Source organism: Schistocerca piceifrons, chromosome 5, assembly GCF_021461385.2.
Source record: "Schistocerca piceifrons isolate TAMUIC-IGC-003096 chromosome 5, iqSchPice1.1, whole genome shotgun sequence".
NCBI lineage: Eukaryota > Metazoa > Arthropoda > Insecta > Orthoptera > Acrididae > Schistocerca > Schistocerca piceifrons.
The window spans coordinates 123388466-123460554 of record NC_060142.1 but is presented as its reverse complement, the minus strand read 5'-3'; positions in this window follow the sequence as shown (position 1 = coordinate 123460554).

Below are 72089 nucleotides of genomic sequence, written 5' to 3'. Positions count from 1 at the left end.
TAGGGTCGCGAGTTCTCTGCACACAACAGCATCATCCGCGAAGAGCCTGGAAGATCGTTATCTAGTAGGCTGTGAATAGTAATAGCTCCATATCACTCCCCTGGTGTAAGTCCGATGTTTTGTCCAAGGACTTCCGTCCGCTCATAACGGCATGCTGTGTTCTTTTCGCTAGAAACTCTTCAATAGTATCACGCAGTTGGTCTGATAGTCTGTAAGCTCGTATTTTGACCATTAGGTGGCCGTAAACGTCATTGCTAGAAACTCCTGAGCCCTCTCATGGAGTTGGCGTGATACTGCATTCGCTCATATGTTGTTCATCAGCCGACAGTATGTAACTGTATCGAATGCCTTCAGGAAGCCAAGAAACACGGCATCTAGCTGGGCGCCAGTATATACTCCTTTCTGGGTCTCGTTGGTGAACAGAACGAGCTGGGTTTCAAACGATCGTTGCTTTCGGAACCCAAGGTGATTTCTGCAGGGGAGATTATCTGTGTCCAAAACATGTGCCAAAATACTATAACCGACCGACGTCATAGATCAAGGCTTATAGTTTTAGTGAGTCTGTTGAATGACCCTTCTTGAAAACTGGAATGAGATGAGCTGTTTGTCAAACATTAGAAGCGCTTCACTTCTCTAATGTCGTAAGGTACACTGCTAACAATTTCTGTTCAGAATAGAATTGGTATCGTGTCAGGTCCACTGCCCATACATCTATTGGGCATTTTCCGTTGCTTTCCTAAACGCTGGTCACTTATTACCTTGTCTCTAATTTTATCGTTCGTGCGACGATATAAAGCAGGAACGACAGTGTGATGTTCCTCTGTGAACCAGTTTCAGAAAGAATCGTTTGTTATTTCGGCCCTTTCTGTGTCATGCTCAGTTTCAGTACCATTATGGGCAGAGAGTGTCCGGACAGATGGCTTCCATTCGCTCATTGATTTGACGTAAGTCTAGGATTTTCTGTGAGCTAGGAAGGCAGAGTTTTACTTTCGTATTCTTTCAACGCTTCACGCGTAGCCCTCCTTGCGCTAATATTGTCTTCGTTAAATTTCTGTTTGTCTGAGAGGCTTTGAATATGTTTAAAGTTTCTGTGAAACTTTCTTTGCTGTCGTGGCAACTGGGTTGTCAGACCACTATGGGACATTTCCATCCCTTACAATTTTGTCCTGTACATATTTGTCTAAAGCGCGTTGTTCGATCCTATGTCATTGGCGTTCGTACATCGCTTGATCTCCCACATTAGGCAACTCTCTTCTCATATGGATCTCTGTCACGCAAGCGTTGGTGGAGTGGTACAAAAGTTTTTGCACTATGCAAAGGAGGTGGAAAACGTGTGGAACCACAGAAAACACAGCACATTACCATGCCTAACACGGTCTATGATACCGTAGGCAGCCAAAACAGCTCCCAGTTGTTTCGGAATGGATATGTAGAGGTTCTGTACGTTTTTCAATGGCATCTTATACCATTCCTCCAGCAAAATAGTGGCAATCTAAGGTGAAGATGATGGCAGCGTATAGCTAGTACACCACAAAGCCTCAATAATATTGTGATCTGGTGGCAGCGGTCCGGCACTTCATCCTCGTGCTCACAAAACCAGTCCGCGATGATGTAAACTGTGTCAGCATGGACCTTGTCTTGGTATACAGCATCATCTTTACGGAGCAAAGACTATACCATGGGACGGGCATGGCCAGATGAAATGGTCACATGATCCTCGGCAGTAATGTGAGTTTGCAGAGCAACCGTGGGTCCCATGGAATAACACGATAGAGCTGCTCGAATCACCACCGCACATCCGCCATGTTTCACTGTTGAGACGCATATTCGGCCAGAATTTAGAAACAATATAGAACAAGATTCATCCGATCAAATGACATTCTTCCATTAATTTACCGTACAGGTTTTATAACTTCGACACCACGTTTTCTTGTCACGGACATTTCTATCACTGAAGAGGATTTTCCGAGTTCCAGTTCGTCCTGAAGTTCCCTGCTTAAGCAGATGCCCTTGTGTTGTTTCGGTGCTGAAAGCGTTCACAGGTGCGAAGTTCAGGTTTACAGTCATTTGAGCAGCTTCCGTCCTCTTATTTATCGTCACAATCCTCTTGAGTACCCTCCATCACGGTCACCCAACACACACTTTCGTCCGCGCTCTGACCTGGCGGATAATATATTTTCCGATTTCTCCATATGCGGTATATACCTTAGACAAGCTGCTTCTTGAAACAGCAAATACTTTGGCTTTCTTGGTTACAGAAGCGCCCATCATACGAGCACCAACAATACTGCCGTGTGAGAAGACACAGAGCTCCGACAAAGGCACTCACGGCTACACAGAAGACTGTTCTCACCACGACGGACACTTCCAGCCTATGAGGACGTCGCACAGGTGCCGTCAGTGGACAAATACAACAGCACAATCTGCACGGTTGGCTGTTACCTGCCTTTATGTTCAAGCGTACATCTCTCGGGCTGTTCCCATATTTTTGTCCACACGCTGTAACTGCCTCACAGGGTAACCATCCGCATAACGTTAACGCTCTGTTTCTGCGTTCCCATTTTCTGGGCTGTACATAGCAGGTATGGCATTAAAAGACACTGAATACACCGTTGTGATGTGTAGTGGGTGCAGTTTCTGTAAAACTGAACAAACGGCAATCAAACAAAACAAAAACAAAAAAAAAACAAGTGCCTTGAACGTGAGTAAAAATGGACATTTGTGGTAAGTTATACAACGGAATCAGTGAAGGAAATTCATTTCATACTCCTGAACGACAGATTTTCGGACCCATGTTCATATGAAGTTTTAGCGATGTTTCGATTTCGACAATAAATCCCTAAAATTTATGACAAATGCTTTTATACAATATACAGGGTGGTCCATTGATCGTGACCGGGCCAAATATCCCACGAAATAAGCGTCAAACGAAAAAACTACAAACAACAAAACTTGTCTACCTTGACGGGGGAAACCAGATGGCGCTATGGTTGGCCCGATAGATGGCGCTGCCATAGGTCAAACGGATATCAACTGCTTTTTTTAAAAATGGGAAGCCCCATTTTGTATTTAATATTCGTGTAGTACGTAAACAAATATGAATGTTTTAGTTGGACCACTTTTTTCGCTTTGTGATAGATGGCGCTGTAATAGCCACAAACATATGGCTCACAATTGTAGACGAACAGTTGGTAACAGGTAGTTTTTTTAAATTAAAATACAGAACGTAGGTACGTTTGAACATTTTATTTCGGTTGTTACAATGCGATACATGTACCTTTGTGAACTTATCATTTCTGAGAACGCGTGCTGTTACAACGTAATTACCTGTAAATACCACATTAATGCAATAAATGCTCAAAATGATGTTCGTTAACCTCAATGCATTTGGCAATACGTGTAACGACATACCTCTCAACAGCGAGTAGTTCGCCTTCCGTAATGTTCGCACATGCATTGACAATGCTCTGACGCATGTTGTCAGGCGTTGTCGGTGGATCACGATAGCAAATATCCTTCAACTTTCCCCACAGAAAGCAATCCGGGGACGTCAGATCCGGTGAACGTGCAGGCCATGGTATGGTGCTTCGACGACCAATCCACCTGTCATCAAATAATCTATTCAATAACGCTTCAACCGCACGCGAGCTATGTGTCGGACATCCATCATGTCGGACGTACATCGCCATTCTGTCATGCAGTGAAACATCTTGTAGTAACATTGGTAGAACATAACGTAGGAAATCAGCATTCATTGCGCCATTTAGATTGCCATCCATAAAATGGGCGCCAATTACCTTTCCTCCCATACTGCCGCACCATACATTAACCCGCCAAGGTCGCTGATGCTCCACTTGTCGCAGCCATCGTGGATTTTCCGCTGCCCAACAGTGCATATCATACCAGTTTACGTTACCGCTGTTGGTGAATGACGCTTCGTCGCTAAATAGAACGCGCGCGTCCCGTAATTTCTCTTGTGCCCAGTGGCAGAACTGTACACGACGTTCAAAGTCGTCGCCATGCAATTCCTGGTGCATAGAAATATGGTACGGGTGCAGTCGATGTTGATGTAGCGTTCTCAACACCAGCGTTTTTGTGATTCCCGATTCTCGCGCAATTTGTCTGCTACTGATGTGCGGATTAGCCGCGAAAGCAGCTAAAACACCTACTTGGGCATCATCATTTGTTGCAGGTCGTAGTTGACGCTTCACAGATGGCTGAACACTTCCTATTTCCTTAAATAAGGTAACTATCCGGCTAACGGTCGGGACACTTGGATGATGTCGTCCAGGAGACCGAGCAGCATACATAGCACACGCCCACTGTGCATTTTGATCACAATAGCCATACATCAACACGATATCGACCTTTTCCGCAATTGGTAAACGGTCCATTTTAACGCGGGTAATGTATCAGGAAGCAAATACCGTCCGCACGGGCGGAATGTTACGTGATACCACGTACTTATACGTTTGGGACTTTACAGCGCCATCTATCACAAAGCGAAAAAGTGGTCCAACTAAAACATTCATATTTCTTTACGTACTACACGAATATGTAATAAAAATGGGGGTTACTATTTAAAAAACAGGCAGTTGATATCCGTTTGACCTATGGCAGCGCCATATAGCGGGCCATCCATAGCGCCATCTGGTTTTCCCCTCCCAGCTAGACAAGTTTCGTTCTTTGTAGTTTTTTCGTTTAATGCTTATTTCGTGAGATATTTGGCCCAGTCACTATCAATGGACCACCCTGTATACGTCGGCCATTTAAATTACATCACTGTGAAGGACAGCCAATAATGAAATTTTACTTCTTGCGTCTATCGTGTACTACAAGCAATGAATGATTAAATTTATCGGTCATTCATGGGCATACAGCGGGAGACGGTGGGTACACACAGCTGCCACATCTAGCAACAAACAATAGCTCTAACCCTGGTACAAAGATAGGGGACAGCTACGAGCCTTAGCACGTCGTAAATGTAACAGGGTGCTGACAGAATTACTGGCACATCATAACCTGATTGCACTGTTCTAACCTCGCTCGTCAGTAACCAGCAGGTGTCAGCACCCCTTATCTCAGCATTTTATTTGCAGCAACCACCAGAGACAAGCAGAGACTCGCCGCCCTCTCTGCGTCCCACCGTGACGTCAGCAGCAGGAGGCAGACTGGGAGGCGGCTGGGGGCGGTCTGCGTGGTTCCTCTGGGCGCCGTCGGCGGTCAGGGAGGAGCCAGCGGCGCCGGCACGGAAACAAAACACATCAGGGCTAACAACGCCGTGTTGCACCTGAACCACCCGTGTCTACTGCTAGTAACGACAGGAACTACACACAAAAAATTAAAAGCTGTGTTCAAAACATTATTCATGAGGAGCATACTGATAGTCGTTTCCTTTTCGCTAGCTTCTACAACTTATTTTACAACTGCTGTTACGAATTACCACTACAAGGGGCTTTATTTGTAACTAGTTCGCAGATGGTCCGGAAGAGGCGCTACCACGGTCCTTGTTTATTGTTGCCAAGGTCGACCTTCTGCCTCTTCCGGACATCTGGAAAGGAGAACAGAAGTAACTGGAATACCGTATCGGGGGCCACCGAAGCGGCACCAGATGGGGCTATGTGTCGGGGCCGCCTACAGTTCCGTCCTCAGGGGACGGACATATTTCGCCCGCTCGTGCGCAGCAAAGTTGTACGCGCACGGCTCGCTTGCGAGGTGGACCGCACCGTGGTGACCCGTCCCCCCACCCCCCTCCCCCAGGATCACGTCGCGGTGCGACCACGCAAACGACAACACATCGTCCCAGTAGAGGCTGACCGTCGGCCGCATTGCGAGGTCAGCCACTCCCCCTAAAATAGACCTAAGAGCTTGCCAAAACATCTCTTGAAAGACCACAAGAGATATTTCGTTTCAGTGGAAACTTAATCACATCCCAAACATATTGTTGCAACAGCCCCGCTATTTCGCTACTCCATCGTTATACGCTACTGGCCATTAAAATTGCTACGCCACTAAGAAGTGGTGCTACAGACGCGAAATTTAACCGACAGGAAGAAGATGCTGCGATATGCAAATGATTAGCTTTCCACAGCATTTACACAAGGTTGGCGCCGGTGGCGACACCTACAACGTGCTGACATGAGGAAAGTTTCCAATCGATTTCTCATACATAAACAGCAGTTGACCGGCGTTGCCTGATGAAACGTTGTTGTGATGCCTCGTTTAAGGAGGAGAAATGCGTACCATCACGTTTCCGACTTTGATAAAGGAAGTATTGTAGCCTATCGTGATTGCGGTTTATCGTATCGCGACATTACTGCTCGCGTTGGTCGAGATCCAATGACTGTTAACAGAATATCGAATCGGTGGGTTCAGGAAGGTAATACGGGACGCCTTGATGGATCCCAACGGCCTCGTATCACTATCAATCGATATGACAGGCATCTTATCCGCATGGCTGTAACGGATCGTGCAGCCACGTCTCGATCCCTGAGTCAACAGATGGGGACGATTGCAAGACAACAACCACCTGCACTAACAGTTCGACGACGTTTGCAGCAGCATGGACTATCAGCTCGGAGACAATGGTTGCGGTTACTCTTGACGCTGCATCACAGACGGGAGCGCCTGCGATGGTGTACTCAACGACAAACCTGTCGGATGAATCCAGGTTCTGTTTACAGCACCATGATGGTCGCATCCGTGTTTGGCGACGTCGCGGTGAACGCACATAGGAAGCGTGTATTCGTCATCGCCATATTGGCGTATCGCACGGCGTGATGGTATGGGGTGCCATTGGTTACACGTCGCAGTCAGCTCTTGTTCGCATTGACGGCACTTTGAACAGTGGACGTTACATGTGAGATGTGTTACGACCCGTGGCTCTACCCTTCATTCGATCCCTGCGAAACCCTACATTTCAGCAGGATAATGCACGACCGCATGTTGCAGGTCCTGTACGGGCCTTTCTGGATACAGAAAATGTTCGACTGCTGCCCTGGCCAGCACATTCTGCAGATCTCTTACCAAGTGAAAACGTCTGGTCAATGGTGGCCGAGCAACTGGCTCGTCACAATACGCCAGGCCCTACTCTTGATGAACTGTGGTATCGTGTTGAAGCTGCATGGGCAGCAGTACCTGTACATGCCATCCACGCTCTGTTTGACTCCATTCCCAGGCGTATGAAGGCCGTTATTACGACTAGAGGTGGTTGTTCTGGGTACTTATTTCTCAGGATCTACGCACCGAAATTGCGTGAAAATGTAATCACATGCCAGTTCTAGTATAATATATTTGTCCAATGAATACCCGTTTATCATCTGCATTTCTTCTTGGTGTAGCAATTTTAATGGCCAGTAGGGTACTATTACTGCAAACTAATGTAATTCCCTCGAACTTTCTCTCACAGTTGTCAGCTCCGGCTTGTATGTAAATGTGTCAGTAGTTCTAAGCAGCCTGATTATACGAAGGTTACTAACAAAATGCTCAAAATCACCACAAATTTTTTTTATCTTGTTCATATTCCGTTTGTTTGCAATCCGGGAACGAGATAAAATCTCAGCGCCAGAACAAGATCCGTAAATGTTGGTAGAGGGACCGAAACAGGACGGCTGCGGCAATTCGTTAAGTGCAGCACTCTGCCGTAATCAGTCTTCTGCATTTGAAGATGGACAACACTCTATTAATTCATGCTGTGTTGGTGGAAGACTTTGGCATCAAAGCTACTTCTTACGAAACAGTGATTACATGGTGTATACGCTTCCAGTGAAGTCAAACAACTGTGAATGACTAAGAAGGAAGTGGCAGCCCAACTCCCTATGAAGAGCCGAAAGTAGTGGACCTGCTGGCGAAAGATCGCCGTATCCAAATCGAGATGACAAAGGAAAATGTGAAAATTATCCACGGAATCAGTTCCGAGCATTTTTGAGGAGATTTTGAACAGGACGGTTGACTCTCTTTGCTGCGTTCCGCGACTGCTCCCAACCATCGAAAAATCCCGAAGGAACCAAGGCAGGAGCGGGCCTGATGCAGCTGTATCAGGACAATGCTGTTGACGTCTTCAGTTGCCAGATCGCCACGGAAGAGGCAAGCAAAGAAAGCTGTGCAAACATGTGGATTGGACACCGCCGAAAAAATTCGTATGACCGAGCATAATCAGGCAAGTATAACCTGTGTGGTTTTTGAGGACTGTGTTGCTGACGGCAGCTTTTTGTCCAACGACTTCTCCACAACTCACTCTGCAGAGCCGTACGTGCTGCATCTTTGGGCTGTCGGATTTTGCCCCGCCCTCCCCCTGGATCTTCTGTTGTGGTACCCATGAACTGTTTACACCAACCCGCTTCTTTCAACCAGTGTTTATCGGAATTCAATTCACGGTATTTTTTTTTATAAATGACAAAAGTGCGCTCAAATGGAACATTAACATACAACCCTATACAACTTCCTGCAAGTTTTTTGCAAATTACTTCAGTCTTCGCTGCAGATGAAGAAATAGTTGCGTGGGAGGCCTTTCCAGAGTATCTACCAGGTGATTGCTACGAGGAACAATTTCTGAACAACGAAAATGAAGATTTCTACAATCAAGGTGTCCACCAAGTTGTCCACTCTAGAGAAATATGATTTGCCTTGAAAGGTGAACATTTTTGTAGCAGCTTGATTTTTTCTGGTTGGTACGTAATGAATAGGTCTCTTACCTGCTTAATTAATCACTTTTCGGTAAATCTCTGAACTCGCGCGTTAAGAAATGAGTATTGGAGGGACCGTTTTGCAAATATTCGAAGTACCTACCTAGTTGAACAACAACCTGCTTCTTTGGCTGGCTCTGAGCACTATGGGACTTAACATCTATGGTCATCAGTCCCCTAGAACTTAGAACTACTTAAGGACAGCACACAACACCCAGTCATCACGAGGCCGAGAAAATCCCTGACCCCGCCGGGAATCGAACCCGGGAACCCGGGCGTGGGAAGCGAGAACGCTACCGCACGACCACGAGCTGCGGACAACCTGCTTCTTTCAACCAGTGTTTATAGGAATTTAATTCACGGTGTTTTTTATTAAAGTCAAAAGTGCACGGAAATGGAATATTAATATACACCCCTATACAACTTTTTGCAAGATTTTTACAAATTATTTCAATCTTTGCTGCAATCGTTTATAGCTTTTATTCTCATCCTGCACCTTCTAATACGGTACGTGTTGCACCCCTGTGCACATGACACATACACTAACCAGCAAGAAAATTGTATTATGACTACCGACTACTATCGATATAAACCCGCCCAGGAGACAGAAACGTCGCCTTGTGAGAAATGGAGTGCTAGACACACGCACGGAGCATGTAATATCAGTGAGCATGTTGTCCCTGTGTAGAATGGGGAAAGTGTGCGACGTATCTATGTTTGACCGAGTCAGATTGTGATGGCCCGGAGGCTCGGCAGAAGCATTTCCTAAACTGCGCGACTTTTCGGATGTTTGAGGAGTGCTGTGGTGAGTGTCTTCAACACCTGGTGAGACCGAGATGAAGCCACATCCACACGTTGTGGGGTTGGACGGCCGCCCCTTATAACAGATGTCGAATGTCGTAGGTTGGACTGACTGGCAGGCGGCGAACTGTAGCGGAACTAATGTCAGACTTTAATGCTGGGCAGGTAGAGGTGTGTCTGAATACACAACAGGAGTGCCCGTTCCGTCGTTTTCCGGAGAAAAGTTCTTTGCACCTGTATTGCAGTAACGAGAAAAGCTGGAGTGGCTCCATTATGCTCTGGGGAAAATTCACATGGACATCCATGATTCCAATGGACCTCGTGCAAGGCATCATGACGGCCAAGGAGTGTCGAACAAGGGTTGTAGATGCTGTACACGTTTCATGACGATCATGTTACCAGACGGTTCAAATGGTTCAAATGGCTCTGAGCACTATGGGACTTAACTTCTAAGGTCATCAGTCCCCTAGAACTTAGAACTACTTAAGCCTAACTAACCTAAGGACATCACACACATCCATGCCCGAGGCAGGATTCGAACCTGCGACCGTAGCGGTCGCGCGGTTCCAGACTGTAGCGCCTTGAACCGCTCGGTCACCCCGGCCGGCTGTTACCAGACGGCTGTGGCATTATTCAACACGGCAATCCGCCAATTCACAAGGCTAGGAGTGTGACGAAGTGATTCGAGGAACAGAGTGGCGAGTTCTAATTGATGTGCTGCGTGCTGCCCCTTCCCCCCACCACTTCAGATCTGGATCCGATCCAACACAACTCGGAACGTGGCGTCAGAGCTCATCGCCTCCCTTCCAGAAATTTACGAGACTTAGGTGAATCGTGTGTGCAGAAGTGAAGACAACTTTTCTCATCGACTTACCAAGGCCTCTTTGCTTCAAGGTCACGACGTGTCGCCGCTGTTATTCGTGCCAAAGGTGTACATGCAGCCTATTAGGTAGGATGAGATTTTCACTCTGCAGCGGAGTGTGTGCTGATATGAAACTTCCTGGCAGATTAAAACTGTGTGCCGGACCGAGACTTGAACTCGGGACCTTTGCCTTTCGCGGGCAAGTGCTCTACCAACTGAGCCACCCAAGCACGACTCACGACCCGTCCTCAAAGCACTTGCCCGCGAAAGGCAAAGGTCCCGACTTCGAGTCTCGGTCCAGCACACAGTTTTAATCTGCCAGGAAGTTTTAGGCTATTAGGTAGGTCATAATGTTCTACCTATTCAGTGTATCAACTAATGACAATTTAATGATTCGGAACGTCTCCTGGTGGAAATCATGAATAATTGATAACTGGATGTTCTGTTGTTTCATTAGTCTGGGAAAAATGGCTGCAATGAGTAAGTAATGGTGTAAGGAAGGGATTTTTCACGTTCTAGTGATTTGCAGCCATTTTAAATATCCTGTCAGATTACAAATAGTAATATTGTGTGATACTTGCCGATCATCAGAGATTGATATTCCGTGTCTTCTAGCAGATAAATACTTGCATGGTTTTACTGGACCAGACAATTTACGCAAATATATCCTGTGAGGTAGTAAAAGAAACTTACGGGCTAATTTTGCAGAAGTATCAGGCTGAATGGAATTGTCAGCGATTCTCAGTACTTAAAACACTCGTAGTGCCAGCGCAGAGCATACAATACTTCATTGATACGTGCCTTCATTTCCAGATCTAGATGCAATTACAATTTAAAGAAAATGTAACAGATCTACTAAAGAGACTGCATACACTACGCTTGTCCGTCCTCTTTTGGAGTACTGATGCGCGGTCTGGGATCTTTACCAGATAGGGTTAACGGACTACAGCGAGAGAGTTCACAGAAAAGTAGTGTGTATTTTATTATCGCGAAATAGGGAAGAGAGTGTCACTGACACGATACAGAATTTGGAACGGACATAATTAAAACAAAGGTGTTTTTGGTTGCGTAGCAATCTTCCCACGAAATTTCAATCACCAACTTTCTCCTCTGAATGAGAAAATATTTTGTTGACGCTGACCTACATAGGGACAAACGCTCGTCATAATAAAATATTGGAAATCAGAGCTCACACTTAAAGATGTATGTGTTTGTTTTTTTCGCGCGCTGTTCGAGATTGGAATAATGGTTCAAATGGTTCTGAGCACTATAGGACTTAACTTCTCAGGTCATCAGTCCCCTAGAACTTAGAACTACTTAAACCTAACTAACCTAAGGACAACACACACATCCATGCCCGAGGCAGGATTCGAACCTGCGACCGTAGCGATCGCGCGGTTCCAGACTGTAGCGCCTAGAACCGCGCGGCCACTCCGGCCGTTTTGGAATAATAGATAATTGTTGCGAAAGTGGTTGGATCAACTCTACCCCAGGCATTTAAGTAGAATATCCAAATATAGATGTAGTACAATAACATTTTTTGTTTATCTTCCAACGTTCAGTCGGAAAAATACACTCCTGGAAATGGAAAAAAGAACACATTGACACCGGTGTGTCAGACCCACCATACTTGCTCCGGACACTGCGAGAAGGCTGTACAAGCAATGATCACACGCACGGCACAGCGGACACACCAGGAACCGCGGTGTTGGCCGTCGAATGGCGCTAGCTGCGCAGCATTTGTGCACCGCCGCCGTCAGTGTCAGCCAGTTTACCGTGGCATACGGAGCTCCATCGCAGTCTTTAACACTGGTAGCATGCCGCGACAGCGTGGACGTGAACCGTATGTGCAGTTGACGGACTTTGAGCGAGGGCGTATAGTGGGCATGCGGGAGGCTGGGTGGACGTACCGCCGAATTGCTCAACACGTGGGGCGTGAGGTCTCCACAGTACATCGATGTTGTCGCCAGTGGTCGGCGGAAGGTGCACGTGCCCGTCGACCTGGGACCGGACCGCAGCGACGCACGGATGCACGCCAAGACCGTAGGATCCTACGCAGGGCCGTAGGGGACCGCACCGCCACTTCCCAGCAAATTAGGGACACTGTTGCTCCTGGGGTATCGGCGAGGACCATTCGCAACCGTCTCCGTGAAGCTGGGCTACGGTCCCGCACACCGTTAGGCCGTCTTCCGCTCACGCCCCAACATCGTGCAGCCCGCCTCCAGTGGTGTCGCGACAGGCGTGAATGGAGGGACGAATGGAGACGTGTCGTCTTCAGCGATGAGAGTCGCTTCTGCCTTGGTGCCAATGATGGTCGTATGCGTGCTTGGCGCCGTGCAGGTGAGCGCCACAATCAGGACTGCATACGACCGAGGCACACAGGGCCAACACCCGGCATCATTGTGTGGGGAGCGATCTCCTACACTGGCCGTACACCACTGGTGATCGTCGAGAGGACACTGAATAGTGCACAGTACATCCAAACCGTCATCGAACCCATCGTTCTACCATTCCTAGACCGGCAAGGGAACTTGCTGTTCCAACAGGACAATGCACGTCCGCATGTATCCCGTGCCACCCAACGTGCTCTAGAAGGTGTAAGTCAACTACCCTGGCCACCAAGATCTCCGGATCTGTCCCCCATTGAGCATGTTTGGGACTGGATGAAGCGTCGTCTCACGCGGTCTGCACGTCCAGCACGAACGCTGGTCCAACTGAGGCGCCAGGTGGAAATGGCATGGCAAGCCGTTCCACAGGACTACATCCAGCATCTCTACGATCGTCTCCATGGGAGAACAGCAGCCTGCATTGCTGCGAAAGGTGGATATACACTGTACTAGTGCCGACATTGTGCATGCTCTGTTGCCTGTGTCTATGTGCCTGTGGTTCTGTCAGTGTGATCATGTCATGTATCAGACCCCAGGAATGTGTCAATAAAGTTTCCCCTTCCTGCGACAATGAATTCACGGTGTTCTTATTTCAATTTCCAGGAGTGTATGTACGGAAATCACAAATGAACTGGGGCACATGAATTCATTGAAAGCAATAGCACGAAACGCCATGGAATTTATCTTTCGATTTTGGACAAATGAAGGGAATCCAGTAGTAGATGTGCGGACCCTTCATACCAGCAGTATTAATGGTACGTGTCACACAGAATTCTGTTTATCGAGGTGTCGTAGACTGCGTCTAACGTCATCCTGGATGGTGGGTTTCAGGGCAGCCTCTACGTTGGTCTGGGAGTTATGTGTTAGTAAAGAAGGGACACATAACATGTCTCTGGCACTATGGGTTGGGCGCTCGACAACGTCTGTCGCCCGTTACTTGTCGCGGAGACTACATCTGTCAACAAAAATTTCTTCTGATTCATACCCACAGGTTCTGTCGCGGCACGAGAGTGCAGTTTCTATTTGCTCCAACACTTTCATCGTCTCTAAAATCGCTGCAGTCACAGTGTTACTCCACCATCTCGCTTATAAGAGACATTTATCTTCTAGAATGCGTCAAAGCAGTAGCTCCATTACGGATATAGCCTAAAACCTCGCTCATCCTTCGTGACAAGTAGTGCAGCGGTAACACACAACAAACTCATATACTGGAAGACAGCTGTTCAAATAGCAGGAAATTTCCTCGGTTACTGTAACAGTGACTACTTCGATGCACAAAGACATTTGCGTGACGAAACTGGAATATCAATCTTTCACCACCGTGATTCGCACTCTTTAATGTACGAATTTTATTAAATTTCACATACAAAGTGTCGCAAGAGAAATGGTCAGTATTTAGGGATACTACAGGAACGATGATTCGAAGCAAAATGTCCGGTGAAGGTGGTCTCTAAAGAGTATGCCCCAAGATCTATGAACACTTGTTTATCTTCACTATTGTGAAACATCTCTTCTGCTGGACAAATACTCGTAGCTGTTAAGGTGTGCATTTTAGGACCCATGCCTCCTATACAGTATTTTCTTATTTGGTCCATATTAACTCCTCCAAAATAAAAAATGCAGAGGGCTTGCAGTAGAACAGATTTGCTTCACAATATCGAAGATGAAAAAAATGTTAGTAAGACTTAAGGTATTGGTTATAGAGCCTATGTTTACCTGCCTTTATTGCTTCGAATGATCGTTTCTGTCATATCCCTGAATATTAACCTTTCCTCCTGGGACACCCTGTATTTAACGTTCCATTTCAAGAAAAGTTAAGAACTATCCTTCTCCCACTAACCTTGTTCTATAAATTCAAGTTCTAGCCTCGGTTTCTCTCTATACGTGAAGGCTACTAACAGGAACAAATTTAGGGTTTTTGTTAAGGATTTTACTAATAGATCATCTCAGACGTGCGACTGGATTCGTGATTTCTTGTCAGGAACGTCACAGTTCGCAGTAACTGATGGAAAGCCATCGAGTAAAGCAGAAGTAATGTCTAGCGTTCCCCAACGAAGTGTTGTAGCCCCCCTAGTATTTCTAAGCTATATAAACTATTTAGGACACAGGTTGATCAGCCATCTTGGATTGTCTGCAACGATGCTGTCGTTTACTGTCTTGTACAGCCATCAGATGATCAAAAACAATTGCAAAATCATTTACACAATATACCTGTACGACGAAAAAAGTGACAATTGACTCTGAATGATAAAAATGTGGTGTCATCCACATGAGTAGTAAAAGGTAATCGCTAAATCTCGGTTACACGATGCATCATACAAACAAAGGCTGTGAACTGAGCTAAATAGTTAGGTATTACAGTTATGAAGAACTTAAAATGGGACACTGAGATATATGATATGTTCGGGAAAGCAAGCCAAAGGCTACGATTTTTTGGCGGATCACATAGAAAATGCAACAGGTCTACTGAAGAGACTGCCTACATTATGATTTTCCATCCCCCACTGGAGTATTTCTGTGCGGGGTGGTATGTGCACTAGACAGGATTGATGGGGGACGTCGAAATAGTTCAGTGGACAGCAGCTCCCTTTGTAGTACTGCGAAATAGGGTAGAGAGTACCACGCATATAATACATGGAATGGGGTGGCAATCACTAAAACAAAGGCATTTTTCATTGAGGAGAATCTTCTCATGAAATTTCTATCACCAATAATATCCACTGAATGCGAAAACATTTTGCTGGCGACAACCTACATAGGGAGAAATGATCGTCGTAATAAAATAAGAGAAAGCAGGGGTTACACGGAAAAGTTGCAGAGTTCGTTTTGCCTGCACACTTTTCAAGACCGCAGAGGTAGAGAACTTCAGGGTGCTTCGATGATTACTCTACAGGGTATTTAATTGTGAATTACAGAGTAACCATATAGATGTAGAGCTCAGCAGTCTGACTCATGAGAAACGTTTGCACACATAATTTACAGATATTTCATGAAAATTGACTCAATTATGGTGAACGTAAGCCTCCCAGAACTGTTGAAACAATGCCTTGATCGTCTAACACCGAATGGCAGAACTCCTGGGTATAGCATAAAGTAGCCCAACTAGAGTGCAAGGTTAACAAGAGCTACCACAACTGGGTGAACAGTGCTAACTATTGCCAACTTCTGAAACAATCTGTGATGCAGGATGTATCAGATATTAAGCTAATATGAATGGATATTTTGGTATAGAGACAATGTTCAAGCGGTGTGAAGGGAAATGCATATAAATGTCAGAAAGAAAATGTAGTTCATGCCAGAGTGGAACTGAAGTCGGGCTACTGGTAAGTGACTGTACCACCTCGCCATGAACTGGTGCTGCAGTAGGGGAACTGACAAGTGACTGTAATCCACCCTGAGCAATATTGCAGTCAGGTGGACTCCACCATACTGGCAGCTGGCCAGTGACCTTAGTTTGCGATGAACTGGCACTGTGGTCAGGTAGAGCAGGTGTCGAGGTAGTTTACAGTTCCTATCATTGTCGTGAGATGTCACACCAAATGACAATTGAATACAGAACAGGTAATATTGATGCCTCCTGACATTGTTCTTTTGAGAGCTGTTTAAGTCGTTTAAGTTATATGAAAGTGATGATATCCAGTCAACTGATGTTGTTCTCTTAATTTTAGTTAAAGCTCTATGCAGCAGCTGATAAACAAAATTACCCCTACACGAGAAATTTCTATGACCATAGATACTTAGTGCAACCTGTGTGAAGTTTCGTTGGGTCGCTAGTATACATATAAACAGTGCTTGATTTGTGACAGTAAGTGCTGGTACGCTGTACTGATATCTTCGAAACAAAAAAAGGGTTAAATTAACGTTTCACACTCTCAAAATTTCCAAAATGGACCACTTCTCTCCATAGCGGCCCTTGCTTCACTTGCACACTGCAGATCATTTTCAATCAACCATGTTAAAATGTGTGCACTATACTTGCTGTTCATAAATCACTTAGTTGCTGCACTCCTTACTTCTGAACTGGCAGAAATTGGAAGACTTCAGGCTGTTAATGCTTTGTGTCTGACCACAGCCACCAACAACAATAATAATAATTCTGTGTACAGCGCAGTAGGAGCTCTTATGTAGTTACTGCTGTGTCGTAATGTCAATTCATTTCTCCGTTTTGAAGCGACTGATGAAGCAATTCTGGGACTACTTGAGGTACTATGTACAATTTCAGGACATTTTGTTGAGGTATTTAGCATTTGTTACGTACATGTCTCACTTTTATTATCAGCTATGTACAGAACGAAGCACAACATGTGTAGTGGGTGGACTATGTGAGGACCTTGTAATCTCCATCGCATTAACTCTCCTTTTTGAGAAAAAGTAATTGTTGATAACTTATATAACCAATATTAGAGTCTAACAAAATTGCGATAATGTGATGATCTTTTGGAACTGATTTAGTTTCGTGACTGAAAAAGCATCGAATCTTTCAGTTTTTACCACTCAGGAAATTTCGCTAGCTTGGGAACCACAGACCTAGAAAAATTATTTTATGCCTCCTAGTAATATTTAAAAACTTTTATTTCTATTTACATATTTTGATTCACTGTGTGTCAGACGGACAACAAAGTACAGCCCAAACACGGCCAGCCAGTTCTCTACAGACTGGCTGCCCCTGCTCCCCATTTCATGTCTTGCCGCCGCTTGCAGCATTCCGGCAGCAGAGCAGATGGCTGCAGGGCCTCCGTCTGGCGATGTCGTTCCCTGGTAGCATTCCCAGCGATAGACGTTCCCAAGTGCTGCAGCGCTGCCACCGATTTCGAAGCCCCGTGCGGAGTCGATCGAAACAGACCGCCGCTGGATCCAGTCGAGTGAGCTGCTGCGTCTCAGCACGACTTGACCAGCCAATCTGTTCCGCACCATTTAACGTGAACGCCTTCAGTATTTAGCCATTCGTGGCTGTTTACGCGAAAATATCTATCTCGAGCGCTAGGACTGGTGACATTATGCTACTGTACAAACGGGTCCCTCTGTGGATACGGCCAGTGTCAACGATTTGGGAGGGACCGATTGTGAGCACCTTAAGGGACGCTGGTATGAGATGGAAAGAAAGAATCTAACGAAACGCTGGTACAAAGGGCGCTCAAAAAGTTCTGTACCGACGTCTCAAATTTTTTAAGTACACTCCTGGAAATGGAAAAAAGAACACATTGACACCGGTGTGTCAGACCCACCATACTTGCTCCGGACACTGCGAGAGGGCTGTACAAGCAATGATCACACGCACGGCACAGCGGACGCACCAGGAACCGCGGTGTTGGCCGTCGAATGGCGCTAGCTGCGCAGCATTTGTGCACCGCCGCCGTAAGTGTCAGCCAGTTTGCCGTGGCATACGGAGCTCCATCGCAGTCTTTAACACTGGTAGCATGCCGCGACAGCGTGGACGTGAACCGTATGTGCAGTTGACGGACTTTGAGCGAGGGCGTATAGTGGGCATGCGGGAGGCCGGGTGGACGTACCGCCGAATTGCTCAACACGTGGGGCGTGAGGTCTCCACAGTACATCGATGTTGTCGCCAGTGGTCGGCGGAAGGTGCACGTGCCCGTCGACCTGGGACCGGACCGCAGCGACGCACGGATGCACGCCAAGACCGTAGGATCCTACGCAGGGCCGTAGGGGACCGCACCGCCACTTCCCAGCAAATTAGGGACACTGTTGCTCCTGGGGTATCGGCGAGGACCATTCGCAACCGTCTCCGTGAAGCTGGGCTACGGTCCCGCACACCGTTAGGCCGTCTTCCGCTCACGCCCCAACATCGTGCAGCCCGCCTCCAGTGGTGTCGCGACAGGCGTGAATGGAGGGACGAATGGAGACATGTCGTCTTCAGCGATGAGAGTCGCTTCTGCCTTGGTGCCAATGATGGTCGTATGCGTGTTTGGCGCCGTGCAGGTGAGCGCCACAATCAGGACTGCATACGACCGAGGCACACAGGGCCAACACCCGGCATCATGGTGTGGGGAGCGATCTCCTACACTGGCCGTACACCACTGGTGATCGTCGAGGGGACACTGAATAGTGCACGGTACATCCAAACCGTCATCGAACCCATCGTTCTACCATTCCTAGACCGGCAAGGGAACTTGCTGTTCCAACAGGACAATGCACGTCCGCATGTATCCCGTGCCACCCAACGTGCTCTAGAAGGTGTAAGTCAACTACCCTGGCCAGCAAGATCTCCGGATCTGTCCCCCATTGAGCATGTTTGGGACTGGATGAAGCGTCGTCTCACGCGGTCTGCACGTCCAGCACGAACGCTGGTCCAACTGAGGCGCCAGGTGGAAATGGCATGGCAAGCCGTTCCACAGGACTACATCCAGCATCTCTACGATCGTCTCCATGGGAGAATAGCAGCCTGCATTGCTGCGAAAGGTGGATATACACTGTACTAGTGGCGACATTGTGCATGCTCTGTTGCCTGTGTCTATGTGCCTGTGGTTCTGTCAGTGTGATCATGTGATGTATCTGACCCCCGGGAATGTGTCAATAAATTTTCCCCTTCCTGGGACAGTGAATTCACGGTGTTCTTATTTCAATTTCCAGGAGTGTATTTTGCAGGAGGAGAGTGAAATTTTCTGTGAACATACTTGCAATATTTAGTTGTACATTAAGGCTACTCACTGTAGCCTCCATCAGCCGTGACGCATCTGGCCCAATGTTCCTTCCATGATGAAAATGCACTTTGGTAAAATTCTGGGGATTGACTTTTACAACAGCGCTTGACACAGGAAATAAGATCTTTCTCACAATCAAATGTCTTACCCCGCAGGTGGGTCTCCAGACGAAGAAGGAGGTAAAAATCAGATGGAGCCAAGTCCGGACTGTAGAGAGGATGAGGAACAATTTCCCAACCCATTTTCCTGACTTTCTCCTGCGTCAAAATGGCTATATGGGGTTTGGCATTGTCATGGTGTAGATGAGCTGACCCTGAAGCTGTAGTCTGTGGGTCTTGATGGCACATCGCAGCTCGTCCAATGACAAACAGTAACGGTCCCAGTTAATTGTGGAGCCAGGTTCCAAAAAGTCAATGAAAATGACAACACACTGATCCCAGAAGAATCAGGCCATCACTTTTCGGCCTGCTGTTCGTGAAAGTCTTGGTTTCTTCTTCCGAGGGGAACCTGGATGACGCCACTCCATGAATTGGGTTTTGCTCTCAGGTTTGGGCAAAATCAACCAAGTTTCATCCTGGGTAATGACATCGTTCAAATGGCTCTGAGCACTATGGGACTTAACATCTATGGTCATCAGTCCCCTAGAACTTAGAACTACTTAAACCTAACTAACCTAAGGACATCACACAACACCCAGTCATCACGAGGCAGAGAAAATCCCTGACCCCGCCGGGAATCGAACCCGGGAACCCGGGCGCGGGAAGCGAGAACGCTACCGCACGACCACGAGCTGCGGACAATGACGTCGTTGAAACACTGTTTCCACCCTTCAGTAGAGGTCTTCATGAGACCCTCGCATACATTCTTCGTCATCGTTTTCATTTCTCTCGTCAATAATCTAGGAACCCAATGTGCACAGATTTTGTTGTGCCCTAGTAACTGTACCAGTGATACCACAATGACAAACGAGTTATTTCAGCTAGCTGTCGTGTCGTCACACATCTGTCATTTTGGATGATTTGGTCAATGATGGTCTCCTTATTCACATCACTCACTGCCGTCGATGGTGTACCACATCGTGGATTATCCAGTGGAGAGAAATCACCTTCTTTAAACCCCTGCAACCACCGCTGGAGGCCGGCCGGGTGGCCGAGCGGTTCTAGGCGCTTCAGTCTGGAACCGCGCGACCGCTACGGTCGCAGGTTCGAATCCTGCCTCGGGCATGGATGTTTCTGATGTCCTTAGGTTAATTAGGTTTAAGTAGTTCTAAGTTCTAGGGGACTGATGACCTCTGAAGTTTAGTGTTCGGAGCCATTTGAACCACCGCTGGATAATGCTGCGATCCACTGTGTCCTCCCCATAAAAAGGGAGCAACTTCCTTTGAATCGATGTGGCAGAGTCATCGCCGGTGTTGAAGAGGAACTCCAACACCGACAGACGTCGCAACCTGACATCTAATTCACGGTCCGTTATGGCTCACCTGTAGATAAAACAAAATACTTTTATATACCAGCTTATAGCTAAATGTTCCAAGTATATACACAAAAAGCTTCATTCTCCTCCTGCAAAAAATGAAAGAAAATTAGAGACGACTGTGCAAAACTTTTTGAACGCCCTTTGTATAATCCGAAAGTTACAGAGTACGTGAGGACTCGTCTGAGCTGGATTCCACAGGCGTCCGCCATCCTAACTACTGGTGAAATGTGGAAATACTGAGTGGTTATAATTAATGTGCAGCTACTCACAGAGATCCAGAGGATCTGTAGTTATCGTATGGTACTGACACCCGGTAGATATTCTAATGTGTTAATGCGGAACCGGTTTACGCTGGAAAAAAATTAGGTCCAGTTTTAGCCAATAGTAGCAAATCTGGCGTTGTGAATGGAAGAAAGACGTACAGAAATGTTCCCATATGTAATGGATTGGAAATGGGACGTAGGCAGAAAAAGTTTCTATAAACTGGCCCTCAAGTCAAGAAGAGAGCGAACATGTTTCTGGTTAAAGCGTCCTTTTTAGCTATCCCCAGAACCAAAAGTCACATGGATTCGGATGCGCTGATCTTAGAAGCCATGCATCTGGAAAATCTCTGCAGATAACTCGTCCGTGGAAATTTGCATCAGGCAGATCTTTCACTGTACAAGTCATGTAATGTGTTGTCCCATCTTGCGTGAAAAGTGGTTTCCACACAGCTGCGCTCGTCAAAGGCAGGAATCACATGCTGACAGGGCTTCCGGGTGTATGCTCCTCAGAAAGTGGACAGAGAATAGAGGTGTTCGTGAATCTCCAGTACACAGTCAGGTGAGGCGAGTACAATGGCTCTTTGTGCGCAACATGCAGTGTAACAGCACCCCAAATTCGGCAGATCAGTGTATTCATTGCACCCGATAGTGTAAAATGTGCTTCGTCACTCCACTGAATATTGCCCGGCCACAAGTCATGAACTTCGATCAGTATCGTGAGTTTTCAGTTGCTGCAGCGTCTGGATCTTGTACAGGTACAAGTGTAATATAGCCTGCGAAATTTTCCCATCCGTTGACTATGGAACGGACAATTCTTGTGACAATGCACAAGCGCTATACTCCGTCCATCATAAGAATAAACCTCATGTAAACGTTACACTTTCTTTTCTTCCGCGTTTGCTGGAACCTCATTGGATTTAGTTTCACATGGAGCAGAAGCCAATCTCTCTAGCGTACAGTCAATTACCATAATAATGGAAATGCCATGTGGCTAGGGCTTTCCGTCGGGTAGACCGCTCGCCTGGTGCAAGTCTTTCGAGTTGACGCCACTTCGACGGCTTGCGTGTCGAAGGGGATGAAAAGATGATAATAAGTACAACAAAACTCCCAGTCCTTGAGCGGAGAAAATCACCGATCCAGCCGGGAATCGAACCCGCGCCGCTAGGTACGACACTCCATCGCGCTGACCACTCACCTATCAGGGGCGGACATGCACTACAATGAGGATACGTTTTATACTCTGTGTTACGCGTACATCGACTAGACGATAATACGGGACAAGTTTACCGGCGCTTTTAACTTGGAACGACTGGCCAGCCACCTGGTGCAGTTAACCTGCAGTGATGTGAACAGTTGTAGTCAAGGCGTAAAAAGAGACGAGGAGAGAACACTATAGCCTTGAATGTCATTTAATTTTTGAACAGAAGGAAGTAATGGGAAAACTCAGCCGAAACGCTTCTTAGGTGTTCTGAAGGAAAACATGCTCTCCATCTTAGCTAACATAGTACTGTAACTAATAACGAGAGTGATGAAAATTCCTGACTTTAACAAGGGTAATTTTTCTGCATGAGCTATGGTGCGGCGTAAGCGCACTGCAGGGGTTTCACCATGTACCGGTAGTTAAATATTGAAGCCACTGAAAATATTAGTCATCATCTGGTAATCACTGAACTTCTTCCATATGTGACTCCGATGAAAGCGGTACATTTCAGTACTGCCACGCTGATAACGAGGCGATCAACAACAGAATTCCAAGCCACCAACACATTTCCGCCTCCTACTCTTTTATGATCCGCTGTCCTGCAGTTCGCCATTGTTCGGCAGCGCCGTGTCACAAAACTTGGTGCATTAGTTCCAGTACGTTTGGCAGCTTACATGTCTTGTCAATTTCTCCCGACAGATCCATTAACTTGGCTCCAGATCAATTCTGTTTGGTTCACATAGCAGTGGTACGGTGACAACTGTAAAAATGGAGCATTTTTACAGTGTGCTCGACGCTGTGAAAATTGTTTCCCGTATTTCTTCGACGCTTATCACTCTTGCTCGTGTGACACCACATCTGTTCTATAAAACAGTGGGTACAGAGTATTTGATTTTTCATTTTTCTCCACATAATTTAATTGCATAATGGTTTTTAATTTCAAAATCTGTTACAATCTTTTATAATATATCGATAAAGACTGTGTATTTGCAATGAAAACCAGAATTCTGCATGTGATATGTAATTAGAAAAAAAAAAGAAGTCGCGCATTTATCTTGAAGAATTGATGGTTAAGTATGATTTAATTACTACATATTGATAAATTTCATATTCAAATTATTTAGGTTTTCAAACGAAACAAAAAGCTCTTGACCACAATCGGTTTCGAATCATCACCCATTAGCCCACTCGTTTAGAGACAAACAACTCTACCCACTACGCCAAGGTGACAAACAGAACCATCGGTCTTATAGCTAGTATGTCATGTTTCTCAACAAACGTAAAAGTTCATTTTTTTCTCTGTAATGTTGTGGAAAACGTTAAGAGCAATTTGTTTCTAGTTTTTAACGCGCTTGTTTCACCAAGAAACAGGAAGCAGTGTCATCCATTTTAGCGGTACTTAGGAGGTCTGTCTAAAAAGTATCCGAACTTTGATTTTCCCGAGCAAAATAGAGACGATAGCGCGGCGCCACTGTACACAGTAAAGGAAGAGACCTTTATGCGCAAGCATTCATTTTTTCCCCGCCTTTCTAGCGCGTCAGTCGCTGGCTGGCTGTCGGTCACTGAGTGCGATGCAACGTGTTCGTTGCGTTACCGATTCTCTCAAGATGACAGAACGTGTTGAGCAAAGATACTGCATCAAATTTTTTCAAAAACTTGGTGATTCTCAAAGCGAAGCGATTCGTAAGATTCAGCAGGTGTTTGGAGAAGATGCGATGGGTGTAACACAAATTAAGGAGTGGTTCAACCGATTCAAAAATGGCCGCACATCAGCGGAGAGTGATCAGCGTTCTGGCATGCCCCAAACCGCTCGGAGTGTAGCTGTTGTTGAGAGGGTGCAAAATATGGTGATGGCAGATCGTCGTTTGACCGAGAAGGAGATGGCCCAAGAGGTTGGAGTGAGTAAAGATTCTGCATATGCAATTTTGTGTGATGTTTTGAACATGCCCCGAGTGGCTGCGAAATTCGTGCCCAAGTTGTTGCCGCCGGAACACAATGACCTCCGTTTTCACGTTGCACAGGACCTTCTGGACACCACCAACGTTGATCCTTGGTTTCTGAACACCGTGATAACCGCAGATGAGTCACGGGTGTACGGGTACGACCCAGAAACAAAAAGAATGTCGTCGCAACGGAAGCATCCCGAGTCTCCAAGATTGAAGAAAGTGCGGCAGGTGCCAAGCAAAGTCAAGGTGATGCTGACTGTATTCTTTGATGTCCGTGGAATTGTGCATCAGGAATACGCACCGGAAGGACAAACAGTGACAAAGGAGTACTACGAAGATGTTCTCCGGCGACTCCGTGACGCAGTTCGGCACAAAAGACCTGACATGTCGTCAGCGAAAAACTGGCAACTGCATCACGACAACGCCGCAGCACATTCATCCCACTTGATCCAAAATTGAATTACAGCCGTTTGCCAACCTCCCTACTCTCCAGACATGGCTCCTTGCGACTTCTGGTTGTTTCGAAAATTGAAGACGCCACTGAAAGGATCCCGTTTTGAGAGTAGAGAAGAGATAATACGGAATACGACGACAGAGCTAAACACCATTCCAAAAGAAGACTTCCAGAGCTGTTTCATGCAGTGGAAGGAACGGTGGGCTAAGTGTGTGCAAGCTCAAGGGGCCTGCTTTGAAGGGGATTAGGGCCCCAGTCGCGTCAGATATTCGAAATATTTTTTCTGGCCAAAGGTCGGATACTTTTGAGACAGGCCTCGTATGATAGGCGAGACAATCGGAGCACAAGTAGCGCTTACTGAGACTGTGACTGTACACGAGTTTTGAAATAAAAAGTACGTGCTGCGTGGTCAGTTGCAGCAACTTCCGCTGGTATGGGACGCCTTCCTCTGTCAGGTGCCACACCAAGCGCACACGTTTTCGGATTTCATTTCCATCTTCTTTAAACCGTTTAATGACATCGCGGCCCTACTCACACCTTTCAGCCGGCGATACTGTCTCAATACAGAGCTTCAATTACTGCGGTTCACATAAAACTGTTTCACTAAAAGCACACAGTCTCTCATCGCGAGCTGGCCGCGGTGGTCTCGCGGTTCTAGGCGCTCAGTCCGGAACCACGCGACTGCTACGGTCGCAGGTTCGATCCTGCCTCGGGCATGGATGTGTGTGATGTCCTTAGGTTAGTTAGGTTTAAGTAGTTCTAAGTTCTAGGGGACTGATGACCACAGATGTTAAGTCCCATAGTGCTCAGAGCCATTTGAACCATTTCTCATCGCGACAGTCATACCATTCAGTCACTTTATGACTTGTCAAATGACAGCATGGATGTTCTACCGTCATACTAACTGTGTACACAGGCAGATTTCTACCTGATGCCCACTATTGGAGCTAATATGTTTTCCAGCATCAATCGGTTCCGCATTAACGCGTTAGCGCCTTTACTAAGTTTCGCTGCCATGTGATAATTGCAGCCCACAATGGTCCTCGGAAGTAGGTGTACTTTAATTATAACCACCTAGTAGTTGTGTAAGAAGACTGCTGAACCTGAAAATTTGAATGTGACATTTGTTGCAGAAAGTCCCGTTCAGTACTAACACTTAAATGTTTGCCTTACACTTTACTAAAAAATTCGAAACAATTATTGAATCTGGTATAAGAAATCATTGAAGACTATATAACTGCCAGCCGCTGTGGCCGAGCGGTTCTAGGCGTTTCAGTCCGGAACCGCGCGACTGTTAATGTCGCAGGTTTGAATCCTGCCTCGGGCATGGATGTGTGTGATGTCCTTAGTTAGGTTTCAGTAGTTTTAAGTTCTAGGGGACTGATGACCTCAGCTGTCAGAGCCATTTAAACAATTTGATCTATATAACTATCATTTTAGAGATTTTAAAATACAATAACCTGCATAATGCACATGAGTAGATGGCAGTAATTCTGAAAAGTTGGTATAAACTATCCCCCACCCCCTACCCCTTGGTGCTGCGAGAGTTGAACAGGGCAGCTTTGACGAGCCCCGTGGCAGCGAATACAGAGTTCCATTCCTCTCTCTGTCGGCAGCCGGCGTAGGCGGAAATACCAGAAACGTTTGATGTAGCCCACCGGCGCTGTATGCATTTTCGCCTCCAATGCTAGACAAAGTGCGGCGTGTGGGCCGAGATCGATAGTTCGCTCACAGTGACGGCCATCAACACCGGCGACGGCATACTGTTTGGAATTTCCACTGCTAATCCGCATTCGAGCAAAGGGCCCTAATGTTTTCGGTATCCTGGTTCAGCAAGCCAGTCAGGCGCGAAGTACGAACGCAGTCTGCTTGTCTGTGTATAGTGCTATCGGAGCCTGTGATATGCCTTATGCAAAAGTATAGATTGTCAGGTGCCAAAAACAGAAAACCTAGGCGTGACATCCTAAAAGAGCAGTTGAGGCAAAAGGGACATTAAATAAATGGTTAAACTAAACTGACAATGTTTCTATGGATGTTCAGTGTGATGTGAAAGAATTCAGTGTTACGAAAGCCTCATCAGTGGATAGAGCTGAAGAATCCTATGGTTCTTGCAAGCAAGAATTAGTGGCTGATGAATCTTTTACACTATCGGAAATGGCTTGCGATAGTGTTAACTGCGGAAGAAACCGAAGCAGGCAAAAATCACCAAGAAGAAAGGAAAAAAAATCAGCAAGACATTAGTGAAAGAAATGTAAAGTTTCCTGTCGATAGTGAGACAAGAAGGTATTTTACTGTTTTCACTGCTTCCATAATCTTTGAAATGACAAAAAGTTAAGCTAACGCGGCTTATATATTGTTGAACAAAAAATGACGTGAGTTGCTCTTGTGCAAAATCTTCAACTCGAGTACTGGCTCACACACACAAACACATCATGTTATGTGACCTTTTCGAAATATTTGGAAAAAACATTTAATAATCTGCTATAATAGACACAACTAAAATAAATTCAGAATATTCGTTTTGCGTTACTATAATGTTAGAAAGCCAAATAAATTCTGAGATTCCTATATTCACAGCTCTATTTTGTGTTGGTTTTAGATACATGTTCGTTCATTTTAAGTGCACTTTCGTATATTTTAGAGGTTATTTCCGGTATTTTTGTACTTATTTTAATGTATAAATGCATACATTTAACACAACATTAAAAAAAGGGAGAAATGTTGAAATATTCACTATACAGTATTCTTACAACTCGAGCTTAACATGATTCACTCCATATAAAAATTACTTAATTAAAATGTGTTTTACCAAGAAGTCTTAAGCCCATGGGAAGTCACAGGTAAGCTAGTACTTAAAAAAACTGCTGGTTCGCTTGTACATACATTCAAAGAAATCCACCATTTTGAACGAAACTGTTTCAGCTGCACACATCCACCCAGATATATCTCTCTATTTGAATATATACTGAAGTACCAAAGAAACTGGCAAAGACATGGGTATTCAAATACAGAGATACGTAAACGGGCAGAACACGGCGCTGCTGTCGGCAACGCCTATACAGGGTGAAGAAAAATTGTGTCACGAAATTTTAACCCTGGATAGCTGATGCCAGTAGGAACAAAAATTACTAATGTTGTGTAGGGCCGCATGGGATTAGCCGAACGGTCTAGGGCGCTGCAGTCATGGACTGTGCGGCTGGTCCCGGCGGAGGTTCGAGTCCTCCTTCGGGCATGGGTGTGTGTGTTTGTCCTTAGGATAATTTAGGTTAAGTAGTGTGTAAGCTTAGGGACTGATGACCTTAGCAGTTACTTCCCATAAGATTTCACACACACATGTTGTGTAGGTCAACAACATACAATTTTTAAACTATGGGAACTTGGCGCCAGGTGCTCCGATTGGCCGCGGGATTGCCCTGTTGCCGAATGCTCTGGACAACGCATGGCCGCGAGTGCTTTGCCTGCCGGAGACAGCGATGTATCCAAGGGGGCCCACACGCTCGGTGGTAGCGCGCCAGCCTTCCACTCTGGGTTCAAATGGCTCTGAGCACTATGGGACTTAACATCTGTGGTCATCAGTCCCCTAGAACTTAGAACTACTTAAACCTAACTAACCTAAGAACATCACACACATCCATGCCCGAAGCAGGATTCGAACCTGCGACTGGTAGCAGTCGCGCGGTTCCGGACTCTGCGCCTGAACCGCTAGACCACCGCGGCGGGGGGCCTGGGGGCGAATCCGCCGGGGTCCCGACACTTCCATTGTAGTTCCATGAGAAGGCGTACCAAATACTAAAAGTCCTTTACAAATTGTGTCGGCCATGAAAAGGGCCTTTTTTGTAGTTAAGACATTGTTTACTTATAGCAGGTGCCCGAAATGGCGACCCTCTTACGCGACACAAACTTGATAACGTCGAACGGTGTTTTGCCGAACTCTTTCAAAGATTCCTGGCATTGTCCTGATGTCATTGGTGGCATGTTGAATGCGATCCGTTAAGTCCTCTTCGTTTCTAGTTGGTTCGCGCCCGGTTGGGTGAACAAGAACCTTGAAGAATCCTGTTATGCGCAGACACCCTATCATGCTGCAACCACATGCATAGCTGTATGTCCTCCAAAAGCTGAAGACAATTTGCCCCGATAAGTCAAGGAGAGTAGTACCAGTGGTCTAGGGGTAGCGTCTTTGATTCATAATCAAAACGTCTTCGGTGCCGGGTTCGATCCCCGCCACTGCCTAAATTTTGATAAATAATCAGCATTGGCGGCCAAAGACTTTCGGCATAAGAAGTCAGCCTCATTCTGCCAACGGCCTTGTCAAAGAGGGCGGAGGAGCGGATAGAGGTTGAGGGCACTCTCTTGTCCTAGGGGTGGGAAATTGCCCCTAAAGGCGGAAGAATCAGCAATGATCAACGACATGAGGATGCAGAAGGCAATGGAAACCACTGCATTAAAGACACGTAACGTGTATCCACAGGACATGTGGCCTGTAATTGAAGAAGTGTCATGATGGTCTCTCCATTGACAAAAGATTCCGGAATAGTCCCACATTCGGATGTCCGGGAGGGGACTGCCAAGGGGGAGGTTACCATGAGAAAAAGATTGAATAATCAACGAAAGGATAACGTTCTACGAGTCGGGGCGTGAAATGTCAGAAGCTTGAACGTGGTAGGGAAACTAGAAAATCTGAAAAGGGAAATGCAAAGGCTCAATCTAGATATAGTAGGGGTCAGTGAAGTGAAGTGGAAGGAAGATAAGGATTTCTGGTCAGATGAGTATCGGGTAATATCAATAGCAGCAGAAAATGGTATAACAGGTGTAGGATTCGTTATGAATAGGAAGGTAGGGCAGAGGGTGTGTTATTGTGAACAGTTCAGTGACTGGGTTGTTCTAATCAGAATCGACAGCAGACCAACACCGACAACGATAGTTCAGGTATACATGCCGACGTCGCAAGCTGAAGATGAACAGATAGAGAAAGTGTATGACGATATTGAAAGGGTAATGCAGTATGTAAAGGGGGACGAAAAACTAATAGTCATGGGCGACTGGAACGCAGATGTAGGGGAAGGAGTAGAAGAAAAGGTTACAGGAGAATATGGGCTTGGGACAAGGAATGAAAGAGGAGAAAGACTAATTGAGTTCTGTAACAAGTTTCAGCTAGTAATAGCGAATACCCTGTTCAAGAATCACAAGAGGAGGAGGTATACTTGAAAAAGGCCGGGAGATACGGCAAGATTTCAATTAGATTACATCATGGTCAGACAGAGATTCCGAAATCAGATACTGGATTGTAAGGCGTACCCAGGAGCAGATATAGACTCAGATCACAATATCGTAGTGATGAAGAGTAGGCTGAAATTCAAGACATTAGTCAGGAAGAATCAATACGCAAAGAAGTGGGATGCGGAAGTACTAAGGAACGACGAGATACGTTTGAAGTTCTCTAACGCTATAGATACAGCAATAAGGAATAGCGCAGTAGGCAGTACAGTTGAAGAGGAATGGACATCTCTAAAAAGGGCCATCACAGAAGTTGGGAAGGGAAACATAGGTACAAAGAAGGTAGCTGCGCAGAAACCATGGGTAACAGAAGAAATACTTCAGTTGATTGATGAAGAGAGGAAGTACATCCATGTTCCGGGAAAATCAGGAATACAGAAATATAAGTCGCCGAGGAATGAAATAAATAGGAAGTGCAGGGAAGCTAAGACGAAATGGCTACAGGAAAAATGTGAAGACATCGAAAATGATATGATTGTCGGAAGGACAGACCCAGCATACAGGAAAGCCAAAACAACCTTTGGTGACATTAAAAGCAACGGTGGTAACATTAAGAGTGCAACGGGAATTCCACTGTTAAATGCAGAGGAGAGAGCAGATAGGTGAAAAGAATACATTGAAAGCCTCTATGAGGGTGAAGATTTGTCTGATGTGATAGAAGAAGAAACAGGAGTCGATTTAGAAGAGAGAGGGGATCCAGTATTAGAATCGGAATTTAAAAGAGGTTTGGAGGACTTACGGTCAAATAAGGCAGAAGGGATAGATAACATTCCATCAGAATTTCTAAAATCATTGGGGGAAGTCGCAACAAAACGACAATTCACATTGGTGTGTAGAATATATGAGTCTGGCGACATACCATCTGACTTTCGGAAAAGCATCATCCACACAATTCCGAAGACGGCAAGAGCTGACAAGTGCGAGAATTATCGCACAATCAGCTTAACAGCTCATGCATCGAAGCTGCTTACAAGAATAATATACAGAAGAATGGAAAAGAAAATTGAGAATGCGCTAGGTGACGATCAGTTTGGCTTTAGGAAAAGTAAAGGGACGTTACGGCTAATAATGGAAGCAAGGCTAAAGAAAAATCAAGACACTTTCATAGGATTTGTCGACCTGGAAAAAACGTTCGACAATATAAAATGGTGCAAGCTGTTAGAGATTCTGAAAAAAGTAGGGGTAAGCTATAGGGAGAGAAGGGTCATATACAATATGTACAACAACCAAGAGGGATTAATAAGAGTGGACGATCAAGAACGAAGTGCTCGTATTAAGAAGGGTGTAAGACAAGGCTGTAGCCTTTCGCCCCTACTCTTCAATCTGTACATCGAGGAAGCAATGATGGAAATAAAAGAAAAGTTCAGGAGTGGAATTGAAATACAAGGTGAAAGGATATCAATGATACGATTCGCTGATGACATTGCTATCCTGAGTGAAAGTGAAGAAGAATTAAATGATCTGCTGAATGGAATGAACAGTCTAATGAGTACACAGTATGGTTAGAGAGTAAATCGGAGAAAGACGAAGGTAATGAGAAGTAGTAGAAATGAAAACAGCGAGAAACTTAACATCAGGATTGATGGTCACGAAGTGAATGAAGTTAAGGAATTCTGCTACTTAGGCAGTAAAATCCCCCCCCATGAACCATGGACCTTGCCGTTGGTGGGGAGGCTTGCGTGCCTCAGCGATACAGATGGCCGTACCGTAGGTGCAACCACAACGGAGGGGTATCTGTTGAGAGGCCAGACAAACTTGTGGTTCCTGAAGAGGGGCAGCAGCCTTTTCATTAGCTGCAGGGCAACAGTCTGGATGATTGACTGATCTGGCCTTGTAACATTAACCAAAACGGCCTTGCTGTGCTGGTACTGCGAACGGCTGAAAGCAAGGGGAAACTACAGCCGTAATTTTTCCCGAGGACATGCAGCTTTACTGTATGATTAAATGATGATGGCGTCCTCTTGGGTAAAATATTCCGGAGGTAAAATAGTCCCCCGTTCGGATCTCCGGGCGGGGACTACTCAAGAGGACGTAGTTATCAGGAGAAAGAAAACTGGAATTCTACGGATCGGAGTGTGGAATGTCAGATCCCTTAATCGGGCAGGTAGGTTAGAAAATTTAAAAAGGGAAATGGATAGGTTAAAGTTAGATATAGTGGGAATTAGTGAAGTTCGGTGGCAGGAGGAACAAGACTTTTGGTCAGGTGATTACAGGGTTATAAATACAAAATCAAATAGGGGTAATGCAGGAGTAGGTATAATAATGAATAAAAAAATAGGAGTGCGGGTAAGATACTACAAACAGCATAGTGAACGCATTATTGTGGCCAAGATAGACACAAAGCCCATGCCTACCACAGTAGTACAAGTTTATATGCCAACTAGCTCTGCAGATGATGAAGAAATTGATGAAATGTATGACGAGATAAAATAAATTATTCAGGTAGTGAAGGGAGACAAAAATTTAATAGTCATGGGTGACTGGAATTCGTCAGTAGGAAAAGGGAGAGAAGGAAACATAGTAGGTGAATATGGATTGGGGGGAAGAAATGAAAGAGGAAGCCGCCTTGTAGGATTTTGCACAGAGCATAACTTAATCATAGCTAACATTTGGTTCAAGAATCATGAAAGAAGGTTGTATACCTGGAAGAATCCTGGAGATACTAAAAGGTATCAGATAGATTACATAATGGTAAGACAGAGATTTAGGAACCAGGTTTTAAATTGTAGGACATTTCCAGGGGCAGATGTGGATTCTGACCACAATCTATTAATTATGAACTGCAGATTGAAACTGAAGAAACTGCAAAAAGGCGGGAATTTAAGGAGATGGGACTTGGATAAACTGAAAGAACCAGAGGTTGTAGAGAGTTTCAGGGAGAGCATAAGGGAACAATTGACAGGAATCGGGGAAAGAAATACAGTTGAAGAAGAATGGGTAGCTCTGAGGGATGAAGTAGTGAAGGCGGCAGAGGATCAAGTAGGTAAAAAGACGAGGGCTAATAGAAATCCTTGGGTAACAGAAGAAATATTGAATTTAATTGATGAAAGGAGAAAATATAAAAATGCAGTAAATGAAGCAAGCAAAAAGGAATACAATCGTCTCAAAAATGAGATTGACAGGAAGTGCAAAATGGCTAAGCAGGGATGACTAGAGTACAAATGTAAGGATGTAGAGGCTTGTCTCACTAGGGGTAAGATAGATACTGCCTACAGGAAAATTAAAGAGGCCTTTGGAGAGAAGAGAACCACTTGTATGAATATCAAGAGCTCTGATGGCAACCCAGTTCTAAGCAAAGAAAGGAAGGCAGAAAGGTGGAAGGAGTATATAGAGGGTTTATACAAGGGCGATGTACTTGAGGGCAATATTATGGAAATGGAAGAGGATGTAGATGAAGATGAAATGGGAGATAAGATACTGCGTGAAGAGTTTGACAGAGCACTGAAAGACCTGAGTCGAAACAAGGCCCCGGGAGTAGACAACATTCCATTAGAACTACTGATGGCCTTGGGAGAGCCAGTCATGACAAAACTCTACCATCTGGTGAGCAAGATGTATGAGACAGGCGAAATACCCACAGACTTCAAGAAGAATATAATAATTCCAATCCCAAAGAAAGCAGGTGTTGACAGATGTGAAAATTACAGAACTATCAGTTTAATAAGTCACAGCTGCAAAATACTAACGCGAATTCTTTACAGACGAATGGAAAAACTGGTAGAAGCGGACCTCGGGGAGGATCAGTTTTGATTCCGTAGAAATGTTGGAACACGTGAGGCAATACTATCCTTACGACTTATCTTAGAAGAAAGATTAAGAAAAGGCAAACCTACGTTTCCAGCATTTGTAGACTTAGAGAAAGCTTTTGACAACGTTAACTGGAATACTCTCTTTCAAATTCTGAAGGTGGCAGGGCTAAAATACAGGGAGCGAAAGGCTATTTACAATTTGTACAGAAACCAGATGGCACTTATAAGAGTCGATCGGCATGAAAGGGAAGCAGTGGTTGGGAAAGGAGTGAGACAGGGTTGTAGCCTCTCCCCGATGTTATTCAATCTGTATATTGAGCAAGCAGTAAAGGAAACAAAAGAAAAATTCGGAGTAGGTATTAAAATTCATGGAGAAGAAGTAAAAACTTTGAGGTTTGCCGATGACATTGTAATTCTGTCAGAGACAGCAAAGGACTTGGAAGAGCAGTTGAACGGAATGGACAGTGTCTTGAAAGGAGGATATAAGATGAACATCAACAAAAGCAAAACGAGGATAATGGAATGTAGTCAAATTAAATCGTGTGATGCTGAGGGGATTACATTAGGAAATGAGACACTTAAAGTAGTAAAGGAGTTTTGCTATATAGGGATGGTCGAAGTAGAGAGGATATAAAATGTAGACTGTCAATGGCAAGGAAATCGTTTCTGAAGAAGAGAAATTTGTTAACATCGAGTATAGATTTAAGTGTGAGGAAGTCGTTTCTGAAAGTATTTGTATTGAGTGTAGCCATGTATGGAAGTGAAACATGGACGATAACCAGTTTGGACAAGAAGAGAATAGAAGCTTTCGAAATGTGGTGCTACTGAAGAATGCTGAAGATAAGGTGGGTAGATCACGTAACTAATGAGGAGGTATTGAATAGAATTGGGGAGAAGAGAAGTTTGTGGCACAACTTGACTAGAAGAAGCGATCGGTTGGTAGGACATGTTTTGAGGCATCAAGGGATCTCAAATTTAGCATTGGAGGGCAGCGTGGAGGGTAAAAATCGTAGAGGGAGACCAAGAGATCAATACAGTAAGCAGATTCAGAAGGATGTAGGTTGCAGTAGGTTCTGGGAGATGAAGAAGATTGCACAGGATAGAGTAGCATGGAGAGCTGCATCAAACCAGTCTCAGGACTGAAGACCACAACAACACAACAGGCAGTAAAATAACCAATGACGGAGGACATCAAAAGCAGACTCGCTATGGCAAAAAAGGCATTTCTGGCCAAGATAAGTCTACTAATATCAAATACCGGCCTTAATTTGAGGAAGAAATTTCTGAGGATGTACGTCTGGAGTAAAACATTGTATGGTAGTGAAACATGGACTGAGGGAAAACCGGAACAGAAGAGAATCGAAGCATTTGAGATGTGGTGCTATAGACGAATGTTGAAAATTAGGTGGACTGATAAGGTAAGGAATGAGGAGGTTCTACGCAGAATCGGAGAGGAAAGGAATATGTGGTAAACACTGATAAGGAGAAGGGACACGATGGTAGGACATCTGCTAAGACATGAGGGAATGACTTCCATGGTACTAGATGGAGCTGTAGAGGGCAAAAACTGTGAGGGAGATGGGCCGTCCCAATCAGATGGTCATCCACAATGCCTGCCCAAATGTTGAGCGAAAATTGTGCCCAGTAATGAACGTATCGAATTTTGTAAAGGCCATCGCGATGGAAGGTGCACTCGTCGGTAAACAGCACAATGGCGGGGAAGTCGAGATCTCGTGCAACACGTCGCAGAAACCAGCGGCAAAACCCTAGCTTGTGTTCACACGATTTAGGTCTTGGACAGGATGGATGCTGGCCATCATCCCTCAAAACCTCTCAGACTAACTGATGAGTGACCCCATGTCCTGTCCAACAGCTCGAGTACTTGTCATAGGTGCTTCCTTGAAGCGCTCTAGAGCAGTCTCTTCAACTACAGCATCTAGTCATGCTCGAGATCTTCCAGCATCACCATGATATCGCTAATGAGCCTGTTTTGCCAGGTGGCCGGTGAATTGCTGTAAACATTTGCGGATGTGAATGGAGTCTTGCTGGATACCGTTCCTCATACAACCGTCGAGTTTAATGCACATTACCGTTGGCTAGCTTATAAACAAAAACCATATCTCGTTCTTCAAACGAATACTGCCCCACCATGCTTACTGTATGACGAAATCGCAGGTGAAGTGAAGCTTACATGTGAATGCGTCTGATGTGTGGTGCTGACAAAGAGCAAGACCTAGCAGAGAGCTGTGCATATCGCGTTGGGACAGCGATGGGGTGAGGGACGTTTGTATGTGTGAAGCGATAACCATAGTGCTGCCTTTCAACCGACGAACAGCAACAGGGCAATCCCACGGCCAATAGGAGCGCGTGGAGCCAAGTTTCCGTAGTTTATAGATGGTGCTTTGTCGACGTACACAACATTACTAATTTTGGTTCCTACCGCGATCAGCTATCCAGGGTTAGAATTTCGTGACAGAATTTTTCTCCACCCTGTATAAGACAAGTATATGGCGCAGTTGTTAGATCGGTTACTGCTGCTACAATGGATGATTATGAAGATTCAAATAAGTTTAAACATGGTGCTAGAGTCAGCGCACGTGCGATGAGATGCAGCATCTGCGACGTAGCAATGAAGTGGGGATTTTCCCGTACGATTATTTCAGGAGTGTACCTTCAACATGAGGAACCCAGTAAAACATCAAATCTCCTAGGTCGCTGCCGCCGGAAAAAGATCCTGCAAAAACGGGACCTATGACGACTAAAGAGAATCGTTCAAGGTGACATAAGGCCATCCCTTCCGTAAAATGCTGCAGATTTCAATGCTGGGCCATCAAGAAGTGTCAGCGTGCGAATCATTCAACGAAACATCATCAACAAAAAATAATCGATGTGGCCTTTCGGAACCAAAGGCCCCCTCTTATACCCTTGGTGACTGCACGATACAAAGCTTTACACCTCGCCTGGGCCCGTCAATACTGAAATTGGACTGTTGGTGACTGGAAATATGTTGCCTGGGCGGAAGAGTCTCGTTTCAGATTCTATCGAGCAGATGGATGTGTACAGGTATGGAGACAACAACATGAATCCATGGACCCTGAATGTCAGTAGGGGGCTATTCGAGCTGGTGGAGGCTCTGTAATGGTGTGGATTGTGTGCAGTTGGAGTAATATGGGATCCCTGATACGTCTAGAGACTGCTCTGACAGGTGACACGCACGTAAGCATCCTGTCTGATCACCTGCATCCATTAATGTCCAATGTGCATTCCGATGGACTTGGGCAACTCCACCAGAACAATGCGACACCCCAGACGTCCAGAACTGCTACAGAGTGGCTCCAGGAACACTCTTCTGAGTTTAAACTCTTCCGTTGGCCGCCAAACTTCCCAGACATGAACATTATTGAGCATATCTGGGATGACTTGCAAGGTATGTAGCTATTAAATCTAAAATAGCCGAATGGACTTGCTATTGTTATGTTACATCACTGGCTACAAATCACTAGAACCAGTACCAACCATAAAAAGATACATAGATGCATCTGCATAGTGGAGAATTTCTCACTGAAAGTATTGAATATGTTTTCCTCGTTGTGGTAGCTCTCTACATGGCCAGTGATGGATAGAGGTCTTGACAGGCTTCTTACTAACGGAACAGTGGTGCGCAACATGATGGGATATCGAGAGAATTAGCAGGTGTCTGTGACTTGGCTGGGGGTATCTATTGCTACATATCGAGGACTGAAACATTTGTGCGAATGAGGGGGTAAGCGGTACTATGACAAAAAGAAGGATGAGGGGCGATCACTTTACCACTTCTTCTAATCATTGTAAGCAGACATGTTACTCCCGCCCACATACGTCTCATGAAGTGACAGCAACGAGGAAATTAGCGGCTGTACCTCAGTTGATGATCGAACCCATGAAGGAAGTATAAAAATATACACGGAAAGAACGTAATAGAGGTATATAAATCATTAGGAGTGGGATAAATATGAAGTGCAGGGCAGCCACGGTGATATGGCTGTGGAAGAAAAAGTGTTGTGCTATTTTTCTCGTTGTAATAGCTCTCTGTCTAGTCACTAATGGGTGGGTGATTAGACAGCCTTCTAACTAATGGAATAATGCTGTCTGAGCGTGATGGGATTTCAAGAGAAATAGCAGGAGTCTATGACTTGACGGGGGACAACTGTTACTTGTCAAAATCAGGTGGCTTCTAGTGCTGTATATCAAAGACCGAAGGATTCATGAGAATATGGCAGGTATGCGGTACTCTGACAAAAGGGGAGTTGAGAGGTGAGCTCTGCATCGCCTCTTCTATGTGGTATGGGCCAACATATTACAACGGCTCACATACGTCTTGTGAAGTGACTGCAATACGAAAATTAGAGGCTACTGCGAAGGTTTTTACTGAGAGACATTCAGCAGCAGAAGTACCGATATTTGTTTTCGCGGTAAATAAGAGACAGCATTCTAACCTGAGTTTCGTGTGCCTATAAATGGATGGACTGACATCTTAATAGATAGACTAAATTTACATCTATATATATAGATACGCTTCGCAAGCCATCGTACGGTGCGTGGCAGAGGGTACTCGGTGTACCACTAGTCATTTCCTTTCGTATTCCACTTGCAAATAGAGTGGGGGGAGAAAGTACTGTCTATGCGCCTCTGTGTCAACGTTAATTTCTTCTGCAATATAATGCTTTTGCGATCAGCTTCAAATGTCGGTTCTCTATATTTTCTGAATCGTGTTCCCCATAAAGAAAATCGTCTTCCCTCCAGGGATTCGTATTGGAGTTAGCTAGCGAGCGTAATCTTACAGCAGGATAAAATTACTGACCATGCAAAGGGTTCTGATGATCAATTTAATTAATTAGTCAATCAATCTGATATCAATCATGTGACGCTGGACAGGTTGAAGAGAGGGTGAGAGTACCATGGATCTGATTCGCGGGTTGGACCAGTTATCAAGAGTTTTTTCGTTGCGATGAGATCTTTTAACGAAATTTCAATCCCCTACCTATAGACGAAAACATGGCCATCGCATTAAAATCAGCTATTTTAAAGAATTTATTAAGTGATTTGTAGTATTAACCTGAGACAGCAATATAAAAAGATCAACGATATTACCGAATACTTAATCATACAGCTTTACTGTATGATTAAATGATGATGGCGTCCTCTTGGGTAAAATATTCCGGAGGTAAAATAGTCCCCCATTCGGATCTCCGGGCGGGGCTTACTCAAGAGGACGTCGTTATCAGGAGAAAGAAAGCTGGCGTTCTACGGATCGGAGCGTGGAAAGTCAGATCCCTTAATCGGGCAGGTAGGTTAGAAAATTTAAAAAGGTAAATGGATAGGTTAAAGTTAGATATAGTGGGAATTAGTGAAGTTCGGTGGCAGGAGGAACAAGACTTTTGGTCAGGTGATTACAGGGTTATAAATACAAAATCAAATAGGGGTAATGCAGGAGTAGGCTTAATAATGAATAAAAAAATTGGAGTGCGGGTAAGCTACTACAAACACCATAGTGAACGCATTATTGTGGCCAAGATAGACACGAAGCCCACGCCTACCGCAGTAGTACAAGTTTATATGCCAACTAGCTCTGCAGATGATGAAGAAATTGATGAAATGTATGATGAGATAAAAGAAATTATTCAGGTAGTGAAGGGAGACGAAAATTTAATAGTCATGGGTGACTGGAATTCGTCCGTAGGAAAAGGAAGAGAACGAAACGTAGTAGGTGAAAATGGATTGGGGCTACGAAATGCAAGAGGAAGCCGCCTGGTAGAATTTTGCACAGAGCGTAACTTAATCACAGCCAACACTTGGTTCAAGAATAATGAAAGAAGGTTGCATATATGGAAGAACCCTGGAGATATTAGAAAGTTTCAGATAGATTATATGATGGTAAGACAGAGATTTAGGAACCAGATTTTAAATTGTAAGTCATTTCCAGAAGCAGGTGTGGACTCTGACCACAATCTATTGGTTATGAACTGTAGATTAAAACTGAAGAAACTGCAAAAATGTGGGAAATCAAGGAGATGGGACCCTAAACTGAAAGAACCAGAGGTTGTACGGAGTTTCAGGGAGAGCATAAGGAAACAATTGACAGGAATGGGGGAAACAAATACAGTAGAAGAAGAATGGGTAGTTTTGAGGAATAAAATAGCGAAGGAAGCAGAGGATCAAGTAGGTAAAAAAACAAGGGCTAGTAGAAATCCTTGGGTAACAGAAGAGATACTGAATTTAATTGATGAAAGGAGAAAATACAAAAATGCAGTAAGTGAAGCAGGCAAAAAGGAATACAAACGTCTCAAAAATGAGATCGACAGGAAGTGCAAAATGGCTGAGCAGGGATGGCTAGAGGAGAAATGTAAGGATATAGAGGCTTATCTCACGAGGGGTAAGATAGATACTGCCCACAGGAAAATTAAAGACACCTTTGGTGAAAAGAGAATCACTTGCATGAATATCAAGAGCTCAGATGGAAACCCAGTTCTAAGCAAAGAAGGGAAAGTAGAAAGGTGGATGAAGTATATAGAGGGCCTATAGAAGGGCGATGTTCTTGAGGACAGTATTATGGAAATGGAAGAGGAGGTAGATGAAGATGAAATGGAAGATATGATACTGCGTGAAGAGTTTGACAGAGCACTGAAAGACCTAAATCGAAAGAAGGCCCCGGGAGTAGACACAGCCTTGGGAGAGCCAATCCTGACAAAACTCTACCATCTGGTGAGCAAGATGTATGAGACAGGCGAAATTCCCTCAGACTTGTAGAAGAATATAATAATTGCAATCCCAAAGAAAGCATGTGTTCACAGATGTGAAAATTACCGAACTATCAGTTTAATAAGTCACAGCTGTAAAATACTAACACGAATTATTTAGAGACGAATGGAAAAACAGGTAGAAGCCGACCTCGAGAAAGATCAGTTTGAGTTCCGTAGAAATGTTGGAACACGTGAGGCAATGCTGACCCTACGACTTATCTTAGAAGAAAGATTAAGTAAAGCAAACCTACTTTTCTAGCATTTGTAGACTTAGAGGAAGCTTTTAACAATGTTGACTGGAATACTCTCTTTCAAATTCTGAAGGTGGCAGGGGTAAAATACAGGGAGCGAAAGGCTATTTACAATTTGTACAGAAAGCAGATGGCAGTTATAAGAGTCGAGGGACATGAAAGGGAAGCAGTGGTTGGGAAGGGATTGAGACAGGTTTGTAGTCTCTCCCCGATGCTATTCAATCTGTATATTGAGCAAGCACTAAAGGAAACAAAAGAAACATTCGGAGCAGGTATTGAAATCCATGGAGAAGAAATAAAAACTTTAAGATTCGCCGATGACATTGTAATTCTGTCAGAGACAGAAAAGAACTTGGAAGAGCAGTTGAACGGAATGGACAGTGTTTTGCAAGGCAGATATAAGATGAACATCAACAAAAGCAAAACGACGATAATGGAATGTAGTCGAATTAAGTCGGGTGATGGTGAGGGAATTAGATTAGGAAATGAGACACTTAAAGTAGTAAAGAAGTTTTGCTATTTGGGGAGCAAAATAACTGATGATGGTCGAAGTAGAGAGGATATAAAATGTAGACTGGCAATGGCAAGGAAAGCGTTTCTGAAGAAGAGAAATTTGTTAACATTGAGTATAGATTTAGGTGTCAGGAAGTCGTTTCTGAAAGTATTCGTATGGAGTGTAGCCATGTATGGAAGTGAAACATGGACGATAAATAGTTAGGACAAGATTAGAATAGTAGCTTTCGAAATGTGGTGCTACAGAAGAATGCTAAAGATTGGATGGGTAGATCAGATAACTAATGAACAGATATTGAATAGAATAGCAGATTCAGAAGGATGTAGGCTGCAGTATGTACTGGGAGATGAAGAAGCTTGCACAGGATAGAGTAGCATGGAGAACTGCATCTAACCAGTCTCAGGTCTGAAGAACACAACAACAACAAACAACATATTACCGAATTTGGAAAGCGATCTGTAACTTCTCAGTGGTGCTGTTTAACTACCTTAAGAGAGTTTGAATGTGAGTAGACATCCTGTGACAGAGGCAGTACATGCGATAGTCAGGAATGAGTTTCCCACTGTAGTCCTATGATGCAGGACGTAACAGATATTTAAAGTACGGATATTTTTTTACAAGATGAGACTGAACTTTGAGGAAATATTGCCTATACCACACCGTTCTGCAGGATTTTCACACTAAGGACGATACTTTAGCGATGTGAAAACACGTGTATGATCCGATTTCTTCCAGCTTAGAAAATGACATGCATAGTAGGGAGAAATGTACGTTTCGTGTGAGAAATTCGAGGTGTGTGGACAACATCCCCATTTCGGATTGGGTAAAGTGGATTTTTTTAAAGTGGGGAGAGTCTATGTCGGCGATGGAATTGCAGTTATGACTCTGTGCTCCATTCACACCTGCTTGTCTCGCAGTGTGCTAGGAGTCAGAGAGGCCATCTGCTGTCAGTGGCTGACTGGAAGCTGCAGCTTAGCCTGTGACGACTGGCCAGGTACAAACAAAGTTTCTAGATCGTCGGCTCTTCAGATACACAGTACGCTCGGTAGTTTGTGCTGGACTAGACTGGAGGTGGCTGACCAGTTTTTTTCCTCTTGATACGCCGTTTTCAAGTAAGATATTGAGTACTCCACTCTTAAAAAATATCGTATGATATATTTCCCCCGTATCTGTTGAGTAGAATATGACTTGCATCTAGTAAATTGGTATAAATGTGTTCCATTGCCTGATAATGTTGCTGCAGGACTCTTGTATTAGGGGTAGGGATTTATAGTGGTAACATTGACACTCATTTTCCATTCATTTATGTCCGAATTTTAAGTAATCACCTAATCAACCATTCATATTTTAACAAATGCAACTGATCTTTTGTTTGTTTTATACTTTATAACGTTTATTTTTGCCAAACGCCATGTTCAGTTTTTGTATTTTCTTTTTTAAATTTTCCTCTCATTTGGTTGAAGAGAGGCAAATTTTGTCCGCTGAGAGCCCACCCCCTACCCATCTGGGGCAGGGGTATGAAATAACAAAGAAAGAAAATAGTATCACTGAGACAGAAGGTTGCTGTGCTAAAATTATTACCCATCCTTAAGTCTCTTGCTGCAGCTGTTCACATGTGGATTGGCAGGAGGTTACTGATGTGTTGGTTAATGTGCCAACACCTTGTAGATAGAGGAGGCCAAAATATAACGCAGACGGGCGTGAACTCTGGAACAGGATAAGTAGTGAATTCTAATAAGAAAAGTATGCAGCTCCTCGAATACTTAACTTTATTCGATCCTTGTGGTACATCGCTCTTGATAATACAAATAAGACTATCTTCATATACGGTTAATGGCGCCTTGCTAGGTCGTAGTCATGGACTTAGCTGAAGGCTATTCTAACTGTCTCTCGGCAAATGAGAGAAGGCTTCGTCAGTGTAGTCGCTAGCAACGTCGTCGTACAACTGGGGCGAGTGCTATTCCGTATCTCGAGACCTGCCTTGTGGTGGCGCTCGGTCTGCGATCACACAGTGGCGACACGCGGGTCCGACATGTACTAAATGGACCGCGGCCGATTTAAGCTACCACCTAGCAAGTGTGGTGTCTGGCGGTGACACCACAGTTACATCCATGCTTGTATGTGATAGTGTGCCCAAATGCCATAGGTCTACTGGCTAGACTGTCTGGAGCAACTCTCTAGTGTGAGACTAATAGCGAAAATGTCCCCTCTACATCCAGCGGTCATTGATGAGACTGGCTAGAGCTACTTTTAACTGCTGGATCAAAGGCAACTACCACTCCCCAAGTCCCGTACTTCACAGCCAGATGAAAACATTTTTATTTTTTCCTGCAGATTTTTGAACTTCTCAGCAACTGAATGATGGGGAGTTAGACTGCGTCAGTATTCGGGGTCGGCCATCTCGGATTTTGACGTCATAGTTAGACTGCACCTGTATTTTAAGGATGATGAAATGAAGAGAATACCCTACATCTTTCCACATCAACGATACACAAAACGAATTTCTTTTATAAATAAAGAATATATTATTATTATTATTTACTCTGCTATGCCATGTAATTGCCATTTGAAATAACCACCGAAATTTGAATTTACCACAAAAAGTTGAACTTCGTTCTGATCCAAGTGGAGGATGGGAAGGGACTGTGGAAGGGATGGGGAAGGTTGTGGTTTTCCCAGAGGGAGAAGGGGAAGGGATGCTCCAGTTGACTGGGTATTATCCTGAGGGGAAGGTGTACTTAATTAACCAATTTAGTGAATTGGACTATTAATCTGACATTGAAAATGTACTCGTGTTGGGAAGGGCATTGAGAAAGGCTGGGGAGTTCCCAGGAGGGGATAAGTGGCTTAGAAACGAACTGGAGATTGGTGACAAAAAAAGTGTCTCAGGATCTGAATCCCTTTTCACAGAGGGATGGAGGAAGAGGAGGAGGAGGACACGGAGGAGGAGGAGGAGGAGGAGGAGGAGGAGGAGGTGGTGGTGGTTTGGGATTTTTCTCAGAAGGACGGATTATTCCCAGGAGGTCATAAATCAACCCACAGAAGGTCATTAATCACTTAGCAGAGCAATTATTCAAGATCATAGATCAATCTGGTGTCACAATTTAATTAATTACCATGTCAATTTGATACTCCAAGTGTGCCATAACTCTCTTTGCCCCTCTACTACTGGGCATGAACGTAGTTTCGTATCTGTACACACTATCAGCATGGATGTATGTGAGCAGAGTTGTAATTCTCTGTGACATGTAACATGGCTACCAGGGTGCATTAGTCTTGTTCATATTTAATGTCTGAAGCGGCCTGGTAGGGTATACAAAGACGTGAACAGAGTCAGATGTTGAGTGTTGCTGTAAGGGACACACAGCTGCCACATTCTCGAGTGACAGCGTTATCACAAGCTGAGAGTGTTTGACTGGGGTCTTCATTTTTCCAGGTGGAAGGAATGGGGATCTGTATCCAAATTTGTGGAGCACTCGGATGTTGGACTTCATGGGGACATGAGTTCACACATATTCGCCATCAAGGTTCCTGTCTGATCGCCAAGAAAGAGCATCGTTGCATTAAGCCCAAGCATGAGCCTTTCACATCTGCACCTGCCATCCGAGAACAAGTAATGGGTTCCATGTAACATTTTGTGTCATTCCACGCCATTGATCGAAGACTAGCAGCAGCCTCAGTAGGGAGTTGTCATCCCATGCGTTGGCTGCCCTTAATACCACAACATAGACAGCTGTGTTTGGAATGGTGCTTTTACCAGAAAGTAAGGACTTATGAAGAGTTATGTCATCAGATCAAGTGATGAATCGCAGTTTTGCATAACCCCAGATCACAATCGTCACTGATTATGATGGCTATCTGGGGATAGGTCCTATTCTTTCAACGTTTTGCAGAGACACAGCGGTATTTCTCCTGGTGTCAACATATGGAGAGACTTTGGATGTGACATAAGATCACAGCTGCTTGTGATGTAGAGAACTCTGCTGGCACAGAAGTGCATTACTGTCATCCAGCAACCTCATGTGTTACCTCTTATACGACAATATCGTGGTGCCACTTTTCAAGAGGACAATGCTTGTATCTCTCTAAACTGTCTGTTTGATGATAAGGTACTTCCGCTGATAGCAGCATCCCCAGGTCAGTCGCCGACAGATTATGTAGCAGACCAACATGTATGTCAACTCTGTCCCCGTATCCAGGATATCAACGACCAGTTACGAATGGTTGAGGGCCAACTTGCCTCACGAAAGGATACATTGGTTCTATGACACCCTTGACAACCCAATCTTTGCATGCAGACAGGAGGGTATGAGATCATACTGCTAAGTGGACTCATATCGCCATGGTCTTTGTAAATATTATTGGATTTTATAATCACTGAAATGCCAGCACATACCCACTCAACCTGTGCTTCACTTTTTTTTTGTCAGAAGTGCAGTTCAATAGTGATGTGAACAATCTCATGTATCTTCCGTACGACATAGTATTGTCACAAGATATTCTTCAAATAGTGCTCCATAGTTCATTATTTTGCATGAAACATATTTTCATGTATCACCAAAATCTGCTATAACATAAAACTTTATCTTGATGTGACAGTTTTCTGTCTCGCTTCATCACCTGGAAGATTTTACAGATCGTAGTAGCATAAGCCATATGACCATGATTACATTGTTTGCTAATAGTGTTAATTAGCACTTACAGCTTTTGGCGGCATATAAAAATGTATTTCATAACATAGATTATTGTTTGATCTATATACTTACAGCCACAGCATTCCTATAGTTCTGTTCCCACTGACATTATTCATTCGCTTACGCCAGAGTCCCACAGTGATCGCAGGGTCGGCGTGGTTGCAACGGATTTGGCAATTTTAGTTTTAGGGGTGGCCGGATTTCCTTTCTGTCGCCACCGCATACCCCTCAGGACGGAGTCAGTGTACCCCAACTGTCTGCATCTAGTGTAAATCGTGAAATAGTGCGGACGTGATTCAAATGTCTGCGACGCGTGTAACTGAGGCGGAACGTGGGGACCAGCTCGGTATTCACCTAGCGGGTTGTGGAAAACCGCCTAAAAACCACATCCAGGCTGGCTGGCACACCAACCCTCGTCGTTAATCCGCCGGATTCGATACAGGGCCGGCGCGCCTACCAAAGTCCAGGAAGCAACGTGTTAGCGCTCTCGGCTACCCTGGCGGGTTTCTGTTCCCACTGACATATCCCTCAGTATTTTGCATAGGAGTCACTCGTGTCTAAGAGGATGACCAGTAATCTGAACTCTTCCTTTTACAACAATGTTCAACAAACTCCCGTCTCTTCCATTCGAGGTACTTCACTTTCGCTTTCTTTGTATTTGGAACACCTTTTTCTGCTATCGTAAATACCTTAACGATACATATTTCGTCTGTATATACGAGTACTTTAGCTTCCAAGACGGTGAACTTTAATTTGTAATCAATACGCCCCAAGACACCTGACAGTGTGTGGTGGAGAGTACTCGTGGTACCACTATCTGATTCCGCCTGTCTTGTTCCATCAGTGAATGGCGTCTGGGAAGGATGACTGTCGGTAAAACTCCATATTATCTCCTATTTTCTCGTTGTGCTCATTTCGCAAGACTTATGTGGAAATAATAAAGATATTTTTCGACTCTTCCCGGAACGTACACTCTCGGAATTTCAATGCAAACTACTCCATGATGCACAATGCCTCTCTTACACTTTGTTGAGGATTTATGTAAAGCTCTCAAGCCGAATAAACGACTCTGTGACGAAACGCATTGCACTTCGTTGGATCCTCTTTATCTCTCCTATTAGTCCTACCTTGTATGGCTCCCACAGTGATGAGCAATACTCAAGAATCGGTCGAACGTGTGTTTTGCTAGCCACTTCATTCGTGGATGAATGGCATTTCCTCAAGATTCTTCAGGTGAATCACAGCCTAGCATCTGCTTTTATTACTATTTGTATTATGTGGTCATTGCACATAAGGTCGCTCTGGACATTTGATCCTAGATATGTTACTGTAGATACTGTTTCCAGTGGTGCAGTTTCTCAGCAATAATGTGGCTGTAGAGTAGTGGCTTTCTTTTCTTATGTATGCACGGTATGTTACATTTATTTACGTTCAGCATCAACCGCCAGAGCCTGCACCATTCATCGATCCTCTGCGGGTCACTCTGCATATTGATACTGTCTTTTGGCTTTCCTACTTTCTTACAGACAACCGCGTCATCTGCGAGCAGTCTTACAGAGCTTCTGATGCTTTCTACTAGATCATTTATATACATTGTCACTTCACTTGCTTGTGGTACTCCGGAAATAACCTTGAAATTTTCTATTAAGTGCTACGTTCTTGGTTCTGTCTGTACGAAAGTTGAATCCAGTGGCAGATCTGGTCCGATACTCGTATTTTTTCGAATTAAATCGCAGTGCGGGACGGTGTCAAATACCTTCCTGGAGTGTAGAAACATGGCATTAACATGAGCGGTGATATCTACAAAACTGTGGATCTAATGGAGCATCGGAGCGAGCTGAATTAATAAGATCTCTGCTTGCAGAATCCATGTCGATTTTTATGGAGGAGATTTTAGTCCTAGAAAAACGTCATAATACTTGAGCATAAAACATGTTCCATAATTCAACAGATTAATGTCAGCGATATAGGCCTATCAGTGCATGCCTTTGTCTTACGACCCTGCTTACAAACGGGAATGACCTGCGTTTTTTCCAGTCGCTAGCCCTATGATGCATGAATTATTAACAAGTCAGAAAAAATTTTTGAAACGGAGTTTGTATATTAAAGAGCAATGCTTATTATTTCAAAAAACAAAGTTTTATTCAAATTTGCTAAAAACAAAAATACTGAGATGTCCACTGTAGTGGACACTATGCACTTAAGAAACCCCCCCCCCCTCCCCCTCCCCACCCCCCGCCACAAGTCTTCGTCTGTTAATTATTTCTTTTTGTATGGAAACTCTCAAAGCAATTTGGACATAGAGGTTCCTTATATTTAGTCCGCAGATCGTGGTCGTGCGGTAGCATTCTCGCTTCCCGCGCCCGGGTTCCCGGGTTCGATTCCCGGCGGGGTTAGGGATTTTCTCTGCCTCGTGATGACTGGGTGTTGTGTGACGTCTTTAGGTTATTTAGGTTTAAGTAGTTCTAAGTTCTAGGGGACTGATGACCATAGATGTTAAGTCCCATAGTGCTCAGAGCCATTTGAACCTTACACTTAGTGCAAACGTACCTAGTTTTCTTTTGCACAATTGATCATGACATCTGTTTGCATTTTTTATGTCCAAAAGTTTCTGCCAATGATCCCTTGATGAAATCTCACCTTATCTACTGGTCTATTTTTCTGGGATCTTGGAATAGAAACAGGTTTTCCTCTCCTCCCTGGTGACTGTTCGTGTGTTCTCAGGCTTGTGAGGGACCGTGCTACCGATGTCTTGAAATCAAGGAGATAGATGTCATTTCTTGCCTGCCTATATAGCAACCAAGCCTTCAGAATAGTCACATCAATAAAATGAAAAAACACCACCGCCTGTTTAGTCGATTATGTGGATATAATGCTAGGCACTGGTCCATGACGTCTACACCTCCCGTATGATGACTGTAACACGTGACGTCGAATGGTTGAGATATACTGATGGTCTTGCCTCCTTGTTCTACTTCTTGTTCCAGCGCTGAACTTTTGATGTGGACTGTGCATCAGCACAGGTAGAAGCAATATGCACACATTTATTGTCAAACTATTTTGTAATGGTTATGCTCTCTTTACACACGACAGATGCACCATCCCCTCATGCACCCTTTTTCATGTCTTTTTCTGAAGGAAGCACTGACTGAGCCTGTCGAAACCGGTTTACTCGGCATGTCCCATAGCCCAAAATGCCGTTTTTTGATCTTCTGGAGTACTGGGACACTTGTAAATAAGTTATCGAAAAATACTTTGTGGTTCTAGTGCTTGATATCATCAAGAAGTCGTAGAACAACATCAGCACAAGCTCCAAAGTCACTAACTGGCTGCCTCCCACATGGTATACTTCAAAACGGTAGACATAACCAGAAGAACCAGCTGTCACCCAGACTTTCAGTCTCCATTTCTTTGGTTTGTTAGCAACATACTGTTCAATATTGCTACAACCCTTGAAAGGTATGATCTACTCATAAATACACTGATGCTCCTCAGCTTCTGCAGGACGAAGAAAGTTTTTTTTTTTTTTGCAGACACCCAGAAATTAACGGATTTTGTACAGACGATTGTGTTGCTTTGATCCACTGCCCTATTATTCACAAAAAGAAGAAAATGCAGTATGTTATCATACCGATTGATTGGTAAAGAGTTGGCTACTAAATCCATCCTTAATCCTTCACCTGATGACCACTGTGATTGTGTACAAGGGTACTTGATGTATTTCATCACTATGTTCATACCTAGAAATTTTTTCAGTTCAGGAACTGTCACTCCAAGACTCAATATACCATTCTGTAGAACATACAGATTAGTTTGGAACACAATGTGTTCCAACATTTCGTCAGAAATTATTTCTGTGAAGAAATCAGTAGGACTCTCCCCAGTTATTTTTTTTTTCCACGCTTGTAAATTTTGCTAGTGGTACAGAATTACTGTCGATCTGCTCCCACTTGTAGTTTGAAATTCGTGTTCTTTTCACTGGTTGGGAACTTGTAGGATCACACGGAATTTCACTCTCGCTATCCTCACGGTCAGTACCATTGCGTCAGAGCTGGAACTTGTTTCCACAATTATGTTTCTCGATGACTGCGGTTCCCCGTCTTCATCGTCAGTTTCATCTGCCAGTGCGGACTCTGAATCAGATGGCAGTTCTTCGATTGCTTTCTTAAATTCGAAATTTTGCGGCTAATTACAGTACTTTGTGTGCTTTAAATTATAAGATCTATGCCTAACTAAGAAACTACACTAAAAACTGTAAAATAAGTAACAAACTGAATGTCTTAGTGAGCTGAGCTACTACGTCACGTTGTAAGACAGCTCATGACCAATGCCATTATTGCATGATGTTTACTGCAGTGGACAGATACTTCTTAGTAATTGTAAAAATATGTTTTGGCGATCTTTGATTACATAGAATTGGAGCAGTATCTATGTAGATTCATTAATAATTTTCTTATCCAGCATCTCGAACGCCCATAGAACGCTTTCGCTGAATTAGTGTACTCTGGTGCACTGCCATGCTTCGAAGACGCCATCTTGATCACTTGTGATGTTTATACGCAAACAGACGCTCTAATAGTTCCACTACTGCCCTACAGATGGCAGCACCAGTTGGTGAGTGTACACTGGAGTGGACTGCATGCATTGGAGACTTAAAAACACGGTCAAAGTGAAGGTAAAACTGACCAATAACAGCCGACCACTATGGTGGACACTATTCGCCACAGACCTAGGTACTCTTCTTTGCTCCAGGGACCTACGATAAACTGGTGCTAGTTGATTAGCACTTTGCTGGCCATAATAGTTGTAAAATCTTACAAGTATCTCATCTGGTTCTGATGCTTCCACTACTAAACGATTTGTAGATGCTTTTCTATTTCACAATTACATATCTAAATATTTGTCACATCGATGTTTGTTCGATGACTGAAAGGAGGGACCGTATTTAAGGTGATGACGATGCGCTTACTGTCTTTGTGTGAGACCAAAATCTCTTAGGATTTTTTAGCCAGATCGACTGACAGCCGGCCGGAGTGGCCGTGCGGTTCTAGGCTCTACAGTCTGGAACCGAGCGACCGCTACGGTAGCAGGTTCGAATCCTGCCTCGGGCATGGATGTGTGTGATGTCCTTAGGTTAGTTACGTTTAATTAGCTCAAAGTTCTAGGCGTCTGATGACCTTAGAAGTTAAGTCGCATAGTGCTCAGAGCCATTTGAACCATCGACTGACAAAATTTTACTTGCAGACTCACTGAACGCTTCTCACGTTATCCTACCTGCCGTTTATTTATTTTATTTAATTTATTTATTTATTGTTCCGTGGGACCACATTTAGGAGAAGTCTCCATGGTCATGGAACGAGTCAATACATGAAATTATAACACGATTGTAGAAACAGATAAAATGAAATATAAGAAACTTATTCAGGCGACAAGTCATTAGTTTAAATAAAGAAAATCAAGAATGTAACACTGGAATTTGCTTAATTTTTTAGCTCTTCCAGGAGCTCCTCGACAGAATAGAAGGAGTGAGCCATGAGGAAACTCTTCAGTTTAGACTTAAAAGTGTTTGGGCTACTGCTAAGATTTTTGAGTTCTTGTGGTAGCTTATTGAAAATGGATGCAGCAGAATACTGCACTCCTTTCTGCACAAGAGTCAAGGAAGTGCATTCCACTTGCAGATTTGATTTCTGCCTAGTATTAACTGAGTGAAAGCTGCTAACTCTTGGGAATAAGGTAATATTGCTAACAACAAACTACATTAAAGAAAATACATACTGTGAGGGCAATGTCAAAATTCCCAGACTATTGAATAGGGGTCGACAAGAGGTTTTCGAACTTACACCATACATAGCTCGAACAGCCCGTTTTTGAGCCAAAAATACCCTTTTTGAATCAGAAGAATTACCCCAAAAAATAATACCATATGACATAAGCGTATGAAAATATGCGAAGTATACTACTTTTCGTGTTGAAATGTCACTTATTTCAGATACTGTTCTAATGGTAAATAAAGCGGCATTTAGTTTCTGAACAAGATCCTGAACATGGGCTTTCCACAACAGCTTACTATCTATCCGTACGCCTAGGAACTTGAACTGTTCCGTCTCGCTTATAACATGCCCATTCTGTCTGATTAAAATGTCAGTTCTTGTTGAATTGTGGGTTAGAAACTGTGAAAACTGAGTCTTACTGTGATTTAGCATCAAATTATTTTCCACAAGCCACGAACTTATATCATGAACTACATTATTTGATAATGTTTCAATATTACACACAAGATCCTTCACTACCAAGGTGGTGTCATCAGCAAACAGAAATATTTTTGAATCACCTGTAATACTAGAAGGCATATCATTTACATAAACAAGAAACAGCAGCGGCCCCAGCACCGACCCTTGGGGAACGCCCCATTTAACAGTGCCCCATTGGGACTGAACATCATTACCACTCTCAATATTGCGGAGGATTACCTTCTGCTTTCTGTTCTTAAAGTAGGAGGCGAACCAATTGTAAGCTACTCCCCTTACTCCATAATGTTCCAACTTCTGCAGTAATATTTTGTGGTCAACACAGTCAAAAGCCTTCGTTAAATCAAAGAAAACACCTAACGTTCGTAACTTTTTATTTAATCCGTCCAAAACCTCACAGAGAAAAGAGACTATAGCATTTTCAGTTGTTAAGCCATTTCTAAAACCAAACTGTACATTTGACAGCAAATTATGTGAATTTAAATGCTGCAGTAACCTCTCGATAACTTTAGCAAACACCGATGGCATAGAAATAGGTCTATAATTGTCAACATTATCCCTGTCTCCCTTTTTATAAAGTGGCTTCACTACCGAGTACTTTAATCGGTCAGGAAACCGACCACTCCTAAAGGAAAAGTTACAGATATGGCTAAGTACTGAGCTAACATACGTGGAACAATACTTCAGTATTCTGCTAGATACCCCGTCATATCCATGAGAGTTCTTGGTCTTTAGTGATTTAATTATTAACTCAATCTCCCTCTTGTCAGTATCATGGAGGAGCATTTCAGGTAACAGTCTCGGAACACTTTTTTCTAAGAGCGCTATATGATTCCCTGTTGGGACTAGGTTTCTATTTAGTTCACCTGCTATATTCAGAAAGTGATTATTAAGTACTGTACATATATGCGACTTATCAGTAACACGGACATCCCCACTACGCACTGATTCTATATTCTCGACCTGTCTCTGCAGACCAGCCACTTCCTTTACGACTGACCATATGGTTTTAATTTTATCCTGAGACTTAGCTATTCTATCTGCATACCACATACTTTTTGCCTTCCTAATAACTTTTTTAAGCACCTTACAATACTGTTTGTAATGGGCTGCTGCATTTAGATTTTGACTGTTTCTAACGTTTTGATATAATTGCCACTTTGTTCTACAAGATATTCTTATCCCTTTAGTCAGCCACCCAGGCTGCCTGTTTGTGCTAGTACCCTGTTTTGTACGTTCTAACGGAAAGCAACTTTCAAAGAGCACGAGAAAGGTCTTGAGGAAAGCATTATATTTATCGTCTACTGTATCAGCACTATAAACATCTTGCCACTCTTGTTCCTTGATAAGGTTTACAAAAGTCTGTACAGCAACTGGATCAGCTTTCCTAAAAAGTTGGTAACTATATTTAACATGTGTTGCAGCACAAAAATCTTTTAGACTTAAAATTTGTGCATCATGATCTGAAAGGCCATTCACCTTTTTGCTAAAAGAATGCCCTTCTAATAATGACGAATGAACAAAAATATTGTCTATGGTTGTTCTACTGTTCCCTTGCACTCTCGTTGGAAAGAATACGGTTTGCATAATAGTATATGAATTAAGGAGGTCTACCAGCATCCTTTTCCTTCCACAATCACTTATACAATTAATATTGAAGTCACCACATATAACTAACTTTTTGTATTTCCTATAAAGTGAACCAAGAACCTCCTCTAGCTTTAGCAAAAATGTTGTGAAATCGGAGTCTGGGGATCTATAAATAACAACAGTAAGAAGTTTAGCTCCACTAAATTTAACCACACCCGTACAGCATTCAAACACCTTTTCAGTGCAGTACTTTGAAACATCAATTGACTCAAATGGGATACCGTTTTTCACATACATGGCTACTCCCCTACACCGCAAAGAGCTCCTAGAAAAGCTGCCAGCCAACCTGTATCCTGGTAAAGGAAGCCTCTGAATTATCTCCTTATTTAAGAAGTGTTCAGATATACCAATAATTTCAGAGTCAACATCTATAAGCAGTTCACTAACTTTATCTCTAATACCTTGTATATTTTGATGAAATATACTAATTTCCTCATTAATCGGATACCCAAGCTTTGTAGAAAGTGGTTTCTTTGTTAGAGAGACTTCCCTTAAGCAGGAATACCTATGAGCTGACTTCAATCTAAAAAAGGTACAGCTCTAACACCCACAACTACCGGAATTTTCCCATGAGTGATCCCACCACCCCCACCTATGCTGTCACCTATAAGTTTTGCCAACCTCCCCTTCCCACACCTGTTGAGGTGCAGGCCATGTCTAGTGAAACCCGTCCTACTGATAGACTCCACCGACACCACTGAAATGTGACTCATGCCTTCTGTCATCAGCGCACCCCCAAGTCTCATGTTATTACGCCTGACGGCTGTATCAAGATGAGGCCGATCGTGATGCTGAAACAGTTCCACGAAATGCACATTCGTGTTGCCAGTCTGAGTGGCTATCTTTTCCAGGTCACCATCTATGTCATACTCCCCATCCCTATCAATACTATTACCAGCCCCACCCACAATCACTACCTGTTCCTCTTTAGTAAAATCCCTACATAACCCCCCTATGTTAAAAGTCACCTGAGCCAATCCTGCATTAGGCTTCACAATGCTGGTGACCTGGTACTCACTCCCCAAAACTTCCTGCAACTGCTGGCCTACACCTCTACCATGAGAACTACCTAACAGCAGAACCTTCTTCTTTCTCTTAGACTTTGCAACTGTCCTAGCCACCGTAACTGCTGAGGTCTGCTGCATACTTCCTACATCTACAGCTACTAGAGATTCCTCTCCACTAGACTCTGACAGTTGGTCATATCTATTACAAACACCAATAGTAAAACTATCTGAAAATCTCCTTCTCCTAGCAGATCTCTTGCCAACAGCCAGCTCCCATTCCCCAACCCCCTTCTCCCTCCTCATCCTATCTAGCTCCTCCTGTGCGTTTTTCAACTGCACCTGAAGGGCACAGATCTTACACTCCTGCTCCTCTATTAACTTACTCTTGCTACATAACCTGCAGTTCCAGGAGAGGATCTCACCAGAATGCCCACTGGCTTCCCCACTGCAATCCCCCCAGTGAAAATACTTCGAACAAGTCTCACACCGCAATCCACTACTCACGAACCTACGGCAGAGCCCACACTTCTCACTCATGGTAAAATTTTACAATTATTGAAACAAGAAGACAACTTTATCTAAGTTCCGCTACTACAATAAGAAGATGTTAAAAATTGACTACAATTATCACAAGGGAAGTAACTACTATTATTGACAGTATCAATCAACAACAAATGAGAATATAACAAAATACTAACACAGAAAGAAAATCAAACGTCTAATGACCGTAACGAAACTGAAAGCAGTTCGCAAAAATTTCTTCTGAAGTTATTTCACCGGAAAACACCAAGAACACCGGTTGAAGACTAATAAAGTTCCTAAATAAACTACTATACACAAACAATTAATTAATACTTAGCTTTCGATGCGCCGCTACAGCTGCAACTGGTCAGCGCGGAATGTAAACACGGGTAAGAGGTTAAGTTGCACGATACGAAACACTCACAAATATCAGGTCACAACATAAGAAAGGCAGAGGTGAATGAAGAAACCACTAATAAGTCATTTATATAGTAAATATTATCACAAAAACAGTTAAAATATATATATGAAACCTAAAAATAGATGAAAACTTAGAGAGCGATCTCACACGCAGTCACGCGCTTATGACGTCCCGCTCTTGATCCTGGTCCGGTTTTCTCACAGTCTATATTTCACTACCGTATAATGCTGTGCTCCAAAAGTATATTCCCAGAAATTTCTTCCTCAAATTAAGGCCTATGCTTGATACTAGTAGATTTCTCTATGCCAGGAACGCCCTTTTTGATCTATTTTCGCTTCTTTCAGCATTTATTTGTCAGGTAGGTTTTAACTTTGAATCTGTAATAAATCTCTCTTTGTTTACATAGCAGCTTTCTAACACTGTTATTAAATTACGGTGGGTCTTTCCCTTTCTGCTCTTAAATTCTCTTAATAAACGTTTCTTATTCCCTGCCTGATGAGTACGTTCTTTTCTCTCTTTATCCAGTTTAACTTGAGCCTAATTAAAATTAAGTACACAGTAATATTCTTTTCGTAACATTACTGCGCATTTCATTTTAATAATTTTAAGTAAATATAATAACTTTTTGTCTCGTCTGAAATTACCTTGCTGTAATGTACCGAAAGGACTCACATCTGCAAACAAATTGCCCCATCGTAGGTCACTCACTTCTCCTTGACCAGGATGGAGTAACTGGAAAGAGTCCTCATCAGAAGTTTGTCCTACGTTATTTCATATACAGACAGCTAAATTTTAGGAGAAATTATATTATGTCTTCAATATGCCTTTGTCTGGCGCATGCAGGGGAGCAAAGGTTTTTCGAGGCGTGAGCAGCCGAACAATGTACACAAGTTGCGGACTCGATTTGTCATGGCAACAATGTCATGTGAAGTGAAGTAAAAGTTTTTCAAAACTTATTTTTTATGCAAAAGCTTATTTTTATCTTAACTATGCATCCAAGTTGCTGACAAGAATGATATACAGAACAATGGAAAAAATTGAAAATATGTTAGGGGACGATCAGTTTGGCTTTAGGAAAGGTAAAGGCAGCAGAGAGGCAATTCTGACGTTACAGTTGATAATAGAAACAAGGTTAAAGAAAAATCAAGACACGTTCATAGGATTTGACGACCTGGATAAAGCGTTCGACAATGTAAAATGGTACAAGACGTTCGAAATTCTGAGAAAAATACGGGTAAGTTACAGGGAGAGACGGGTAATACACAAAATGTACAAGAGCCAAGAGGGAATAATGGGAGTGGACACCGAAGAAGGAATAGCTCGGATTAAAAAGGGTGAGAGACAGGGATGCAGTCTTTCGCCCCTACTGTCCAATCTGTACATCGAAGAAGCAATGATGGAAATCAAAGAAACGTTCAAGAGTGGGATTAAAATTCAAGGATAAAGGATATCAAAGACACGATTCGATGACGACATCGCTATCCTCGATGAAAGAGAAGAGAATTTCATGATCTGCTGAATGGAACGAACAGACTAATGATCTCAGAATATGGACTGAGAGTAAATCGGGAAGACGAAAGTAATGGGAAGTAGCAGAAATGAGAACAGCGAGAAAATTTAACATCAGGATTGATGGTCATGCAGTATATGACGTTAAGGAATTCTACTACTTAGGCAGCAAAATAACCAATGACGGACGGAGCAAAGAGGCCACCAAAATCAAACTGGCAAAAAGGGCGTTCCTGGCATAGAGAAATCTACTAGTATCAAGCATAGGCCTTAATTTGAGGAAGAAATTTCTGGGAATATACTTTTTGAGCACAGCATTATACGGTAGTGAAATATAGACTGTGAGAAAACCGGACCAGGACAGAATCGAAGCACTTGAGATGTGGTGCTACAGACGAATGTTGAAAATTAGGATGACTGACAAGGTAAGGAATGACGATGTTCTGCGCAGAATCGGAGAGGAAAGGAATATGTGGAAAACACTGATAAGGAGAAGGGACAGGACGACAGGACATCTGTTAAGACCTCAGGGAATGACTTCCATGGTAGTATAGGGAGCCTTAGAGGGCAAAAACTGTACAGGAAGACAGAAATTGGAATACATCCAACAAATAATTGAAGATGTAGCTTGCAAGTGCTGCTCTGAGATGAGAGGAATTCGTGGTGGGCCTCATCAAAACCTTTCAGAGGACTGAGGACTCAAAAAAAAAAAAGTTTATTTAGAGTCTAACTCTTTCTTTATCCGTTAGTTGTAGTGTATTGGTATCATAAATGATGAATTGCTGTTATTCATGCTAACAGATATCTGATCTTGATAAGAATCGTAATTTAGCAGCGAATCCGATTAAAATTTTCCCGGTCGCCTGTAATCTAGAAACATGATTTGACTATCAAAGAATCGATGGAGTTTCTGTATAGGCGCAAGTTCTGCGACGAGATCTGGATAATCTTTACGGCAACGTAGGATTTCGTAAATCATAAAACGGGACAATAATATTTCAAAAAGGATAAATGACCGTGCGTTCACATTTGGCTGTTGAATCATCCAGCAAGCATCGTTCCGAAAATTCTTGGGTGTAGCCAAAAAAGCAAATCCGTCACTATTCAAAGAAATAAACGGTTATATACCTTTGTCACCAAGAAAACGTCATCGTGTGCCCTTTACATGATCATGAAGATGAGATACGAGGTCTGTCGAAAAATTCCAGAAATTTGTGCACAAAATTCTTCTTCGCTTACCTGTTACGTGTTGCACGTCGTTTCCTTCGAAATACTCTTCTCCACAGTCGATACACCTTTCCAAACACCGTTTCTACTTCAAAGCAGTCTTGGTACACCCATTGTTGGATCGCAAGAAGAGCCGTTTGCAAATTTTCTTGTATCTTGTGTATCGTTGGAGATATTTGGAAATAAAATAAAGTAAATATTGCTGTCACACAGTAATAGCATTCTGAGTAATAAGTGAAATAGCTAATTTAAGCTTACTTTGAATAAGGCTCAGGGTTCAATATATAAAAACAATATCTCAAAGTTAATGCATTAATACAGTTAATAAAGTTAATACAGTATGCCTAATACCTTCAGTCGAAAAGCATGTAAATAGCGGGTTTTAATTGGGTCTTACACCCTAAAAATATTTAAGTATTTGAAAATAACTAATATAGTACTATAGTAATGTATTAATACAGTACTAAACGAGTACTAATATTTCGAAACTGAAAATTTAACGTTATGTATGTATTTAATTCTCTATTTTATAAAGATTTTTAATATTGCTCTAAATGCCATTATTAGGGCTAGAGTGCCTTTAGAAAGGTGCAAATGTCGACCGTCTGGATTACGGAATATGAAGTCGTTGATGACTGGCCGGATATCCAATTCATCCAAAACATCTCGGTGGACATGAAGAACAGCCAAGTTGTTCAATCACTTCTGTCTCATTGTTGATCGGAGATATGACTTCAGACGTCTAAGGGCGCTAAATGACCGTTGTGCTGTTGCTGTCGTGATTGCAACTACTTGGAGAAGCTTAATTCACTTCACTACTTCACATAACATTTCTCCAATTGCAGGCTCTTGTGTAATGTACTTTCTTACGTCACGCATGTTTTTTAAGACCGTTTGTTTTTTATTAGCGATATCGTCTAACATATTCAAGTCTAAGCGCGGTCTCTCAATGTCTAGGTCATTATTGAAAAACTCAGTTGATTTTTTCAAATTTGTTTCGCCTCTGTTTACTAAAAGCAAGCGCTCTTGTTCAACTCCAATGACCTGTGTGAGTCCAGTTTAAGCAAACTGCTCAGTAATACAAGATTGTACCGTTTCACAAACTTCAATGTAAATGGCCCTGTAGTATTCCTTTGGGGTCTTGAAAGTGTGCGGTGAGCTGGCTTCGTTGTTTTCATACTTTTTTGGTATACTTCGATTCCGAGGAAGCGAAGGATCATCAACTTGTAAAGGTTTTTCTTTTAAACACAATTCTCAAACGTGTTCAAAACTATCACGCCTTCCATTCAATACACAAATCAACACCTCACATATTTTTTCCAGATCAGCAACGTTTAGATGGGGGCATTGAATTTTTCCGTTGAAGTCCTCTACTGGGTTCACTGCATGGCAATAAAGACGTAAAAAAAAAGGTCTTGACTTGTAACGTTGACTCAGGGTAGCCTGTACATTTGTAACCCGCCTCTGTTTTGTCCTCTGCAGAAAATGTTTCAAAAAACTCTAGAAGTACTTCAAAGTTTTGCAGTATTCTCGGGATACTAGAAGCTCACATAGTCCATCGAGTCGGGCAAAGAGGTCGTAGACAAGCTTTGTCGTTGGCGCTTTCACAGTGTATGCTTCTGAAAAGTCTCATGCTTTTGTTGGTTTCCGTTAGGGTGTTTATTAAGTCCTTGGCTAAAGCCATAATATCCCTCATAGACGTAAGATGGGGAGACTGTCTATGACTGCCAAGTCTAAACTGTGAACAGTGCAGTACACATAACCTGTTTTTGGTTGTATATCCAAAACTAACTTTTTTTAGTCCTTTGAACTTACCTCTCATATTTGAGACATCATCATAGCACTGTCCTCTTAGGTTATCCATTGACAAATGAAGACAAGCAAAAACGTCTTTTAAAATACTAAACAGAGTTCGTGATTCAGTGTTGGAGGTCTCGTATAAGCCAATAAAGTCTTCATTGATGAGTAAGGAATCATCGATAGTACGAATACAAAATGACACTTGTTCGTGAATCGAAGAATCACTTGTTTCGTCAACCATAATAGAAAAGTGTTCAGTTTTGTTGATTGAAGCCAATACCTTTCTCAACACAGACTTTCCAATCTTTAAACTCAGGTATGCCATTCTTTCGGAGTTCTAACAACTGAAAAAATAATTGAGTTTACATCTTCATGCCCTCTAACTGCTAGTCCTTGTCGGCATAGAAATTGCACGGTAGTAAAAATTGTCTCAATAGCTAAATGGCGTTTCTTCATATCACTATCTAACTGTTCATTCAATTGGGAGGCCACACTTCGGTTAGTTATAGAATTTGGTTTCAGAATACGTTCTTTATGCGTAAACGTATTTTAATGAAGACGTAATTTTTCCAAAGGCGTTTTCGAGTTAGGAAAGCTTACGGAAGTAAATGCATCTTCTTTTTTTGAAGAAAATTATAATAGGGTTTTAGCATCTGCCCCTTTGCAGGTTTGCAAAAAAAATTTTCGGTAGATGCTTCATATCCTAGCCATGTATATTTGATCAACAAGACTTCTGAAATGATCTTCCGGATTGTCCAGGTTTCGGCTGGGATCGGTTCTCGCCTGAAGATGACGAAGCAATTAATGTCACAATAACTTTTGGAGGATGACTTGAAGTATCACCAACTTCCAAGCGCACCTTTTTGGTAAGAAATTTATCGATTGCAAACTTTATTCACAATACACTAAGAGACTAAAGTCAACGAAATAAAATATAGTCGCATAAAGTAGTCTACTAGATACTAAAGTCAGAACACTAAACATGCCAGCAGCATGCACTCAAGGAAACTATCCACACCGATTGACTGCGGCGGCTGGGTGGGCTTTATATTGCCGCGGCGTCGTAATGCCTGGAAGCGTCAATGAGACGCGAAGGTTCCAGTCCCTTTGATATCGACACGGCCGCAGCGTTGGCCCACTGGTGCCACACTTTACCCGAAGGTTCGCGCAGCGGGACAATTGTAAGTGAGCCCGCAGCACCGTAACACTATCATGATTCACACCACTCGTTTTCAGTTAACCTGCTTACCTCCGTAATAATTATTTGTTTTCACTCATTACTGAATGTACACTCCTGGAAATGGAAAAAAGAACACATTGACACCGGTGTGTCAGACCCACCATACTTGCTCCGGACACTGCGAGAGGGCTGTACAAGCAATGATCACACGCACGGCACAGCGGACACACCAGGAACTGCGGTGTTGGCCGTCGAATGGCGCTAGCTGCGCAGCATTTGTGCACCGCCGCCGTCAGTGTCAGCCAGTTTGCCGTGGCATACGGAGCTCCATCGCAGTCTTTAACACTGGTAGCATGCCGCGACAGCGTGGACGTGAACCGTATGTGCAGTTGACGGACTTTGAGCGAGGGCGTATAGTGGGCATGCGGGAGGCCGGGTGGACGTACCGCCGAATTGCTCAACACGTGGGGCGTGAGGTCTCCACAGTACATCGATGTTGTCGCCAGTGGTCGGCGGAAGGTGCACGTGCCCGTCGACCTGGGACCGGACCGCAGCGACGCACGGATGCACGCCAAGACCGTAGGATCCTACGCAGTGCCGTAGGGGACCGCACCGCCACTTCCCAGCAAATTAGGGACACTGTTGCTCCTGGGGTATCGGCGAGGACCATTCGCAACCGTCTCCATGAAGCTGGGCTACGGTCCCGCACACCGTTAGGCCGTCTTCCGCTCACGCCCCAACATCGTGCAGCCCGCCTCCAGTGGTGTCGCGACAGGCGTGAATGGAGGGACGAATGGAGACGTGTCGTCTTCAACGATGAGAGTCGCTTCTGCCTTGGTGCCAATGATGGTCGTATGCGTGTCTGGCGCCGTGCAGGTGAGCGCCACAATCAGGACTGCATACGACCGAGGCACACAGGGCCAACACCCAGCATCATGGTGTGGGGAGCGATCTCCTACACTGGCCGTACACCACTGGTGATCGTCGAGGGGACACTGAATAGTGCACGGTACATCCAAACCGTCATCGAACCCATCGTTCTACCATTCCTAGACCGGCAAGGGAACTTGCTGTTCCAACAGGACAATGCACGTCCGCATGTATCCCGTGCCACCCAACGTGCTCTAGAAGGTGTAAGTCAACTACCCTGGCCAGCAAGATCTCCGGATCTGTCCCCCATTGAGCATCTTTGGGACTGGATGAAGCGTCGTCTCACGCGGTCTGCACGTCCAGCACGAACGCTGGTCCAACTGAGGCGCCAGGTGGAAATGGCATGGCAAGCCGTTCCACAGGACTACATCCAGCATCTCTACGATCGTCTCCATGGGAGAATAGCAGCCTGCATTGCTGCGAAAGGTGGATATACACTGTACTAGTGCCGACATTGTGCATGCTCTGTTGCCTGTGTCTATGTGCCTGTGGTTCTGTCAGTGTGATCATGTGATGTATCAGACCCCAGGAATGTGTCAATAAAGTTTCCCCTTCCTGGGACAATGAATTCACGGTGTTCTTATTTCAATTTCCAGGAGTGTATTTTAGAAGGTAACTATCGTCAAACAATGAGAATAAAATATTCCAACATGATTTTGTGATTCTACAAAGCATAATATAACTAATAATTTTCTTAAATTATTGCCCTCCCCCCCCCCCTCCCCCCCAGTCGAGTTTTTGAGGGAGCTCAGGAACCCTTAGGCCTCATGGAGTCGGCGCCTGTGATCATAGGGTTCCTGCATCATTTGGTGTATCTCTGCAAACGTTTTCGTAAGTTTCGTGCAAAATTTAATGCAGATGTGTTACTCCTCTAACTCTGCCATCTCGAAATTCGCAAACTGTGTGACACAACGTTCTACTTAACACAACACTGAACAATAACTAACAGACATCAAACAATCAAACTTCCGGCGTTACACATTAAACACGGGCGTGTGCAGGGATCGCAACCGCATTTGGCTCCAAGCACCATTAACACGAAATTGCGGATGTTCCGGATTTTTTTGGACAAACGTCGTATTAACTAATTGACACTATTTGTCTCGTTGAACCTAATTTACCTTTTGACAACCTTCAACGATTGCCTGCATCAATGCCCATACTACACAAATTGAGACAAACGCCGATACGCCCACTCTCTCAGCAAATTTTAAGCCAAAAGTGAGTCTCTTCATTTCATTTACGTGGCAGCGAAATTTTCTCTGCACGGAGAAGCGCTAGAGTTGTAGGAGCTTCGAGCTCTCTCGCAGGCCGGTTCTGTTTCTTGGGCTACAACCAGCGAAAACTGTTTGACAATGTGAAAGGTTGTTAACTATGCATACATATCGCAGAAATACTCGTATATGCCATCTACACAGTGGATAACAAGCTGCATAGTGCGCAGGTCCAAAATGGCAACGTCATTGTTTACTGTCATGGCCATTGTACAAACATCCATGGCATTCCATAACTCGGCTGGCAAACTGCTCTGTGGAGGAGGGAACTCTTTGAATATACACACAATCATGTAACCGCTATAAGATTTAAAAATAAGTACATCTACATCTAGAGCTAAATAGGTAAGCGGCAAGCTATCGTACGGTACGTGACGGAGGGTACACAGTACTGCAGTCAGTCATTTCCTTTCCTGTTCCACATGCAAATAGAGCAAGGGAAAAGAGAGTAACTATATGACACCGGAAGAACCCTAATTTCTCATATCTTATCTTCGTGGTCCTTACAGGAGATGCATGTATGTTGACGGTAGTAGGATCGTTCGCCAGTCAGCTTCGAATGTCGATTCTCTAAATTTTCTCACCAGACTATCTCGAAAAGGACGTCACCTTACCTCCAGGGATTACCATTTGAGTTCCCAAAGCGTCTCCGTAACATGTGTTGTTCGAACCTACCTCAGAATAGCTTCGATGTCTTCCTTCAATCCGGCCTGGTACAGATAGCACCAGCGTCCTATATGCGGTATCCTTTACAAGTGAATCACTCTTTCCTAAAATTCTTCCAATATACCGTAGTCGACCATTCGCCTTCCCTACCACTGTTCTCACTTGCTCGTTCCACCCCACATCGCTCTGCAGCGATACGGCCAGATATTTAAACAACTTGACTGCATCAAGCAGGTCACAACTAATACTGCATCCGAACGTTAGGGGTTTGCTCTTCCTACTCATCCGCATTAAGTTATATTTTTCTACATTAAGAGCGAGCTTTCATTCACTACACCAACTAGAAATTTTGTCATGGCCATCTTATCCTCGACACCTTCCTGTATACCACAGTATAATCAGCGAACAACCGCAGACCGCTGTCCGTTTATGTATATACTCGTAGAAAATATTTTATAGCAACGTCCCTGTCACAATTCCCTAGGGCACACTCTGTTGCTTAAGAAATCTTCGATGATGATGATGATAATGATGATGATGTTTGGTTTGTGGGGCGCTCAGCTGCGCGGCTATCAGTGCCCGTTCAAATTCCCAATCTTTACTCAGTCCAATCTCGCCACTTTCATGAATGAGGATGAAATGATGAGGACAACACAAACACCCAGTCCCCGCGCGGAGAAAATTCCGAACCCGGCCGGGAATCGAACCCGGGAGACCGTGATCCAGAGGCAGCGACGCTAGCCACTTTTTTTTAATCTCACTTTGTTCTATATTGTTCGTTGAATTTGTTCGAGGCGGACGTCCGATGACATCCATTTAGGTCTTTTGTTGATCCATTAACTCAGTTTTTTTTTTTTTTGTTTTTTTTTTTTTTTGTTACAGAGGATAGCTAACCCTCTGATTGAACCCGCTGAGCTACCTTGCCGGCCACGAGCTGCGGACAGAAATCCTCGAGCCAGTCACATATCTGGGAGCCTATTCCGTATGCCTGTTGCCCTTCATCCATAGTTCGCAGTATATCATGTGACAGGAGAGCGAGCTGAGTTCTGCACGAGCCATGCTTTTAGAAAGCATGGCTCGTGCGGAATTCAGCTCGCTCTCTTGTCACATGCTGATTCGTGGACCGTAGTTCTTTTCTAATTACACGCATTGGCATTTGTTTGTCTATGATAGCCTCATTTGCTTTTATCTTCTTATAGTACCTTCTGACCACAACAAATTTAAAAAAAAATTCAAATGTGTGTGAAATCTTATGGGACTTAACTGTTAAGGTTATCAGTCCCAACACTTACACACTACCTAACCTAAACTATCCTAAGGACAAACACACACACACCCATGCCCGAGGGAGGACTCGAACCTCCGCCAGGACCAGCCGCACAGTCCATGACTGCAGCGCCTTACACCGCTCGGCTAATCCCGCGCGTCAACAAATGTAACCCCACGGAGTGTGACACTAATATTTCTTGCTTTCACAGGTCTGCCAAGACATTCAGAATAATTTTTTGTCTTGTAGGAAGTGTCTTAAGGGGAGGTTATAGTCAAGTATGGGGGTAAAACTCATTAAATCTCAAGAGCCACTAGACCTTCCTGCCATTATCACACACATAACCTGCTTCACTTAATCAGGAACATAGCGCAACTGTAGCATTATCACTTGCAGGCATGTACATTCGTCCGGAAAGTACCTCTGATTCAGCCGGCGCACTCTCTTGCATCATCTGCCGCTGTTCCAGGAGCAGGCAGACAGATGTCTCCGTATTACAGGAGGGAACAGCTCCAGCGCTATCCCTGAACCGTAACGTAACGTGGGGAATGTTTCCGGATCTGTACAATGCGATGTTTAAGAAATTCTGGCACCATACCAGGTCACTGTGACTCCAATCAGCAACAATCCTTACCCTCCGCAAACGCACTAGATGTCTGAAAGAGGACAAATTATTGATAAATTTCTTAACAATATGTTGGAAATAATATTACTAGTGTTAAATATCAATCCTGTCATGCAGTTAGAATCATCAGAACAGGATCTTCTCCGCCCGGGGACTGGGTGTGTGTGTTGTCCTCATCATTTCATCCTCATTCATGAAAGTGGCGAGATTGGACTGAGTAAAGATTGGGAATTTGTACGGGGACTGATAATCGCGAACTTGAGCGCCCCACTAACCAAACTTCATCATTATCATCATCATCATCGAAGATTTCTTAAGCAACAGAGTCCAATACAAGACATTATACACTGAAGCGGCAAAGAAACTGCGATAGGCATGCGTATTCAAATGCAGGGATATGTAAACAGGCAGAATACGGCGTTGTGGTCATTAACGCCTATACAAGACAACAAGTGTCTGGTGCAGTTGTTAAATCGGTTACTGCTGCTACAATGGCAGGTTATCAATACTTACGTGAGTTTGAACGTGGCGCTACAATCGCCGCACGAGCGATGGGACACAGCATCTTCGAGGTGTGTACCGTGAATATCAGAAATCTGGTAAAAATCACTGACATCGCTGAGGCCGGAAAAAGATCCTGCACGAACGGGACTAACGACGACTGAAGAGAATCGTTCAACAGATGTCAGCGTACAAACCATTCCACGAATCGTCGATATGGGCTTCCGGAGCCGAAAGCCCACTCGTGTACCCTTGGTGACTCCATGACACAAAGCTTTTCGCCTCGCCTAGACCCGTCAGCAAGGACAGTACACTGTTGATGGCTGGACACATGTTGCCTGGTCGGGCGACTCTCGTTTCAAATTGTATCGAGCGATTGGACGTGTACGGGCAAGGAGACAACCTCATGAATCCATGGACCCTACATTTCAGCAGGGGACTGTTCAAGCTGGTGGAGTCTCTGTGATGGTGTGTGGCGTGTGCAGTTGGAGTGAAAGGGACGCCTGGTACGCCCACAAGCGACTGACAGGTGACACGTACGTAAGTATCCTGTCTGATCATCTGCATCCATTCACGTCCATTGTGCATACCGACGGGCAATTCCAGCAGCACGATGCGACACTACAAACGTCCAGAATTCCTACAGAATGGCTCTAGGAACAGTCTTCTGAGTTTAGACACTTCCGCTGGCCACCAAACTCTCCAGACATGAACACTGTTGAGCATATTTGGGATGCCTTACAATATGTTGTTCAGAAGAGATCTCCACCCGCTCGTACTCTTACGGATTTATGGACTGCCCTGCAGGATTCATGGTGTTAGTTCCCTCCAGCACTGCTTCAGACGTTATTCGACAATGCCACGCCGTGTTGTGGCACTTATGTGGGCACGCGGGGGCCCTACACGATATTAGGCAGGTGTACCAGTTTCCTTGGCTCTTCAGTGTTAAAGACCTAATCGAGAATGCACCTGCAGCGTCCACCAGTAGTAATGGCGAGATTAAGTATTATACAATAGAATCCAAGTTCTTTAAATCGAGCAAGGAAGGTCTACTTAAAATTGTTAGAACATGAACGTGGCTACTTTGTGCTCGTCCTACAGAAATAATGTTCACTCACCTAGAGGCGATTTCGTTTTCTGTGGTCCAGGCTACATACCTTTCCTATTAAAAACGAATTACGTTCCCCTACTGGAAAAATTGTAGTAGAACCAGCAGCGTTATACGAATTCAACGGTTGCAACAAACGTTTTCAGCATCAGGTTAACTGAGCGATTGATTGAAAGCTAGTTTGTGAGTGAGAACTTCGATATACTGTATTGTCACTTGCATGACTCAAAAACACTGGCAGTCCCGTGCTAATCCTGAGTTCTAGTTTCAACACTCACACGCAATCACTGTCACTCGTAATAGCCAGCTTATGATAACTAAAACTTTATCTAAAGGATTACCAATCGCTCAAATATTAGACAATGTGGCCTCTACGAATGTTCAGTTTATATAACATGCCACGCGAATTTTTGTTATTAAAAAGACACACTTTTGATATTGGAATCGGAATTTCAAGTGTTCGTTTTTCTGACACGTTCGCATCTACTTTACGGCTCTCCAAGGTCAAGTTTTGATCACTATTACGAAAAATTATCACATTTATTCAAAGCTTCTTACATCTTCATCCGAACATGATAACTGCAAAGCTCCGAACTGTTCTTATACTTCAAATTAGTATGAATGCTGCAAAACTGCTGAACTGGTCGCTAAATGAAATGCCACTAGTCAAAAAACCAGCGACTTTATTTGACTCGTTTCAGAAGATACCCGTCATCAGACAGTATGGAAACCAAAAAACAGATGACAGGAAATGTACAAAGGTACACAGCGCAACATGACAAGAGTACAAGAATTACAAAGTTCCTTCATACTGAGAACTGACGTACACATCATGATCACCTCGGTATTCAGATGCATAAAGACACGCTGTAAATGATACAGCTGTCATTTCAAACTGTTTTCAGATCTATATCATGCTTTGTAAGCAGACAAGTTACGCCACCCGAAGGCGGTGAACCATACATAGGTGACGCCGCTTAGCGGCGAATACAGACTGATAAATTTTAAATTATTTACATAAAAATTGTTGTATATAAAACATAGCTTTCAGAAAGGTAACAAAGGACAAGTACGTTAAACATAACGCCGTACAACAATTTTTGCATTGGGATAAAATGTCAACAATAGAATAGAGATAAAATCATATGCATAAGATATAAAAACCAATTATACAAAATCAAAATTATTCACAAATGACGTATTGACAAAATGTGTGAACTAGAGCACATAGTGATATACAATAAAATATATGTAACTGCATTTTTTAACCACGAAAAAAGCAGTCGTGGTATACGACACGAATACAAGCACTCAAAGGACCACGTAATGGAACTAGTATCCTTCAAAGATACTAAAATAAATCAACGGAAAGGTGTAATACATAAAATAATGTGACAAAGCCCCAGGAATACAAAGCAGTATGGAGAGCGCAATAATGCCTTGGAAATGCTTAAGAGTTAACAGATCAAAATATCACAATAAATAAGCAAAACATTTTTGCATTTAAGGTTGTAAGGGACTAAGCCCTCCAAAAAACACCTCAAATTCAGTATGTACGGAAAGCCTACGTCCGCATAATGAAACATAAAAATGTGACATACATGGAATGAGAGCAATAACTCCCACACTCACAAAGTAGGGTGAGGGAGATCGTACAAGTTAAAATAAGAAATAAGTGAAATACAGTGCACAATATGGAAAAAGTAATAGCAACGCATTAATGAGTAAATGAAGTACAAAATAACCTGTCAGGAACTCAAAGCTTCAAGAACAATTCATACCAAAAAGAGTCCACAGGAGCAATCCATCTGCCTAAAATACATAGAGCAAAAAGAATAGTACAAAATTTAGGTAGAATGAAGGAAGGACACGCAAGAATATTCCTCTATTTATCTAATTAACAAAATACGACGATAGTGAAAGGTGTCACAACCAACCGCATGGAAGAATACATGAGTAGAGCAGGAGGGAAATAAGTAGAATTACAAGTGTAGTGTTTCTTCAAACGTTTTAAAGAACCATTGGCGTTTTGAAGACAGCTGCTCATTCAACAATGATGATAGGTCTCACGATTGGTGTATAAAAATTTCTCTCTTCCAGAATATCTAACTCACGCTCTTTTGGCTCGACATGATGTATTGTAAGCCCTCTGCCAATGGGAAGCATGAGGTATCCCTCATGTGCTCAGTGGCACCCAAGTACGAAATTATTTTTACAAGGTTCTGGTAATTTTGGGCTACAACTGGGAAGTATAACGGACGATCCAATAAAAACGAGATTGATGCAAAAAAAAGGGCCAGGAATGAGTAGGATTCGCGCATTGATAATTCCGCACAAACTTAATTATGTACGTAAACAGTTTATTCAGCCAGGGAATCAAGGATACTGACAATTTTTGCTTGTTATCTGCACTGATTCTGCCAAGATATCGGTCACAGGGATTCCAAGACTTTCGAGAATATTGTAATTTCAAGTTTGAAGTTTATAAAAAACTAAAAAGATTTTTTTTCTTGTGAGTTAATTACAAATTAACAATTTCGGAGTTTTCCTTTTACTTGTACTGTGAAACTTTGCTTCTTGTCAACTTTCGTGATTCTAGATCAACAGGAAGAAGCCCTTAGGTTTTGGTGAGTGAGTTTTTGAGTCTCAAAATATGTGGCACAAATGGCAGTATCTTATGATTGAACTGAATTAGAAGCTTAAAATAAGGGGGCATAGAGTTTGGTATGGGACATAAATTTTAACTCGATACGCCAGTCTGCTCCAGAGAAAAAGCGTCTTAACAAACGGACAGACAAACAGACATACATAGAAAAAATTAAAAATAAAAAATTTTCATGTTATATAATTACAAATTAAAAGTCTTCGTATCTTTTGTCTTTATCTTTACTGTGAAAACTTGCTTCTTGCCAAATTTTAAGATTTTAGGTCAACGAGAAATACCCTATATGTTTTGTTGAATAAGTTTTGAGTGTCAAAATATGTGACACAATGGCCGTTCCTTTTGACTGAACTGATTTCGAAGCTCATTCCTGAGAGATAGGGTTTTAAACAGTCGGAGAGACAGACAGACCGACAGAGGGACAATAAAGTGATCGTATATGGGTTGGTTTTACAGATTTGGGCACGGAACCCTAAAAAGTAAGTAAACTGTTTACTACACTACTGGCCTTTAAAATTACTACACCAAGAAGACATGCAGATGATAAACGGTATTCATTGGACAAATATTATGCTAGAACTGACATGTGATTACATTTTCACGCAATTTCGGTGCATAGAGCCTGAGAAATCAGTACCCAGAACAACCACCTCTGGCCATAATAACGGCCTTGATTCGCCTGGGCATTGAGTCAAACAGAGCTTGGATGGCGTGTACAGGTACAAACTGCCCATGCAGCTTCAAAATGATGCCACAGTTCATCAAGGGTAGTGACTGGCCCATTGTGACGAGCCAGTTGCTCGGCCACCATTGACCAGATGTTTTCAATTGGTGAGAGATCTGGAGAATGTGCTGTCCAGGGCAGCAGTCGAACATTTGCTGTATCCAGAAAGGCCTGTACAGGACCTGCAACATGCGGTCGTGCATTATCCTGCTGAAATGTAGGGTTTCGCAGGGATCGAATGAAGGGTAGAGCCACGGGTCGGAACACATCTGAAATGTAACGTCCATTGTTCAAAGTGCCGTCACTGCGAACAAGAGGTGACCTAGACGTGTAACCAATGGCACCCCATACCATCACGCCGGGTGATACGCCAATATGGCGATGACGAATACACGCTTCCAATGTGCGTTCACCGCGATGTCGCCAAACACGGATGCGACCATCATGATGCTGTAAACAGAACCTGGATTCATACAGAAAAATGGCGTTTTGCCATTCGTGCACCCAGGTTCGTCGTTTAGTGCACCATCGCAGGCGCTCCTGTCTGTGATGCAGCGTCAAGGGTAACCGCAGCCATGGTCTCCCAGCTGTAGTCCATGCTGCTGCGAACGTCAAAGAAATGTTCGTGCAGATGGTTGTTGTCTTGCAAACGTCCCTATTTGTTGACTCAGGGATCGAGACGTGGCTGCACGATCCGTTACAGCCATGGGGATAAGATGCCTGTCATCTCGACTGCTAGTGATACGAGGCCGTTGGGATTCGGCACGGCGT